Below are 72,089 nucleotides of genomic sequence, written 5' to 3' on the forward strand. Positions count from 1 at the left end.
TTACGTGACGTCACGAACGCGCATCACAGAACAGAGCAAGGCGAGCGTTTGTGCTTATAAAACTTAAACTTGTTTATTTATTTTTGAAATGACGATGGTTTCGCTAGATAAGACCCGTATTCATCGTCTGGTGTCGTTTAAAGCCCGCTGACACTGTCATCTGGACCTTGAACCGTTTGGGGCCCATTGACGTCCATTATATGGAGAAATGTGTTCATCAAAAACCTTCATTTCTTTTCGACTGAAGAAAGAAAGACATGGACATCTTGGATGACATCGGGGTGAGTAAATTATCAGCAAAAGTTTTTTTTAAAGTGAACTAATCCTTGTGGATATGTTAATGTAAGAAGTCCAAAGTTTTAAATATATCTGTATTTTTTATGGAACGTAGAGTATTTGTAGTCTTCATTTAATACGGATTCATAAGTAATTATAACAAGATATTGTGAAAAAAGTGAAAAATTGCACAAATAAATAAATTAATTAACAATAGTGAAGAAAAAAATTAATATATATACATTGTTAAGGTAAGTGTTTAATTCTGTGTTTCTGTTAGTTCTGTGTTTGACTTTGTTGACAGGGTTGACCTTTATTTGAAGTCCTGAACTATCCCATTGATAGCTGTGTAGATTGATACTTTTTTCATGCAGGTGCGCACCACAGAATTAATGCATCACATGCGGAACCAAAGAGCGGTACTCGTTTGAACAGTGTCGAACAGACGATTTATCAGCCTGACCCAGATATAAACTGTTTACAACAGCGCCGTGAGAAGCGTTTGAGTTTGCTTAAATCTTTGTATGAAATTATATTTTCTACAGTAGGCCTTTTAATGTCGAAAACGTTTGGAACATTGTGTAATTAGTCAATGTCAGAATTTTTTTTTTTTGTTGAGAATTTAGGCTACAAACCTGCGCACATATATTCAAACGCACATAACTATAGAATTAATTCTCGACACGCACGTGAGCGCCATCAGCGTTTCTCTCAGGTTTGCGTTTAAAGTCTGTAGAGAGAACGGTGTCGTCTTAGCGGCCCCTAATTTAATAACTAATGATCATTTAGACGGAAGTGAATCAATCAAAACTAACTTTATCTGGAAAATAACATTATTCAAGAACCGCTATAAAGACAAAACAATCTGTTACCTTAAATTATACGTTTATCTCTGTAAAGCTGCTTTGAAACAATCTACATTGTTAAAAGCGCTATATAAATGAAGATGACTTGACTTGACCACAAAACTCTCCGTTATCATGGGTTGTGGAATCTCTCCATCTCCGTCACTTTGTTTACTCAATAACTATATGGAAGTTGATCATCTCCGAATTAAATACAAAAAACCCCTCCTCATTTCTCTAACTATCGCCAAGAAAGTAATTTTGCAAAACTGGAAGTCCAAAAAACGGTATAAATATGAATTACTGGACTAATCTTCTTATAGAATACATCACACTAGTGTAACGAATGGGCTAGAATCATGATTCTATTTCTCCCTGCACAAACTGCACTTTCCTTCTTACTTTTACACTCTGAACTCAGATATGTAAATCAAGACTCTCACAATCTAAAGCACCGCCATGGCTGGGTTTCGATTCCCTTCTGACACTGTTACGACCCAATGAGCCTCTCCAGAGACTAAAGCCCTATTCGCACGGGATTAGTATTATCTAGGGACCTCTAGTCATTTGTAATAATTGCGGAGGTTGTCTGTGATCTTGTGCGAATCGGCCATGTCTGTAAATTGTAAAGTAATAATTCCTCCGCAAATTACCTACCATATTTCGCCGAACACTGACGTTCTGTGATAATATTAGTCCCGTGCGAATCGGCATCTCTGATTTTGTCCAGGATTTGGCGGGGCTGTATTATTTTTTCAAGGTATTTCTTTCCTTTGCGCCTTTTTATTAATCTTTCGTGAAGAATGGAAGCTGCGTTGGAGTGTTTTGACAGTGTTTTGGGCACTGGGTCATATCGCACACCGACACCATATAAAATTTGCAGAAAAAAGAGAAAGCTGAAAACCACCAGAAGAGCGAAGACAAAAATAATGATTAGATGGAGGACATATAACAGCATGCATGCCGTGAAGTAACATTCTTCTGTTTATGATATATCATTCGTACATCTAGAGACGTATAACGACAAGACATGTCCAAACAATAGCCTATCAAAAATAATGCACAATCAAGCAAGGGGGTTTTCACATCATAATTCGAGTTTAATGTTACAAATAAATAAAACGTAAACCTTAAACTATTCGATTTTAACCTGGTGAAATATATATATTTTTTTTATCCATCTAACCAGACCCTCAACCATACAAAAAGCCATCTAGTCGCCCACTGAAAACAGACTTCCACTGGGCTAAAATAAATATAATATGGGTATAAACTAAAAATTTTATATCCGGGTTCCGGGAGAAAAGTCAGTAAATTCGAGTAAAATCACAGGCTTCGCTTATCCTGTGCGAATGCGCCACGCGAAATTCAGATGTCAGGGTGTAATTTCTAAATCACACGAGGTCCCTAGATAATACTAATCCCGTGCGAATAGGGCTTAAGAAGACCTCCGGAATGCGCACACACACACACAGACACTCACACACCCTAACGTTTCTTTAAACTAATCGTATTAAGGCATTACCAAATGTATATGATACTTTTCTGTGTTGCAGTTTATGTGCCATGGCATATTGGGGTGTCTACAATGTTTGTGTATTAAACAAACTTTAAATGCTTCTAAAATGCATATCTTATGTAGTTTGTATTCCTATAATCTTTCATATGATGTGTTTGATATCATTTTAAATCTTGAGACCTAACGGAGTTGAATCTCGATAATAGATTGCAATGGTATGATTATTACTATATGAATCACCTTTCTAAAGTATAAGGCTCAAATTCTGAGACCACCATAAATTAAGAAGGTGGTTGGACAGTCCGAACAAAGGAACGTTTTTCCCGCCTCAGTTTCGAATAACCGATTGGCCCATTCACGGAAAATAGGTGCGACCCACATTGTCCATAAAGAATCCTTGACCCTCGCTCTGGGCAGTCCGCCAGAAAGAGAGCATCCTTTTCTTCACGAGGCAAACTCCTCCAGTGAGTTTTCTCCATTTATTTTCGTTTTAGTTTTAGTCTTTAGACTTTGTTTTCATATTCTCCTTTGTTCACGTCCTCCTACGAGTGAAATGAACTTAGCCTGAATTATTTCTTCGGTAACTTCACTTCAAGAGACTTTCAAAATCCCCGCGGCCTGCGCGCTCCGGAAACACGAGAGAACGCGCCCTGCTCCGAGGACACACGCACGCGCGCCTCCTTTCCTCAGAACACACAAGAGAACCATATGCAAGTATAAGCTTTCGAGTTTTTAATGCGTTAAGGGTTCTGACTCCATGTTGTCTCTCAGGGGGTTTTGTTTGTGATTTTGCAATAAGCTACTGGGATCATTCTTTAATCTCTCTCTCTCTCTCTCTCTTTCTCTCTCTTTATTTCTCTCTCTCTCGTTCTCATCCCTTCCTCTTTCATCTGTTCACCGCTATCTTGTATATATACATATATTCCGTGTGTAACTGTAGTCATATGTTTCTTTTTGTAGTTTCATGTATTAAAAGCATTATATTCATTTACTGGAACTGCCTAATGCTCATATCTCAAAGTTGAGCTTTGATACACATTTATATGACATAAGGGTCTCTGCGGCAAAAGTGAAAGTACCAGCGGGTGAAATGTTTCGAAATGTCTCTTTAAATTGCAGCTGCTTGAATCCCAGTGCAGGAGCTGTAACGTAGTGCTTAACGTTAGTTGATTGCTGTGGTGACTCGTGAGTCGTGACACTCGCGATCAGCACTGAACACGCACTTTTGCCGGTACAACGTGAATATTATTATTGTTGTCATAAACTTTTCATTAACTTAGGTAGGCTGTACAACAAGGGAATTGTAATTGGCTGCTTTTTTCTGCAGAGAGCCGAATCCGATCTCACGCCGAATCCGTGTAAATTCATGCCGTGATGCTCCGTGACTCTCGTACTGTTTTAGTTCAATACGAATACATGTACCATTCCACCCCTAGTCTGTAATCATATCATTAACATAAGTGCTTTTGAAGTGAGAGATCGAATATTCAGCAGCCCAAGCTTTATCATTTGTATTATATCTGTTTTTTATTTGTTGAACATCAATTCAATTTTTACCCTTATATGGGTTTGGATTTTCTTTTATGTATTTAATAATTCGAGGAACAGACAGAGTCTATATATGATGATATCTAGGTGAAAGAGTCTCTATATGATGATATCTAGGTGAAAGAGTCTCTATATGATGATATCTAGGTGAAAGAGGCTCTATGTGATGGGATTTATCTGACCTTGGTGACGTGAGGCCGCTAGCAGACGGTCGGTTAAGCCAGTTTGTCTGCTTCCTGACCTGAGCCCCAGATTGTCATGGTTGAGCTCTAAGACTATATGCTATATTACTAGAGAGAAGAGCAGCACCATCCCAGGAGGTGATAATCCAAATTATCAAACACCCTCTTCCACACTTTCTCTGCTGCTGGCTATTTTCTAACAATTAGCCTCCTGTATACAATTTTTACACTCAAGGTTTTTGATTTGATATTTCTTTCCATCATAATCTATATACATCTCTGGCATACATTGTTCTCTCTTGGATTGTGTGGGTATACTTGATTTAATCTTTTCATATATTTTGTTCACTTTCTCTCTGTTCTCCATTCCCTCCAAATCACACACAGAGTCATAAATGCAGTTGTTTCTGAGAAATCCTGGAATGACTTCATACATAATATCTTTTACCTGTTTTATGCCTCCTTCATAAATCTAGGTTCATATAACATTTTATTTTTATGTTTAAACTTTTCATTTAGAAACATGAGGACATATGTATGTCTTGTATATGTATGTATGGCAGAAACTGCCTCCATGCCTCTAATACCTCCCGGTATATTTCTGGTATTCCACCTGTCATGGATTGTTTAAAGCCCATGTACCAGCCATTTTCCCCTATTCCTCCTACATCATCAATATATTTTCTTAAGAATTCCTTCCACCCATAATCCCATCTACCTCCCATATACTTTATCACTGTTTTTATTCTCATTGCAGTCCTTTTTATTTCTAGGTCCATCAGGTTTAAACCTCCTTCCCATCTCTTTCCCACCAATGTTTTCTGTGCTATTTTCACCCCTTTTCCCTGCCATATAAAATCACAAAAAATTTTATTCAACTCATTCATCGCCCACCCTGGCATTTCAATTACACTCATTACATACACACATACTGATAACAACAGACTATTTACAACAATTACTTTCCCTTTCCATACTGTGCATACTGTTCTTATTTTGTTAATCACCCTAGTCACGTCTCTTGCCTCTTTGCTTTCCACCCCTAAATATACTCCCAGTACTTTTATATATTTTCCTCAACTTTTACCCCTACCTCTACTCTCTCAACCTCCCCTATGTATATTAATGTATTTTGAGTCATAAGAAGTTAAGCTATTGAACTGCTATTGAACTGAAGTCCTGAATCAAGCTATTGAACTGAAGTCCTGAATCAAGTCATTAAAAATCTATTGAATGGTCATGAATTTCCCAAAAATGTATTTTATTCACTCAGATGCAGAATTGTTAATAATCGAATCGAATTTAATTGCTAATTGAATCGCATTGAATCGTTCTGATTTGCTAAAATTTTGCTAAAAAAGGACGAGCCTGGTGATTTGTCAGGAGTGCTGGGGGAGTACCACGATCTGCGGGCGGTGTTCAGTTGTTCCCGGGCCACTTCTCTCCCTCCCCATCGACCTTATGACTGCAGTATTGAGCTCCTCCCGGGTACCACTCCGCCGTGCGGAAGGTTGTATTCCTTGTCAGCACCGGAGCACGAGGCACTCGAAAGATATCTCACTGATTCTCTCGCTGCTGGTACCATCGTCTCGTCCTCCTCTCCCGCCGGGGCGGGGCTCTTCTCTGTGAAAAAGTAGGACGGTTCTTTGAGTCCCTGCTCTGAATATCGAGGGCTGGACAACATAACTGTCAAGAACCGGTATCCTTTAACCACTTATGTCCTCAGCCTTCGAGATCTTGCAGGGAGCAAAGATTTTCACAAAGTTGGATCTCCGCAACGCATATCATTTAGTACGCATTAAGGAGGGAGAAAAGTGGAAGACGGACATTCTAGGGCACCTAGAGGACATTCTGCTATTCGTGATCTCCAACCTTACCGCTGCCTGTGTGTCTTCAACTACTGGCCTGAGATTGAGTTACCCTTGCTGACTACTAATACCCAGCTCGGGGACCACCGCTGTTGTGTTTCACCAGCCAAGCCTTTTTGTTCTTTCCAGTTCTGTACCCACCTGACGGCAGACTGCTTTTGTTACCTTTTTAGAAGAAACTTTGTTTCTGTACCTGCCTTTGCTCTTGAGTCCTCTGATTATCCTTGACAAGAAGATGAAGAAGGATACGGTATGGAAAAATATATAGAAGTTAAAACGGCACTAGAGAAATATGAGAGGAAGAAATGTAGAGGAGCGATTTTAAGGAGCAAAGCAAAATATGCTTTGAGGGTGAAAAATGTACAGGGTATTTTTTTAGGTCTAGAGAAAAGGAGACAAAGTAAAACATCTTAACAAAATAAATACAAAAGGTAAGGCAACAAAAGATTATGTAGAGATTTTGTAGAGAGTGCAGGGATTTTATGAAGAGTTATTAAAAGGGGAGGAGTAGATGAGAAAAGTATAGATGATGATGTACTAGAAAGCGTAGAGAATGTTCTGAAAGTAAGGAAGATGGAGACTGATGTGATAGGGAGATAGAAGAAGCAGAAGTGATAGAGGCAATAGGGGGGTTAAGAGCGGAAAAAGGTCCGGGAAGTGATGGGATAGGTATAAAGTATAAAAGGAAGAGGTAGCACCAATATTAGTCGAAGTATTCAGAGGTTGAGGTTGGTTGAGGAGGCCCTGCGCCGGCACCACATCCCAGAGAAGTTTAGAGACCTCATACTGGACTACTATGACAGTTTCAGTCTGAGAGTCTCTGCGGGGTCTACAACATCAGACTGGCACAGACTCGAGAAGGGTATCATCACTGGATGTACAATTTCAGTGATATTATTCGCACTCGCCATGAATATGCTGGTGAAGGCTACAGAGGTCCAGTGCAGAGGTCCCCTCACCAAGTCCGGTGTCCGCCAGCCGCCCATTAGGGCTTTCATGGATGATCTGACAGTGACAACACCACACGTCCCAGGGGCCAGGTGGATCCTGAAGGGCCTGGAAGAGATGACCACCTGGGCTCGCATGTGCTTCAAGCCAGCAAAGTCCAGATCTCTGGTGTTGAAGAAAGGAAAGGTTACCAACAAGTTCCACTTCACACTTGGCACTACCCAGATACCATCAATCACCGAGAAACCAGTGAAGAGCTTGGGAAAGGTGTTTGACTGCAGTCTGAAAGACACAGCAGCCATCCGTGCAACCAACCTTGAACTGGAAGGCTGGCTAGTCGCAGTGGACAAGTCAGGCCTACCTGGCAAGTTCAAGGCTTGGATTTACCAACATGGCATCCTCCCACGGATTCTCTGGCCCCTCCTGATTTATGAGGTTCCAATCTCCACCATCGAGGGCTTTGAGAGGAGAGTCAGCAGGTTTCTACGGAAGTGGCTGGGTCTACCTCGAAGCCTGAGCAGCATCGCCTTGTATGGCCAGAACAACAAGCTGAAGCTCCCGATCAGCAGCCTGAATGAGGAGTTCAAGGTGGGCCGTGCCAGGGAAGTGCTGCAATACAGAGAGTCAAAGGACCCGAAGGTCTCCCAGGCTGGGATCGAGGTGAGGACAGGGCGGAGGTGGAGGGCAGCAGAGGCGGTGAATGTGGCTGAGTCGCGGCTACGGCACAGGGCACTGGTGGGAGCAGTGACTCATGGAAGAGCTGGCCTTGGTAGCGGCACAACATCTCACTACAACAAGGCACAGGGGAAGGATAGGAGATCACTGGTGCAGCTAGAGGTCCGGGCAGCAGTAGAGGAGGAGCGGGCCAGCAGGATGGTTGGAATGCGGCAGCAGGGAGCCTGGACAAGATGGGAGCATGCAGTGGACCGCAAGGTCTCATGGGCAGAGCTGTGGAAAGCAGAACCCCATCGCATACGGTTCCTGATCCAGGCTGTCTACGATGTACTACCGAGCCCATCCAACCTATTCAGCTGGGGATTGGTGGAGTCACCAGCCTGCAACCTCTGCCTGAAGAGGGGGACCCTGGAGCATATCCTCAGCTGCTGTTCGAAGGCCCTGGGCGAGGGGCGCTACCGTTGGCGCCATGACCAAGTCCTGAAGGCCATAGCGAATACCATCAGCTGTGGAATTGGCCACTGCAAGCGCCTCCGCCCAGTTAAAAACACCATTGCTTTCGTCCGGGCTGGGGAGAAGCCACCATTAGCTGCCAGGGCCACCTCATCTGGCCTGCTAGCAACAGCACAAGACTGGGAGTTGAAAGTTGACCTGGGGAAGCAACTGAAATTCCCAGGAACTGTCGCCACCACAACGCTGCGACCTGACATGTTACTCATCTCAGAGACCTCCAAGCAGATCGTTCTCCTGGAGCTCACTGTACCCTGGGAGGACCGGATCGAGGAGGCCAATGAGAGGAAGAGGGCAAAATATGCTGAGCTAGTGGAGGATGGCCGGAACAATGGGTGGCGAGCGCGGTGTGAGCCCATTGAGGTGGGATGCAGAGGGTTTGCTGGCCAGTCTCTCTGCAGGGCCTACAACTTCCTGGGCATCATAGGGGCCAGTAAGCGAAGGGCCATCAAAGAGGTCACGGAGTCAGCAGAAGTTGCCTCGAGGTGGCTGTGGATAAGGAGAGGAGAACCATGGGTGGGGTAGGGCTACCTGGACACAAGCTGGGGCCTGATCAACCCCAGCTGGGTCGCCTGGGTGAGAGTGTATGATGCTTGAAAGACCCGAAACACTCTGAGACCTCAGGTAACATCACTGATGATGTGTCCAGGTTGCATCAAGTTGATGTATGTTACAAAAAAAAGAGGGATAGAAAGAACAGGGATAGTGCAAAACAGGATGGTAGAGGGAGTGATTGCCTTAGTTTATAAAAGAGAGAATAGGTTAGATATATGGATTTAGAATAGGTTAGATATATGGATTTACAGACCAATCAGTTTGCTCAATGTTGATTACAAGATATTGACTAAGGTTTTAGCTAACAGAGTGAAAAGAGTGATCGGGGGTATAGTGCAACCAACACAGAGTTATAGCATACCAGGCAGAGATATAGCAGAGATGTAATAGAGTATATTAAACGGGATTGGAGAGGAGGAATAGTAATAGGGATAGATTGGAATAAAGCATTTGATAGGGTAGAACATGAACCTATTCAGAGTGTTAGAGAAGTTTGGATTTGGGGTAAAAAGGGTGGGATGGGTGAGTAAACTATATGGGAGAGCAAAGAGCTGTGTAAAGATAAATGGAGTGTTAACAGATAAGTTTGAAGTGGGGAGGTCAGTGAGACAGGGATGTCCCCTATCCGCATTACTGAATGCCATTTCAGTAGAGACTCTAGCCGCATTAATTAAGAGAGATAAAGGGATAGTCAGGATTGATTTGCCATATGGAGGAACATGTATTATAAATCAATATGTGGTGGACACCACAATCACAGTGAGAGGAGGAAATAGTGTAAAAAGAGTTCTAGAGATAGTAGTGAAGCATGGCAATGCATCAGGGGCAAAAATAAATAGGGAGAAATCAGAGTTAACTGCCGTTATAGCCGATCTGAGGGGTTTTCTGGGTCCTGGAGGTGTTCTGACATGCTCTAACATTTGTGCTTATTTCTGTTACTTGTGACATTTTCATGGCTAAAGTCTTATTCCACTGCATTCAGCACAAACTCTGCTACAATAATGTCAGCAGCATGTATGTAAAATTTTGTAGTTTTGAGATAACATTTATTCATGGTTTGTGAAAATGACCAAAAAAAAAAATCACTGAAATAAAGCTAGCGCAAGTTCTGCCAGGAAGACTCAATCGTTCACGTCACTAATTACATTCTCATCTATCCAATCATATAATTTTTACTTTAGCATAAAAGGGTAGTACTTACACATGTTTGAGTTCGCAGATGCTGTCGCTCCAGTTAACTCAACTGTTAGCGCCAGTAAGCCGACTAAACCATGTCTCAGGACACGCAATCCATTTGTGATTATTCAGATTCAGATGATTTTGTTCAACCATCTCCTTCTGCTACACGCCGCAGTACCCGCATTCAATGCCAGATCTCTTCATGGGCGAGCTGGTCTTCTGAACACATACTAAACGCTATCGAGGTCGCCGGCATCCCTGCTAGTGAAGGAATTTTAAGAGAAGATCTTCTGCTCTTGGCCCAGAATACACTGGGCAATCCACCTGCATCTACTTCTCCACATCCAGATGCCGCCTCAGCCACTGATCAACCGAAAAAAGACAGCAGGAAAAGATCCGCAAAATCTACACCTCGGTCAGCTAAAAAATCATCACTACCGGCACAAGATATATCTCCTTCGCAATTCGCCGACCCTCCCGATACTAACCAGCTGCTCCTTTCTGCAGTTCAAAACCTATCTCAAACGGTCAAAGGGTTACAGTCCAAGATGACGGATTTCGGAAACTCCGTCAACCCCGACCGCAGCCCAGATCCCGTTACAACCCGGCCTTCCTTCTCTGGTAACATCTCAGCGAGCATACCTTCTACATCGGCCTCTCTGCCCGCTCCTCTTCTCAGGATGCAGTCGCCATTTCAAAACGTCTCAACTCCACCGGCTTCTCCCAGCTTTAATCTCTCCTCATCAACACCACCTCAAGCTTTCAGTAGGCGTTTCGTTCCACCCACCGCCGCTACAGTATCTCCACATCTCAGGTAAAATATTATCCAAGGTAAGGACATCAACCTGGCTTCTTTACTTCTCCCTTAGCCTGCTGCCGACAGGAAAATGGTGGATTGCGGTGACGTGGCAGTGCTCCTCAAAACCTCAGATCCACGTTTGCAACGCAATCTATCGTTCGGAGAGTTTGTAATTGCATTTAGCGTTTACAGGGACACACTATGCCAAGTTTTCCCAGATAGGAGGGAACAGTCAGATCTTTATCTATCTATGATGGCAGACTTTAATCAAAGGTACGGGGGCACTGTTGCCTTACCTTCTGGCTTGCTTAGTTGGGGACATTTAATATTCAACAATATTATAGATCTGCCTTAAAGGTGGACGATGATGAAATTGTTTTTTGTATTATTTTCATGTTATCACTGTGAAGCTGCTTTGATACAATCTGTATTGTAAAAAGCGCTATATAAATAAAGATGACTTGACTTGATTTTATTCTATGAGTATCATAAATTCTTTTCTGCTAAATCCGCGTCTTGCATTACACTCTACAATTCAAGACTTGACTGGTCCATCACTGATACTGAACTGCTAGTTCGTCATTTCGGCGGTTAAAGAAGTCTGTCGTGCTCTATCTGCAGCGCTCACGGACACTCAGCTGCTTTATGCCCTAAAAGCTTTTCCTAGCCGCGATCCGGCCGCTGTCCGCGGTACTGAAAACGTAAGATGCAGCTCCTACAGCAGAGGTCGCCCTGCCGAAATATTCAATGACAGTCCCATTTGCAATATGTTTAACGAAGCTGTGTGCTCATTTAATAATTGTCGTTTTGCCCACATTTGTAGCCTGTGCAAGGACCCGCACCCAAAGTCAGTCTGCCCACGCCGATACAAACCTCAAACCAGAAGGAAAGCCCCTTTTTAGAGAAAATTCTGAGCAAACATCCATCCACACCCATCAACATTTCAAACCTCTCTAGCTACCTCTCTTTTCACTCCGATCTTATCACCGGCTTGTCCTAAGGGTTTAGGATGGGAATACTCTCACATCTCACTACATCTTTTTCATCAAAAAACTTGCAATCAGCTATGAATGAGCCCGGCGTTGTTTTTACACTGCTCGAGAAAGAAGTCAATAAAGGATATGTTATTGGCCCTTTCGCCTTCCGTCCTTTTCCCCCTTTTAGGATTAACTCTATCGGCGTCGCTACCTGCAAATATTCTGGCAAAAAACGTCTAATTTTTGACATGTCTTCTCCTCATTCCAGCAAAATTCCAAGCGTTAACGAATGCATTCCGCTAGAACCATTCTCTCTTCATTACGCTTTGGTGGATAACGCCAAACAGCTAATCAAGCTAGCTGGCCAAGGTGCTTGGCTGGATAAAGCAGATATAACAGATGCTTTTAAAACCATGCCAATACACTCTGCTGACTGGCCACTCTTCGGAGTTAAATGGGATTCAAAATTCTATTTTGCAGTAAGGCTCACTTTCGAGTGTAGAAGCAGCCCTCATATCTTCAACAGTCTCTCGTAAGCTTTGTGTTGGATCTTGCTGAACGTCTGCAAACTTCCGTTCGTTTTGCATTTACTCTACGATTTCTTGCTTATCGATTTCCCTTCTCCCCATTCTTCCATTCTCGATATCTTAAAGCAGGTTTTCAGTGATGTCGGCGTTCGCCTCTCTTCAGAGAAAACTCTGGGCCCCTCCACCAACCTCGAATTCTTAGGTATCTCCCTCGATACGGTTAAAATGCAAGCCTCTCTTCCAAGTCAAGTCAAGTCAAGAATATTTGTATAGCGCTTTTCACAATACAGATTGTATCAAAGCAGCTTCACAGTATTAAATTAAAATAATAATAAAAAATCCAAATTTGGTAATGCTAATCAATAGTATTATTCATTGATTAATTAACCCTCTGGGGTCGGCAAACGCGCGGGCGCGTTTTGCTCGTTTTTTTTTTTTACATAGCAGCAAAATAGACCTAAAATACTCCGTCAGTTTTGGTCATACAGCCTTAAGAAATATGAAAAAATAAGCTGTTAAATGTCTACTTTTTTATGTGTCCACTTACAATCGAAATAAAACATTGTGCTTTTGTAAAATAAAGAAAGTAAACAGGGAGTGCTTTCTGCCTCTCCGTCTCCGTGCACTTTTTTTCTGAAGCACGTCTCTAAACTTAAACAAAACTCAGCGAATAATATTCACTCAGACATGAGCTATATATCTCTATAATCATTTAAGTGTGTAGTTTTAAATGATCTAATTCAAAACTAAAAGAAATATTCTCTGTTTATGTAATCTATATATAAAGAGCGAGAGATCAGCCGTTCTCATTATCGTTCTGGCAAGCTCATTACTCTGCTAATGTGACACGCACATGGAGAGCGCGCGCTATTCAGACGCAGATGACCTGGGGTGTATTCCAGAAAGCAGGTTGTGTGACATACCCGGGTATGTTTAAGAGTAAGTAAGCGGATAACCTCAACTTTCGGTTCCAAAAACGGAGGTAACTTTCAGGGTATGTTAGTAGTCATAGCAACTCACTCTCTGAACTGCTCCGGAGCAGGTTATGTTCCAGGGTTAGTTTGTTTCAGAGAGGAGACGGAGCATGGCGTGCCCTTTTGAAGACGATCCAGTGGATGTGGAAGCACAGATAATACGAAATCTTTTCCGCCGTGAGAGGGTGATACGACCACGTATCGATGTATTTTCGTATCCAAATGAATATTTGTGGGAGCGTTACCGTTTTTCAAAAGAATCGTTAATTTATTTAACGAATATTTTGAAACCCTATAGCAAACGTGACACATCGCGGATTAGCGCTGAACACGGAGCACATTTTGTGCATTGCCCTTCGCTTTTTTGCGACGGGGAGTTTTTTGTATACAGTAGGCGATGCAGAGCATGTGGGAACGGTTACTGTGTGTAGGGCTGTTCGTACAGTATGCATTGCACTCAAACGGTTCAGACTTTTGTGCAGTTCCCTGGCCATAAACCACTGAGGGTCATTAAAGAGGAATTCCACAGAGTGGCGGGTTTGTCCATTCTATGATATTCTATGACAGACCATTTACTTAATCTATCCATACTATGTACAGTCATTTTAAATGTTTCTAATTGTATAACTTTCAATTTCAGGGTTCCCAAATGTGATTGGCTGCATTGATGGAACCCACATTCCCATTAAAGCTCCTTCAGGCAATGAAGGAGACTATGTTAATAGGAATTCAATCCATAGCATCAATATGCTTACAAATTCCACGGGGATCTTTGGATCCTTACAACCTGCATGCGATTTGTGAATTATTATTATTTTTTATATATAAATCTCGAACCACAGTGCTTCGTGGTGCTGCTAAACTAAATAACATTTATAGAATAATTATGAACTTAAATGAAACAATATCGCAACATTTCGACAAATACATTATCTGATCTGTTTTTACAATTTAATTCAGGGCGATTTAGCCTAGTCTACATTTAAATATAGCGATATTTTCACCCTTGTCCGTTCCTATTTGGGAAGCGCTCACATGATAGCTAAACATGTTTGAGTAGATCCTCTGCACCTCTCGGTTTCATACGGATTACCTAATCAGATAACATTTATTAAATATTTAGACATTTAAAGGCTTTAGATATAGCCGATTTCTTATTGTGACTGAGCGAAGGAAAGTGGCTTTCGGTTCATTTTTGTGACGCGCAGTTCCCGGAGACAGAGACAACAGATAAACTTTTGTCGTTAGCCTAATATGAATAAAAGTTTGCAGTGTTGAACGATGTAGGCTACTCTACTCTGATCTGTATGACTAAAAAACTACGGAGTAACCTATTAGGGCCTAAGTTATTTTAGCTGTCTGTTATGAGAAAAATAAATCCAAATGAACGCGCCGCCACGTCTGTCGAACACTAATTCAACATGCCAGAATAAAACCCGACTTTAGAACAATGGATAGCGCCACTCGGCGTGGTGTGCCAAAATACTTAATTATAAACTTCAATATTTCATTCAAAATAATCTCAAAACGCTTTGTAACATTTTGAAAGCCGTGCATGCATTAAGGCCAATGGAACGTAAACTGGTTCTGATTTTATTGTTTGTCATTTAAACGTGCCTGTTGCATATCTTTATTTTATATATTTTATATGGTCTATTGGTGAAGTAATGTATAGCATTGATTACTGTGGAGGGAGGGGGGATTAAAATAATTCAGCAGAAGCAGGGATGTTTAGACCAGAAGGAAATCCCCGTCCCCCTGGCAAATCGCACCTTATTAAAACCATGTTTTTAAAAAAAATGTATAGGCTAGGAACCAAAAAATGGCTATCCTGTAAAAAAAATTTTTTTGTTTGTTTGATTGTCTGCATTAATAATAGGCTATGACATGCATTAATAGGCTAATATAAAATGCACTTTAATGAAAGGCTTTGTGCTTTCTGATTGAGGTCTGTGAATGTTTTAAAGCAGGGGTCGGCAAGTAACTTTGGCCGCGGGCCAATATTTTTTTTATCCAGTAGATGGCGGGCCAGCTACATGGAATAGGCCTATGCGTTACGGTGAAATCACAAAATATAATGCACACAAACGTGTCCCTACTACTTATATACAACCACTGATGAGCATAATCGGTTTTGATGAAGAAAAAAAAACGAAAAAAAAAAAAAAAACTATACAAATGCAGATTAGAACCCAGAACCTTTCACACACTTGACGAAAGTTCTACCACTGGACCATTTAAGCACACGAGCAAATGCCGCGGATACATCTTATTAACGATAAATTAAACCCCATGTACTATTTAAATCGATTGTTGGACATGTTATTGTACATATATCTGATTTAGCATTGTATTACCAATGGACTGTACAACTTTTGAACTTTATTCCTTTTTTAAATTATTATTTATTCGGGACACAAGAGGTCTGCGCGGGACTGTTTTTTTCCGTCCCGCTCCCACAAGGTTCAATTCAGCAACCGCTTAAAATACTTAAAAGTAAAAGCTTAAAAGTGTTCACCTGCTTTAAAAATTTAGATCTCGTTTTCAGAATCTCAAATCACAAAAACAAGTCGTTTTTCATTTTTTTATTTTTGGTTTTAATTTGGGGGGAAAAAAACGATTGAACGAATGATACACGGCGGCAGTGATGCGCGGGTCAATGTATAAACAACCCGAACCCGACCGACGTTTTCAACCCGCCCGCAACTCGGACCGCAAACAAAAGAAAGAAAATATTGTACCCGACCCACTGGCCCGCATAGGGGTGCGCTTGATTTATTCATTTATTTCGTTTCATTTTCTTAACAATTAAGATGCTGCATGTGTTTATCCAGTCTAATCGAAGTGTGCGTCTCTCCTCCGAATTTCCCAACAAAAACCCCGCCCCCTCTCAGAAAATACATAAAACTCGCATTACTGAGCTATATGCGTTTAAAAGTAGCCTATTAAAATGGCACAATGGCATTGCTCAGTTCAACGTTTTGGGAAATCGGGCATTTTGTCCCGCTTCAGCTCTTCTTCAAAAGTTAATAACGCGCTCAACATTCAGGTAAATAAGGATTTCCCACTGTCATCTCTGCAGACTGAGCTCGTGCGTCATCCTCGCGCAGTTATTCAGCCAATAAAGTGTAGACCTATGTATTTCATAGAACATTATGTCTAGTACTATATAAATTACAATGGTTTAATTGGCATCTTTATTTCAAACGACCCGACCGACCGCGACCCGAATATCATTAAAAATATTTTTGGATTACTCGTAACCGCGGGTGACCGCAGGCACTCGTCGCTCATTTTGGATCATCCCGCGCATCACTGATTCACGGGGCCTATTTGTAAACCGTTATAGTAAAAAAAAAAAAAAAAAACGGACTTCCAAAATAATCCGGCGGGCCAGAAAATATTGCTGGCGGGCCAGTTTTGGCCCGCGGGCCGCCAGTTGCCGACCCTTGTTTTAAAGCATATTTTAGTGCCGATTTCAGAGCAGTCACGTCCGTAACCGAGAACTGTCACGTCCGTAACATCGTTTTTTCCTCATAAATGCGAACACGAAAAATAAAATAAAATTAATATTTTATGTTCTGTGGAGCTCGTTTTATTTTTTCAAATGTTTATATTATTTTCTGCTTAAATAGGCTACTGAGTGCATGGAGGAATATAGTAGGCTATTCCGCGCTCAAGCACATGCATAAATCTTGCCGCAAAGCACCAGCAAAAGCAGACTAATGATAATATGTCTGAAAAAATGAGCCATTTTTATTGTTTATTAATAAAATATATATTTCTAAATCAGTGTCGGCTCCAAACATATCTATATACATCTCCGCTAGTGGATGAGCCTTTAGAGAGAAATGCACCTTTCATATGGATTACAGCCTAATCAGCCGGTATTTGCTTTCGATTCGAATGTTTTAGTTTAAAAGTGGACATTTCGAGCTTTATATAGAAATATTCATCATGTTTTTGAGGCTGTACACTGCATTTCAGTTCATTATTGAGACGTGCTCCAGTTCACGCATGGAGATAATTATATATAGCGCGCACTGTTTGTTTTATTTTACAAAAGCACAACGTTTTCTTGGTATTGTGAGTTTACCCAAATAAAAGTAGCCTACTTGCGACAGAAGCATTAGGCCTATTCCTTTCTGTATGACCAGAAAAGATTGAGTAGGCCTATTTAAAGTTGTTTCCACTGTTGATAGGAAAATGCAAGTGTTCGCGCCGACGCGTGCCATACGGCACACTCTGCTGTTTTGCACAATGTCCCTCTGCGCCACCTGGCGGTCATTTCGCGAATGACTTTGAAATGCGACTGGATTATTTTTGCCGCGGGAGTTTCGCCGCGGTGCCTGGCGCGGCGGTAATAGGCATTCTGGTTGAGTACCATCTGTATGTTGTAAAATTAACTTCTGTCATTTAGTAGTACTACTACTGCTACTACTATGTTTAGGCTGCTACTACAACTAATACTACTCAAATTAATAGTAATAATAATAAGATGAAAAAGAAATAGGCATTTGCAGTGAACATTCACTAATGTTCCTCATTTGTTAGGAACTTCAGAGCAAACCAGGATTCAAGGTTGGTGAGCTTTCTGTGCTCACTTTCAGGCGAGAATGTTTGCAGGGCCTGGTTAAGGTTGTTGTGAAGCTACAGGAGAAAAGCCCCCTAAAATTCCTAGTGGTCAGGCAGATTGCATGCTTGGACCCTTCAAGAATGCACAGATATCCCGATTGGTGCATCAGACAGATGAAGGGAATAGTGCAAACATTCCTCCAGGGCAAACATTTGTCAGGTGGCATCCCAGCTGGTAAGAAGATATTGTATAGGGACAGTCAAAAGTGCATAGGTTATTCAGATTGATTAAAGCCTTGTGTGAGAAGTGTGTGTTAGGAAAATGGTTTTCTGCACTCCCCTCCCCTCTCAACAGTCAGGAAGTGTCAATGCTTTATCAAATTAATAAGTTCAGAAGAAGCCTTACACATTCCTAGCTCTTAGATGTTATAACATGATGTTGTGATGCATGTATTGCCAAATGGTCTGATAGGCCAACTGGGACTACTAAATTTAAATGACCTATTAATTTACTTAATTTCTTTGTCTATGTTGTAGGTGATGCAATCATTCAGCAGTTTACATCATTGCTGTCTCTTGAGAGCAGAGGTGAACAATTCCGCTCTTTCCAGCCTTTCAAGCAACGTATGAATGTGTTTCTACACTTGACCCTCAGCCCATCCTACATGGACCTGTTGAGGTTCTGCCAGAGCGTTTTACTTCTTTCACATGGACAAGCCACCGTGGAGAGTGGCTTCTACATTAACCCTCTGGGGTCTAAGGTGTTTTTGGGGTCCTTGAGATGTTTTGACATGACCTGATATTTGTATTTTTTTCAGTTGCTTATAAATATATTAATGGCAAAGGTGTAATTACACTCTATTTAGCACGAACATGGCTATCATAATATGTGAGCAACATGTATGTACATGTTTGCATTTTTGAGAGAATATTATTTATGCGTGGTTATTCAAAAAACTCAAACTTAAATTGTCTGATATAAGACCACAAACGACCAACTTCACATATTCCCACAATACATTTTAACTAATGGATGTTGTCGGCTAAAGTGTTTACTTTAAAATTATCTGAAAATCATCCGGGCTAATCGTTCACATTAAACAATAGATTGATTTAAATTTTGTAAGACACTTTTTGTTTGGAAAGGCAATATGCAGGTGGGCGTGAATGATCCAACAAGGTCATGAATAATGTCCTAATTCACACCTGAGAAGACAAAGACCTGCTAATGCTGCATACTAATGAGCATTTCATAGGTGTCACTGAGCCACAAGCAAGAATGCAAAGACAACACACACACACACATATATATATATATACATACACACACACACACACATATATGTGACCAGTCACGGAAAGTAGGGACACAAGTCGGTTCTGGGACATTTTGAGTTATTCACAGATTCTGAAAGTGTAGTCTCCAAGCTTTCCAACGATGTGTCACATGGAAATCTGATAATATTTGGAGAAGTTGTGGCCATTTGAAGGTAGGCACTCGAAAAACCTAAAAGTGGAGAAATCTGCCTCTGAAGATTGTGCAGTTCTCACCTCTCTCTGCTGCTGGGAGTGACAATAGGGCTCATTTACATCTCATTTACATAAGCCATACCCCCTGTAAAGCTGTAAATGAGGGGGGGGGGGGGGGGGGGGAAGCAAACAGGTCAGGAAAATGTGCCATCATATAACAAAAAAAAAGTTTGCAAACAGGTAATATATAAATAAATGTCTCTTAGCATCAACCGATAAAACTGTATAGGCAACACTTATGTACACCGAATAAAAATAATTTTATTCACAATGAATAAACATAATTTTATTTGCAATGAAAGGTTTCACAGACTAGGAATAGGGATGGGCGATATGGCCTACAATCCATATTGCAATATACATTGCAGCCTCTTGCAATAACGATATATACATTATAATAAAACCATTTCAGAACAGGTTACACAGACCCTGCTAAACAACTGCTAAATGTACTTTTGAAAGAAAGAAAGAAAGAAACCGTGCATGTAGTTTTGAGAACATTTATTGTGCAAAACTGTAATTATACAACAATGTTGCAGATAAATTAAATTCAAGTACACTAGCTGCAGAGACTTTAAGTAGGCATTGTTTATATTACGGCTTAGAGCTTATGAACCCCCAAATTTAAAATTAGAATATTGTGAAAGGGTTTTCAAAAAGCTGTAAGCCATAATCATCAAAATTATAACAAATAAAGGCTTGAAATATCTCACTTAGCGTCATGCCATAGACAGTAAAAAGTGCAAAACAGTGCAGAAGGCACCAAATGTAGTTTTAGTTAGGCTACATAAAGTACACAAATAAAAATAAAAATGATTTATAAAAATATAAAATATATCATTCAATCAAAACAGAGCTGGCCCTCTTGACCACTTTTACTTGGTAATAGCAGCATAAGACAAAGGTCTTTGTGACACAGTCCAAATGATATCACATTCGCATCCTCTTCTCTGGACTCTTCTGTGTTGTGACCCTTGGCGCTGGGCATGTGATGTCTCTTGCCTCGTCAGCACAGAATGTCCTGATTTTTTCATACAGATAGGTCTGCCTGTCAATGTTCAGTCCAGGTGGGGCCAGGACAGGAAGACCGTCGATAGGGGGCAGATCTGCGCCGTTGCGCAGTAGCTGATATTCGACAGGTTGTGCATCACAGTGAGTTTTTGCAAGCACCACACCTGGTCTCTTGGCGTCAAAGCTGTGACAGAATAAGCACATAAGACATTTTAAACATGGCAAAGTATTTTCTCATAAAAAAACTGTCATGTGTATGTTGTTGCTATGTTATATTGTATGTACACAATGTGAAAGTTTCAATAAGTACCTGAAGTGCTGATAACTCTTGATCTTTGGGAGTCTACGGAAGTGGCGAGTCAGATGCTGCTGCCAGTCAAAGGTCTGGACTAAAACTTTGCCCTCTGCCGTTCCAACAAGCTGTGGGATATTGAGGTGACTCACAGGAGAGCTGTTTTCCACAACCTGATGACAAAAAAGAAAAAGAAAAAAGATCTTCAGTTAAATGTTTCATTGAAGCAGAACAGAAAACAGCACTGAAGTCATTAAAGCAAAGTAAAGTTAAAGTACCTCAGCGATGTCTGCCAAAGTGTTGACTCTTGTCTTCATGTAGGCTTGCTTGATGAGTCCAAAGCCACAGTCTGGGGAAAACTTGGTGTGGCCAGCAATAAGGAAGTGGATTTCAATTTGGTCGTGAAGCTTGTGTCCAACCCGCCAGGCAAGGTACCAGAGCATGAAGAGCCCACTGCAGTTGTCACAATGAAGATCCACCTCTGTTTCTCCAACTCCAATGTTGCCGAAGAAATGATGCATGTAGCTGATGACTTCATTGCTTCCCTTAGTAGATGACATGCCTTCATCAATCAGGTAATTCACCTGTTTCTGCAGCCCTTCACAGGAAACACCAAATAGGCCACATTTCCGTGGGGTCAGGAAGTACATTGGTCCTGGCTGGAGAGGGTTTGAGGGAAAGTGTAACTGTAGGAGACAGAGGGAGAGAGGGAACTTGGATTAGAATGAAATTTGTGTCTATTCATAACTGTCTAATAAAGATAATTTCTATATTGATGCTATTCTGCATTTGCGCTATTATCAGGCTGCTTATTCTCATGCACCAGAGATGCTCACAAGTCTCAGAGCTAGAGTCCAAGTCAAGTCTCAAGTCTCTGAGCTAGAGTCCAAGTCAAGTCTCAAGTCTCTGAGCTAGAGTCCAAGTCAAGTCTCAAGTCTTTGAGCTAGAGTCCAAGTCAAGTCTCAAGTCTTTGAGCTAGAGTCCAAGTCAAGTCTCAAGTCTCTTTTGGTTAAATAAGTGTTGCATCACGTACAGCGACCCATCCAGGCTGCATATGCAGAACACTGCATATCCATATATAAGGATCAAAGTAATATGCAGTGTTGGGAGTAACGCGTTACAAAAGTAATGCATTACAATATTACTTTTTGCTGTAACGCAGTAGTGTAAGGCATTACTAATCAATTTTCAGTAATATTTTACTCGTTAAAGACATTAACGAATGAAAAATGCAAGTAGGCTAAGTTACCTGTTCGTGGTTTTTAAATAAAGACTAAATGGCAGCGTCTGATATATTTGTAGCGATTTATTTTTTACAGGAGTTTCGGCCTCGGTGGTCGCGCTGGCCAGTGGAAAAGCGGCTAATGGGTGATGGCATGAAGAAGACTGTACATTCGCGAGATGGACGTGTGCGCATTAGGCTACTCTATTTGTTCTGTGTTTTCTTTCTAAGCAGTTAGGCTATGTTTAGATGGTGTTTTTCATCATGTTTTCATCACGCAATCATGTTTTTAATGCGGTGGTGACGCGTTCGGCGGCGGCGCTGCTGATAAAGCACCTAAAAGCTCAAAGAACCAGCAAAAGCAATGATTATGAATATGTCAAATATAGCAAGTATACATTTTAATTGTTTATTAATAAAGATGAAGTTGACGATGCTGACTCGCGATCTTCGCAGTAGTGAATGCGCCAGAGAGAAATAGGCTACGGATTACATAAGCAGAGAGCAGTCTGTTTTCTTTCGTTTTGAATTGTTCTGTTTAAAAGTAAACATTTCAATATAGATATATTTTTCAGGTCTGTGAAGTAGACTAGCCTACCTTATACGCTGAGTTTCGGTTAATTTATGAGACGCGCTCCAGTTCACACGCAGGCGCCTCCGTGTCGTGATTATATTGTCTGCTATATTTACTTCTTATTTATTAAATCCAGGCAATTGGTTGATGAAACATTGATTAAAATTAAGATACAATTAATACAAAACGAAATTCACTTTAAAGAAAGGATTTGTGCCTTCTGTTTGAGGTGAAAATTCTGTTTGAGGTGAAAGTTTTAAAACCCAGCTTACGATGAATGGCACAGCAGCGGCCGGTGCAGTCGATGTTTGATGTCCTCTCATGTGTGGCCGCGCGCAGCAGATATAGTGTTACGTAGGCAGGTTATAGGTAACGGAAGGAGGGGAATAACAGCGAGCTCATCAGACGTTTCCTAAAAATAAACATTGTTCACGAGTCCCGCAGCTCGAGTCCGAGTCGAGTCTGAAGTCTTTCGAGAACGAGTCTCAAGTCGAGTCTGAAGTCACTGTGTGTGCGACTTAAGTCGCACTCGAGTCCGAGTCTCAAACTCGAGTCCCCATCTCTGTCATGCACCAAATCGCCCTTTAAGGGACATTAATAAAGTAAATGTAAATGTGTGTGAAATATTACCTGCTGAGCAAAATCAAAACTGTAATGCATCCTAATCTTCTTGCTTGCTGGTAGGGACGGTCCAAAAGACAGGTTAGAGCCAGAGCGAATCTTTCTGCAGGCAGCAGTCATGTCGTTGTACACAGCCCTCTCTTTCTGCACAAGGAAAATATGATCTTGTTGCTTCTTTACTGCTTCAGACTTTCTATCATCTGGGAGGTTTGCACTTTGTATCAGCTGCTCGTTATTGCTTTGGCACTGCCAGCAGAGATCTGTGCGCGGCCGGCAACTTTTGATGTGTGGGAGAAGTCGATTCCACAGTGCTTTGAAGCTGGTTTTACAAACTGCACGCTCACCTGAAAAACAGATATTGCTTATGGTTAGTTGTATTGTAATTGCTAATAGTGCTTCGCATTATTTCACATTATAAGCACTCAACTCTAAATGAATGTTTACACATACCAAGCTCCTTAGCAGTCTTCACGTAGAGACGCCACACTAAGGCCTTGGACACATGGGTTGGCAGCAACTTCACATGCCAATCCTTATGCCCAGGCTGTCGGCCAGGCAGCATGATGGCATTGTCTTCTGCGTAGTTTTTTATGAAGTCCACAACTCTGTTGATATCCTCAGGGTTGATGAACCTGGCTGGTGGACGTGGCAGGGACTGCCTCTTCCTCAAACGTGGTCTTGCCCCATTCTCCTCATAGTGTTTGACTATATCAGCCAGGGTGTCTTTGCCAATGCTGAAAAAAAGGGGGGAAAGAAAAAATGTTTAACATCATGGTCTTGTTAACAGGCATCTTGTCACCTATATCAGAATGTATTGTACAAATTATAGGTACTGTTACTTTACTGAAGTAAATTTTATGATGAATACTTTTTATTTTCACTACATTTTAGAGTCTGTATCTGTACTTCCTGGTTTAGTCTTGGTTTAGACCTCAGTTAGTGGTTAGACCTGGTTTGAGTCAAAGGATTAAAAAAATCCTGTACATTAAACTCTTCATAAATACTTTTACTTTTGACTTATAACACACATTTTACGACTACGGATACTTTATACTTTTACTCAAGTAGGAATTTAATGTGATACATTTACTATTACGTTAGTAAATCCTTGGTAAGAATATTTAGTAGTACTTCCTCCACCACTGGCTAAACTTATTAGCATCACATTCAAATCAAGAATGCTAACAGGCAGGTTTACGTGGGCTAAGTCATTAACACCAGTCAATTCAAGCAATTGAAGCATTATTCAAATTAATAGCAGATGCTCACATTACCATCTAAAAGCTCATTATAGTAATGGGGGTTTTTGGCAAGTGATATGATGCTAACGATTAACACGACAGTCCTGAGCTAGCTAATAACAATAGGTAACGTTAAGTATGGGAAGGTCTAAACATGAGATAACGTGTACGTGTTCTTAGAATGAACACAAAACGTCAAACTTTGATGTGGAAACTCACCCCATAAGAAACAGAAAAGTATTCTTGCAGATCTCGTTGCCTCCGATGAAATAAGTCGTTCGGGCACACTTTCTCTTTGTCGGGGTCTTCTTTGTGGATGTAACCATCTCCGAAGTTTGCACTGAGCGTCTGTTTGCCTCTAAATGTCCAATAATTCGCATGTCCTGCCACTCTTTTTCCGCAGCTAAAGAATCCAGCCGTATGTTGTAGATAATGTCTGGAGAAAGCTTCTGGCTACAGGATTGTCTCCCATGCAGAGAGTTCTCTTTTCTCCTCGTGTAGCATTTACAGTCAAAGTTACGGATTTTCCCCATTTCTCTGTCTGTATCCCCATCAAATGTTACTATCGATATAGCCTCTGATATCTTATGGTCCAACTCGTCTGACGCCAGTCCGATACATTCTTCCTCGTCTTCATCTTCGCTCAGTTGTAGATTAGGGATACTATTCAGTCTTATCATGCCGCTTTCATCGTCGCTCAGATCGTCTTCCGAATCAGTGAGCGCTTGTTCATAAGCATCCGGCTTGTCGAAGAAGTAGTTCAAAACATTTGTGTAACGGCCACGGTTCAGCTCGTCTGCGACAAACTTTGCGACGTCCATCTTCATTGAAGTTTGATATCAGATAGAGCCGACCAGAGCACTGCATAAGTAGCCACGCTGATCCCTTGGAGGGCATGGTCAATAACAAAAGAAACAAAAGCCGGCTTATCCAGTATGGAAATACACACAGACAATGACACGCCCCTACTGCACGATAGAAGCTCAGCAAAACAAGCCGATTTCAACATCAAAATGTTTGATTTTAAATATACCAATACTGCTATCTCAAACATGGAGATGCTTCTTCGTGATCTCAACTAACAGATTCTGCAAAAAAGCGAAAATCACCATTTTTTTAAAAAAATGAACATTTTCTCGTTTTGCTCGTAAGCTGTGCTGCTGACATGTGTCCCTGGTTTCCGTGACAGGTCACATAACTAGTAAACATTTCTAGTAATTGTGCAGTTAATTCTCATTCGTATTTTCAAAAAGTTTTGGATGTAGGCTATCCTCTCCCCAAATTTGTCACTAATAAAACAAAAAAATAATTTAAAGAGAAGGCTTATATTGATCTTTTAAGATTTTGTTTGCACCTTGTAAATTAGGTTTTGATGTGGCAGTAAAAACTTTATAATCTATCCAAAACGAAATGTTGTCTTTCATATTTCGTCTGTAACATATTGTCTTTTATAGGCTAATATATATTAAGCCTAGGGCATAAATGTTAATTTGAAGTTTAATATGTTGCTTATACAAAGACATTTTATTTCAACGTATTCAGTCGATTTTTACTCATCTCAGTAGGCAATATAGATAGTTTCATACTTTCATTCACACACAGACACACGCGAGCTGTAGTAAACAACAGCATGCTGTGCCATTCATTCATTCAAACACAGAAACGGGATTCAAATTTAAACAGTCTTTTGCGGTTTACAGACACCATTTCATATCGCGATTAGAACAAAGCACTTACTGATGATCTGCAGCTGGACCCGTTGTTCGGCTACTCCAGCACGTTTGAGGTAGAATTTCCAGGATTATCACGATATTATTATTCCTCACAGCGAGTGTGTTATCCAGCTGTTGTGGGCGTTGACTGGTTTGCATGTGTTGCTTCAGGTTATCTAGCGCGCGCTGTCGATGGGCGTGTCACATTAGCAGAGGAATGAGGTGAGAGAACGATAATGAGAACGGCTGATCTCTCGCTCTTTATATATAGATTACATAAACAGAGAATATTTCTTTTAGTTTTGAATTAGATAATTTAAAACTACACACTTAAATGATTATAGAGATATATATCTCATGTCTGAGTGAATAGTATTCGCTGAGTTTTGTTTATGTTTAGTGACGTGCTTCAGAAAAAAAGTTCACGGAGACAGAGAGGCAGAAAGCACTCCCTGTTTACTTTCTTTATTTTACAAAAGCACAATGTTTTATTTCGATTGTAAGTGCACACATAAAAAAGTAGACTTTTAACAGCTTATTTTTTCATATTTCTTAAGGCTGTATGACCAAAACTGACGGAGTATTTTAGGTCTATTTTGCTGCTATGTAAAAAAAAAAAACCGAGCAAAACGCGCCCGCAGAGGGTTAACAAGGAGGTGGAAACCTGTAACCTTCTAGGTGAATCCTTGGAGGCACTGAGGTTAATCTGTGACTATGTCAGTAGTCGTGGTGCTGTCCTCAATGTGCCTTTAACCAAGGACCTGCTGGCTTCTGTGGCCTCAGCAAGGTCCCAGTACAGGCTCCACCTGGAGCAAGAGCGTAAAAAGAGGGAGAGTGATGTTCAAACACAGAAAAGGAAGGCCGCAGAGGACGAACTACAGGAGCTCAAGCAGCAACGCAGAGTCCTGGACGAAGTCTGTGCCATCCTTGAAAATGATGCCAACAAATTGGCAGAGGAGGCAGAGGGGAAAGCTGGGTCAAAAATGGCCCAGCTAATCACCAAATCAAACACACTTAGAAGGAGACACAAGGAGAAAAAAGAGGAACTGGTCAAAATGGACAAAACTATTGAGGAAAAAGCCATGTTGAGTAATTAAGGCACTTGCCATATGATTTTATGCCCACAAGTTCATATTAGGCCTATAGCACAAGTGCAAACAATAGTTCACAAGTTCATGTAATGGATGCCAGTTTGTGAATCAGCAACAGTTCATAGAAGATGCCAGTTTGTAATGCATCAGCTTGCAGTAGGGTGACCACCTGGCTATTGCTCTGTTGGAGGTCAGCAGACCTGATTTTGCGGGACAATGCGGGACACGAGGGAGAGAACTTACTATTATTATACTAGGTGAATAAATATTGATTTTATATTAGATATCTTTTGGCAGTGATGTTAACATGCTTTAAATTGCTAATAGGCTTTATACAAATGTTAATGACTGCGCTGACCGGCGCTGTGAACGTCACTATTTTTTAAAAAATTTTATTAAGCAAACAATACAAATACAGATAAGTACATATAAAAAAAAGCAAAAAAAAAACAACAACAAATATAAACAAATATAAATGTGAAAAAAGCAAGTATCGGACAAGTAAACTAGTTAATGACAAACAAGAGTGCATAATACAAGAAACAAAAACAAATGAGCCAACAAATAAACATATCTAAACAACATAAAACAAAGGGCAATATGGGTGAGCCTGTCTCTATTACATACACATACTCACATACACATACATATAGACGCATTGTATATCTCCCCAACCAGAATGTATAATATTGTAATTTAAGTAGTGAATGTATGATGGTATTCGCTCCGTGCACAAAATGGCGACCGTTGACGTTCGAACCCTGAGTGTGCGGGCCAGTACTTCCGGTGATTGACAGCGAGAGCGGGAGACAGCGAGAGCAAGAGACAACAGCGACCGAGTTCCATTACTAGAGAGAGAATTTTTCACAATGAGTGTTTTTAGGATTCAAGAGAGGCGACTTGCCTTTCGGAGGGTGACAGCCTCAGCACTTCATTGTTGTGTGCCGTTATATATGTACCGTTTCGTCACGTTACAACAAAGTCAGCTTTCATGCATTCCCCGTTGACGCTGCGGTATGGGCTGAGTGGATACAGAAGATCCAGGGGGGACTTCAACCCGACCATATTTTAAATGCATATAATTTTCTGTGTATTTCACCTGTGAGTTTCTATCCTTTCTATTACTGCATTTATTCTGTGCAAGTGAGATGAGTAAAGAGCATCTGTTTTATAAATCATTATCTGTCTGGTGTTTATAAGCAGCGCATACAGTATTGTACTACGTGTAAAATATACACAAACTCATAGTAGACTAAATTTTTGTGGTAACGTTACCTACAGTTAAAAATGTAAAATATGTGATGATAATATTGATCGAGTAAGTGAAAATATATACGCAGAATTGAGAAAACCGTATTTATGGAGATAAATTGTAGCCTATCACAGGGCAAACGTGTGAATGTTCACGGGGTATTTTATTTAACAACTCTAATCGTAGTTGTAACTATATTTAGGCTACAGTTGGCATAATTGTCATTGCGTATGCAGCATGAGTCCAATACAATCTTCTGTTCGTGAACAGTTGTATTTCATTCATTAATCTGACTATGTATCCGTGCATTTAATTGCCACTGGCTCGTGTGATAGTAATATGGATCTTGGTAGTATTTTAAGTTATATAATTTATTCTAGAAACCACTATAAAAGGTATAATTTTCGGCTTTCTCCGGCTCCCTGCACCGTGCATAATGCGAAACCGGAAGTGTCTAACCGCACACTCGCTGTTCAGAAATCCAAAATGGCGGCCCCGTGCAACTAGTCCATTGTTGTCATTTATTACTCACTGTTTGAGGAAGAAAAAAAAGAAAAAAAAGAGATATATATATTACATGTATATACATATATACATACACACATATATACACATATATATATATATATATATTAGGGCTGTCCGTTAAACGCGTTATTAACGGCGTTAACGCAAACCCATTTTAACGGCGTCAATTTTTTTATCGCGAGATTAACGCCTAGCAAACTTTGTAGTTTTTTTAACATGCTTTTGTAACAACTATAACGTTATTAAAACTACAACACCACACCGGATCTAGCTAGACCAGAAACAAAACAACAGACACACCGCACACACTTGTTTGGGCTTGCGATCCGGCCAAACGAGAAGCCCAGCGCCGAGCCGCGTCTAGGACAACTGAGCGCGTCTAGCATATCGGACGCGCACTTTCTCAGTTTATGGCCAGCAATAAAAACGCTGAATGGCGCCGCCGGTGTGTGTACACTCATAGAGAATAAAGTGTTCGAATTTTAAATACGAGGTGCTGCGCGACGCGGCGCTTCTCGTCTGAACGTTACGTTTTGAGTGGATGAATGATGAGCGCGAGACGCCGAAATGGATGCCAATAAGATTCTGAATGGAAAGTTTACTTTTAAAAAGTTGCCAAATGGTTCAATTGACAAGACCAAAGTGATCTGTGTGTTTTGTCGTTGTGAACTGAGCTATCATCGCAGCACGTCCAGTCTGAACTTGATGGCCAAGCACACACACACAGCTGATGCGTTTCTACATCAGTAACGTTACCTCATCAGTATTTCTTGCACCCTTTTATTGATGGACATTGTTACATTGTGTGAGAGATTATTTGCTCCAAGTGAGAATGTTAGTGTGAAATTGAACACAGTATATGCCAATGTTGTTTTCAATAAAAAAAAAAAAAAACATTTGCACAAAGCAAGCCGATCCACTTTTCCATGTTGATAAGAGCATTAAAATGAGAAAAAAATAATGGGACAAAAAGAAATCAAGAGACATTTAGAATAGATAAAAATGTGCGATTAATCGCGAGTTAACTATGACATTAATGCGATTAATCGCGATTAAATATTTTAATCGTTTAATATATATATATATATGCACACATACACATACAGATGGTACTCAACCAGAATGCCTATTCCCGCCACGGTAAAAATAATCCAGTCCGCGGTAAAAATAATCCAGTCGCATTTCAAAGTCATTCGCGAAATGACCGCCAGGTGGCGCAGAGGGACATTGTGCAAAACAGCAGCTATTGCCGTATTTTGAAATGTAAGTGGGGTTAATGTCAATTAACAGATGAAATAGGCTACTATAGAACATTGTTTAGGACAGAAAAATAGAATCATAATTTAAAAATAGAGACGAGAACAATATAGGCCTAGGCTTTATTTCATATTGTAGCCTACGCCTAGACGTCGGTGGGTGACAAGCCTATTGCCCGTTGGGAGCAGCGTGATAAAATAATAAATAATAATAATAACAAAAATAACAAACAAAAATAAATTAGGTGCAATGAAGCTGATTAATTTTTACGATTCTATTGAGGAATGAGACGAATGAAGAGCGTTTTTCTGGAGAACACACACTGGAGAAACCGGGCATTTCTCAGTGAGTAAATTAATGGCCGAGTGGTAGAACTTATGTATCGATCATTTGGATAACACGGGTTCAAATCCCGGACAAACATAGACTATTGTACATTTTATATTAGCCTATTAATGCATGTCATAGCCTATTATTAATGCAGACAATCAAACAAACAAAACATTTTTTTCATACAGAATAGCCTTTTTTTTGGTTCCTAGCCTATAAAGAGTTTGTAAAAACATGGTTTTAAGCAAGGTGCGATTTGCCAGGGGGACGGGGATTTCCTTCTGGTCTAAACATCCCTGCTTCTGCTGAATTATTTTAATCCTCCCTCCACAGTAATCAATGCTATAAATTACTTCACCAATAGACCATTTAAAATATATAAAATAAAGATATGCAACAGGCACGTTTAAACGACAAACAATAAAATCAGAACCAGTTTCAGTTACGTTCATGGTTCCCTTAATGCATGCACGGCTTTCAAAATGTCACAAAGCGTTTTGAGATTATTTTGAATGAAATATTGAAGTTTATAATTAAGTATTTTGGCACACCACGCCGAGTGGCGCTTTCCGAGTGGCGCCACGGTCCGTGTATATTTTGGTCATTGGATTTTCCTTTCAGAAACGGATATTAAAAAACAAAAAACAAGTGGTTATTTGATTTTTGTTTTAAAATACAAAATATAAAATTAAAATACAAAGCGTTTCTCTTTTTCAGTGTCAAAAAGAGATGAGCGAAATTTTAAAAATGATTTGAATTTCATTTTCTATTTCGGATATCAAAAAATAAAATTACTTTAAAACAGAAACGAAAAAAAGGCCCGTTTGTTCATATTCCGAGACCGGATGTGGCTAGCACTCGCGTGACAAGACCGCCACATTTGACAGTTGTGAAGAAATTAAGTTACGTGCTGTGACGACTAATTGAGCGTGATCAAAGAGCAGAGCAGACATGGAGCCATTCGTTGTTTTTCGAAACAATAAAAGAGTCTCTCTCAGGGATGAAGACATGACTGCAGAAAAAATAAGTCGTATTTTCCAGGTAAAAAATGTTTTAAGCTAACGTACGAACTCTAACGATAGCTAACGTTAACGTTCGCTGGCGAAACCGTAAAACTTTTCTTTTAACGGAAACATTGTGGTGTCTGATTTTAAGAAGTTAATCTCTCAATAGTCACTGGAAAATATTAGCACTAATTGAGAAAAATTTGGAAAAACACTTGCGGTTATTTGACTTAAATGCATTTCTTGACAGGTCTCAGCACATAGTCTATATGTGACTGACGACACAAATGTGGCCATTTTTCCTGGAGCTTCAGGTTTTTTTAGTACATTGGACCTTACACCAAGAGCTCACTATGAGGTTCATGGTGAGGAGGAGGACACCTCATCATCTTCAAATGCCACAGCTCGTTTTTCATTTATGCGATCACCTGCGACTGTTACTCCTAGTACATCATCATCATCTACTCAGCGGGCTGCCTCAGCCCCCCCCCAGGGCCACTGCCTCTAAAACATTTCAAAGGTAACGTTAACTTCTTAAATGACTGTGATACGATTTATAAATTTCAGGGATGCAAACGGTCAGCGCGCAGTGCATGTTTGCATAGCAACGACAGACGCCACGGGAAAGTCTAAAATATAATTAGATATAAATGAAAAACACCTCATCACATTTGATAATATTAGAATCTCCAGCTGCCTCCTTTTTAGTTGTAGTGTAATAGTTAATACTACTTGTACTTTTCATTTAGATTTTAACATCCCCCCCTGACTTTCATAACCTCTGCCAAGAAAGTGGTGAAGGTTATGTTTTTGCAGTGTCTGTCTGCAAGCTTATGCAAAATGTTATGAAAGTAATATGTACATGGAACTTTGTGTATTATTTGATCCTGTTCCAAAGAAGAGATTGTTACATTCTCACAACAGTTAACCCAAAGATACTATAAAAGCAAACTGAGCGCATTTTATTGATATACAAAATGCATAGACTATTTACATTACATAGGATTTTGAATGCAGTGTGTGTCATAATGATTATTTTAATATGATGTTCTTCCAGATCTGTTTTTCTTGCTGAGGTGGTTGGTGGGAGGTTGAGTCCCAGCAGAATGGTGGTGATCCGGTTTTTGGAAACTGAGGCTACCCTTCAGGGGATAATCTGTAAAGTTCAAGATGCCATTGGGTGTCATGACCCAATGGTATTGACTGATGTGCAGGGGAATGCCATTTTGGAGTCTGAAGGCACAACTGGTGAGAAACATTAAAGGGTTAGTTCACCCAAAAATGAAAATTATCTCAGTTTAGACCTCCTTCTTTGTCGCATCATAATTTAAGATTTTTATGATGACATCTGATAGCTAAATCACTCCTCAGAAGTGTTATAGGTGGCTGAAACTTGCTCGATCAGAAAACGTAATTAAGACATTGTTAAAATAGTCAAAGTGCCTCCAGTGGCTCAAGCATACGCTTATCAAGCGACAAGAATACTTTTTGTGCGCTAAAATCAACAAAATAACGACTTTATTCCACTATTCATACGTCTTCACACAGGCTCACTGTTGGTCTACACAGGTCATTTGAGTGGTGCGTGTGACGTTCAACCCAGAAGCTCTACGCACATAGACTAAGTAAAAACACCAAGGAAACACACAAGACCAATGCTGAAGAGAATAAATAGTGGGATAAAGTCGTTATTTTTTTTATTTTTGCACACAAAAAGTATTCTCGTCGCTTGATAAACGTATGGTTGAGCCACTGGAGTCACTTTCACTATTTAACAATGTCTTAATATTTTTTCTGATTGAGCAAGTTTCGGCCATGACACTACTGAGGAGTGATTATCAGATGTCATCATAAAAATCTTAAATTATGATGCGACAAAGAAAGGAAGTATTACAGGGTTAGAATAACATGTGGATGAGTAATAACTGACATCATTTTTGTTTTTGGGTGAACTAACCTTTTAATTTTGTTTTATTTTTAAGTCTTTACTTTTGTGATTTAAAATTAGAGGGGATGAGATACACTCATGATGATTTAACCTTTTTTTCTGGTTTTCACCCCTAATGTAAAGGGTCCCAGTGCTGGAAACAAAATGCAAGAAAGATTCTTGCTATACAAGAACAGGCCTTCCAGGAGGTACAGGGCTCTAAAAGGAGGAGAATGAGGTAATATTAAGTATTCATATTTCTCTTATTTGTCCATATATTGAAAGGCATTATGTAAGGGATAATGTATAGTGAGCCAGTTGTTATAGTGAATAACAACCCCGACAGGCTGAACGGGATCCCGACGCGAAGCGGAGGGATCTTGATTCAGCCTGAAGGGGTTGTTATTCACTATAACAACCAGCTCACTATACATTATCCCACGTATTACATGGCTTCCTACATAATAAATAAATAAATAATTTGACACAAATTATGGATTTAAAAAGGAGTTTATTGATTTAAAAATGATTGTATTGCTTCCGCCAAAGAAAATAGTCCGTTCTGCGTCCATAGCAACGCGCTGTTTTTCATGGCAACGGTCTGTTATACTCCGCAGCGGTCTGTTATCAAGAAATAACAGACCGCATTCTACATTGGAATTCAGCCAAGCCATGTAATAATTACTTTTATTACATGGCTTGGTTGAATTCCAATTTAGAATGCGGTCTGTTATTTCTTGATAACAGACCGCTGCGGAGTATAACAGACCGTTGCCGTGAAAAACAGAGCGTTGCTATGGACTCACATGATTCTAACCGTAGACGGAGCACACTATTTTCTTTAGCGGAAGTAATACAATCGTAAACTATCAATAAACTCCTTTTTAAATCAATATTTTGTTTCAAAGTAATGATTTATTTGGTATGTAGCCATGAAAAAGCGGGATAATGTATAGCGAGTCGGTAGTTATTGAGAATACAACCCCTTCAGGCTGCTCAAGATCCATCTGCTTCGCGTCGGGCTCCCGATACAGCCTGTCGGGGTTGTATTCTTAATAACAACCTCTTTGCTATACATTATCCCTTACATATTTGTCCTTACCTTTGTTGTCCAGACTATTGAAACTTTATTTCAAATCAGCACCGGTTTGCCAACCCTTTGGCCATTAATGCTTCTGTATTTTAGTGGCTTCTATAATGTTTGGGCCAAAGATTTATTTGGCTACCACAAGCAAAACCGCTAAAACACAAAGGGCCCTATTTTAACGATCTGAAACGCAAGTGTCAAAGCGCAAAGCGCAAGTAACTTTGTGGGCGGGTCTTGGCGCTGTTGCTATTTAACCGGCGGGATAAATGCCTCTTGCGCTCGACGCAAATCTAAAAGGGGTTGGTCTGAAGTAGCTTAATTACTCATAGGTGTGGTTTGGGCGTAACGGGAAACAAACCAATCAGAGCGACATATCACATTCCCTTTAAGAGCATGATGAACGAGGTGTTCCATGGCGCAATACTATTATAACGACGCATTTACCAGGCGCGCTTCAGAATCGGTTCACAGCCGAGGAGATCGATGTTCTCGTCAAGGCCGTAAAAGAAAGAGAAGTGACATTGGGGATGGGACAAACCCACCCAATTTAGTTTCGGTTATACATGCATATAAAAATTTGGGTAAATGTGTAAGCTTTATGCCTATTTTTCACATCGTCATGGACACAACAATGATTTCCCTCGTGTTTTAATATTTTTACTTATAATAATGTATCATTTGCAAAAAGGAAAATGCATCTGTGTAGATGAGAGAATCATCTGTATGCGCGTTGTTCACACTCTGTATTATGGCCAAGCATGCGCGCTTAAAAAAGCATCTGAATGTACGCGCAATGCGCCACTGACTTTAGACTAGGTTTATTCTGGTCAGTGGCGCAATTGTTTTATGGAACTGCAGAATAGCAGCAGGGAACGTTTGCGCCGGAACACGCCTCTTTGCGCTGAACCGCCCCGGGGAGCGCAAGTGTATTTCTTAGTTAACCGACGTGTGTCTGTGGAGGGAAAAGTCCGCTTTGCGCCGGTGCAAAATAGGAATGACACATGCGTCAGTGTACTAAGTCAATTGCGCTGGGTGCAAGATAGGGCCCAAAGAGTATATCTATTATGTTTTTTCCTTGTAATAGCCGAAAAGATGAAGATGCTGCTGGAATTGGAGAGGTGACTGAGAAGATAGAAGAGCTTGTACTGGCATCACAGTCCTTACCAGATATCACTGCAGCAATCAAAGAGCTCACCAATCTAGCTGCCACTCAAAGAGTGATCCTGACTCCTTCCCAGCTACAGACCATCAAGCAAGGATTCTGCTGTGTTATTTGTATGAGTGAGTAAACAATAGATAGTCATTGTCCCACATGTACATTTATTTTGAATCCAGTTTGATCAAGAATTGTAATTTTCCAAACATGCATTATTACATTTTTTAACCATGGTCACCTATGTCTCATCCACTACAATTAATTACATGTACAAATGCAAACCTTTGTGTTAAAACTTATGATGTAACGAACGATACATTAACAAAAGCTGTGTCTGAAATGGCTCCCTATCCACTATATATTGCACTATTTATGGTGTCTGCCAATTTGTTTCGGTGTCCAAAATCTGAGTGAATGACATCATTCCCTACATTCGTTCACTACTTTTACCCACAATCCTCTCTGAATTAGAGTGTACATCCGATATACCTATTAACCTATTATTTAGACAATATTATATGAAATATTAATGTTAACAACAATGCCACATATTATTACAATACCTGACTGTTAGTCAAACACATAAAATTGTGTTAATGCCTAAATAATATTTTAATAAAACAAAATTACCTTATTAATATTTAATTTCATTTTAACAAGTCATCTATATAAAATTGTCTCAAGCTCAGTCCTCTACACATTGAATTGTGGTAAATAGTGCCTCAGCAAGTGTACATCGGATGTACACTCTAAATCAGAGAGGATTGTGGGTAAAAGTAGTGAACAAATGTAGAGTATGATGTCGTTCAATCAGAAGTTTAAAAAAAGACCAGTTGTGGACTATAGGGTTTAAGAGCTACAGACATTTGTAGTTGGTTATATGTCATTTTCAAAAAAATCTCAAAAAATAGGGGTGCTGGTTAAGAGTTAAGGTCATATGGACACACTAAGAATGACTAGTTTTTCTCATTTTGTCTTTTAGAATTTATCGAGGAGCCAGTCTTCACAGAGTGTTGCCGGAGCATTATTGGCTGCAAAACATGTGTGGTACAGTGGCAGGAGACCTCTGTGCACTGTGCAAAATGTAGAGGGAACACTGCAAACAACTCCATATTTGAAATTAATGGTCTGTCAGAGACATTTTCTGTTCTGAGATCCCTTTTTGAAGAGGAGTAAAATGTTTACACACAAACAAATTTACAGTTAAGTTAAATAGAGCTAATGGCTTTTCACACATTGCGCTGAGTTGTGGTTATAAGACAGAGCAATGCCTGTTTGTATGGGGCAAAGTCATTGTTCACTGCTCTAGAGTACAGTTCTGAAATGTCTGAATAATGCTCAGCAAACTGGTTCTCAACTGTAATCTTGTCCTGTTCAGTTGAAAATGGATCAACTCCAAAAGTTGAATGCCTGGTCAGTGATGATCCCAGCTGTTGGCTGTAAAGGTCTGCTGCTTCAGCTGAATGAGGCAACAGCTCCTGTTGGATTTTTTTGGGTCACCCACGGCCAGCCAAGTCATTTGGTGTTCCTTTACCTGTAAAATAAAGAACATACTGATGGTATTGAAATTTATGAATGCCTCTTGTAATCTTTGAAACACGGTTTTATTTCACCTGGAATTCTATGAGCATTCCATGACTCCACCAGCCTTGTAAGACCAATCTCACACAAGCGGCCAGTAAGGTTGAACACACAATATCTCACAAGGCTGTCATCCATGTCTATTTCCTCTTGATCCAACAACCCCATAAGTGCTGTCTTCAGTGGATAGTTGACACGATTGTTGACTTCAGGCCAGATTCGTTCAACTATATGATTCTGAATTTGCAACAAAGATGTGTAATCAGTCAATTTGTTCTGGTGGGTAAATAAATCTTAAGTCATAAGGAAAAATGGTCATGCAGGATTCCAGGTAAATCTGTAAATGTATTAACTCAGCAGTCATTATGCACATCGACTGCCGAACAAGTCAATTTATAGTTTTACCAGGAATTCTGCTTGAAGACAAATAGGATGTAATTGCTTCTGCAGCAGTTTTTTATTGTTAAGCTGTAACCAGATTTAAAAAAGAAACATGTTCTCAGCCAGTTAATTTTGTTTAATTAACTCTAAAATTTGGAAAGCATACCAACGACAATTTGACTCATACATGCAAAACAACATTATACTGCTAAAGCAAAAATAATAATAGTAATAATAATAAAAAAGCAGGGATACAAGTGAATTGCTGAAGCAACCAAACAAACTGTTGAGCTGTACCTTTGTGGATGAAATCTGTATATATGGCCTTCGCTCCTGATTATGGCGGTGAGATGACAGCAGCTCCTGCATGAAAAGCGTCAAATAAAACTCCTTGCCATGATCTACTCGTACCTGGTCCCACATACCATAGGCAAGTACTGCAGGCCTATTGGATAAAAAAGAGTTTTATTTTGTGCAAAACTTTTCAAACTTAACTTAACTTAACGTTATTAGTTATTCTCAGCATAATAGGCTTCATAACAATATACTGTAGATGTTCAACAGTTATTATATGTTTTATATTCTATCATGAATGGTAGCCATGTGTATGCACTTTCTTTAGTGTCCACAATAATAACAATTGCCATTACCTGAAAACATCTTCATAGATGGCAAGGTTGTTTTTTATAGGCATTGTAGAATGAGCAACAATCTTTTTGCTAAAGCCATCAATGGCTAAAACATGGGTGACCCCAAACATAGCCAGTTTTTCGTTTTGGTCCATATGAACCTTTTGACCCATGTAATCAGCTTGATATGGTATGGGGTTGAGATTGCGGGCACCCTAAGAGAGATAGGAAAACGATGTAACTATTTCACACAAAAAAAATCTCATTAGTCCTATATGGCTGCATATTTTACAAATATAACGTCTATTTGTGTCTCTATCAAAAAAGTAAAATGAAAATTAGGGGTTTGTTCTGATTATAGGCTTAATATAAATATTTACAAGTTTTTAATCTTAATCTAAATAACTGCAGCTAAACAGCAAAAAAAAAAAAACAGACAAAAAAAAACCATTATCTCATATTTACACATAAATTCCATCCACATATTTGATTATGTATTAGAGAGAGGAGACAATAACAGACCTGACGTCTTGCTTCATGGTATGGCTGATGCATAGTTCTGAGCGCTGATCCAATTCGTATCTCTGCAGCATGCACTCCTTTCGTGGCGAGATACCCCTTCATCATCTTTCTTCCATATGTAGGTCCAGTCTAGAAAATAAAAAATATACATGTCTTTTTCTACGTTCCAAATATTTACCAACTGATGTCTGTTTCATGAAATAAAACGTTTTTGTGTTATAGAATTTATCAGTGTTGTGAGGATTATGTTAACTGTGACTTAGAAACTATTTATAAACAATGGAAGGCTGAGGATATTTATTGGGATTTATGTACCATTCGTAATAAACGGGTATAAAAGATGCCAGCCAAATAAATTTGATAAGACATATAAATGCGGGACATACTGTGCATATGTTCTCTCTCTCTCTCTCTCTCTCTCTCTCTCTCTCTCTCTCTCTCTCTCTCTCTCTCTCTCTCTCTTTTAACTTCAATTCTTAAATCTATTAAATATTAAATTTACTGTAGGCTATAGTACATTTTTTGAGAGGTATATATTTTGGGACAGTTTACAGCCATTTATTTATTTTTTAATCTCAATAACAATAATTCTCATATTACAGACCAGTCAATTGTAAATTGGTTTACAGACCCATGTTCAGTGCTGACTTGACTGTTCCCTTTCGAAAGCTACAATCGATGCTGCGCTGCTTAGCGCATTGGGAACGTCTTTAATCGTGACCTGCTGTGAATATAGTGTGTAAACACGTCGATGGAATCGACCGGAAGTAATATAGCCTCGGTCGGTGACGTCATCGGCGCGCACCCGCGACGCGAGGCTATAATTAGATGAGCCGCAGGTGCATCGTCAGGTCTTTTGTCTTCAGAGACCTCTCTGTGTTTGGTGTGCAAGCATTTATCTCCTCTCTATCTACTACAGATCTTTGTTAGGAGTTATTTAGTTTATCACTGACAGTGTGCAGATTTTCTCTTTCTCATCTCTCTACGATCTAAAAAGGAGTTTAGAAAAAGTAAAGGAGAAAGAGAAATGTGTCAAGGAAGTAAGCGCTGTGTCCCTCCATGTTTTCGTCCTATTCAGAACTGGATACACACGCTTACTGCTTTGTTTGTTTGGGGAAAGAGCATGCTGCCCTTGCGTTTGAGCATGGTGAATTCGAGCACAGTGGAATGTTCACAGTTAAAGTGCTTCGCGTTCGCTTTGCTTATTTCAAAGGGGTGGCACCCACAATGCGATCGATCACAATGTGTGTGGCTCGCGCGTCGATCTGGCTGAGGAGCGAGAGACGGGTGCATCCTTTTCGCTTGCTCTCTCTCCAGATCGCGATGTCCTTTTTGCCTGACTACCGAAGCGTGCCTCGGCGCTTCTTCGGCTCGGGCAGAGGACATTTAATCTCGTGAGTTTGCCGCCTACGAGCGTTCCTCCCGTGATAATAAAAGGAGAACTGCTCGGGGCGATCGTTCGTGCAGTGGCCAGACTACACTATCACAAAAAAAGACACTCAAAGATTATAAATAAAGATGTAAATATAATATATATACATGACGTGTCTTTGTGCCCTCGACGTCGATCAATTCGACTATCGCGGGTGCAAAGGCACGCGAATATATGATGCTGTCTCAGATTGGAGAGACGCGCGCGGGCTTTCTCTCCCCTGGGATCGTATTATCACATGCATTTTCAGCGGGTCAGGCTGGTACTGCGCTGTACACTACAGACATACCAGGCTGATCTTATGAAGGATTTAAATACAGCCTGTCATCCAGACCGTGTCTGATTGATATTTGGCTGTATTTATTGCTGATGAATTGAATGATGATGAGAAATCAGATATTCAATGCAATATATCAAATGCTTGTAATAATTTATTGTCTGGCTGTTCTTTGGCCACATTTAATTCTGAGGGATTAAATATTGTAAAAGCCATCTAAAAAATATATATATATATTATGATGGACTTTGAGAGTACTGACTCCGAGCACTTCTCTCGTTATGATAAGCGTGTGAGAGGTTACTCGAGTTGGTGACTCGTGCAGTGGCCAGATTACAGCTTGACTGTCCTCCTTGAGGATCTCCATGACGTTAACTCGTGCATGGGGAAAACCTTATTCTTTGTGCCCTTGACGTCAATTTATTAGACTATCATGGGGGCATGTGCATACGATGATGCGCCAGTCCGAAGAGACGCTCGCTGGCTATCTCTTCTCTGTGGCTCATCGTCATTTAAGGAGTCAGCACTCCCCACCATGCTGTGTATAAGGACATCCACGCTGGTGGGGGTCAGACTGGTGCTGCTCTGCACACTATGGCAGTGTTGCAGGCGTACCAGGCTGATCTGATTTTAAAAAAAGAGGGCTCAAAAGCAGAGTGTGGCGAGTTGCGTTCCCCCTCGTAATGACTGGGGACCGGTTTGTCGCGCTCAGCAGCCTCATATTATACCAGAGACAGAAATCCTGAGTTTTTTTTTTTGTCCCAGGTCTGTGGGGGTGTGCCCCTTCGGGATAGGGCATGTAAAATACATCAATCAGCTCCTACCTGACACCCTCACGAAACCACTGTTACATCCCTGCCACCTTTGGTGATTCAGGGGGTAGCGGTTTCCAGCGAAATGTTGAAGGTTCTGTTGTTTACTGTTATCGCCCAGGACACAGAACAGTTAACATTCCCCCAATTCGAAGTATTAAATTTGGTACCCTTTAAAGAGACTTTGGCAGCGTGAAAGCTACTGCCGAGTATCTCTTTTTGTTTCCTAAAGACAGTAAAAGGAATATGATGCCCTCCTCGTTTTAACGGTGTGTTCCCACTACCATAAAACAGAAGTAGGCGCATCTGCTGTCACAAGAAGAAATGGGGGACTGCGTCCGTTTTTAGATCTTTGAGGCTTGAACCGTTCCGTCAGAACGCTCAAGTTCAAGATGCTAACTATCAAATAGATCGTGTTGCAAATTCAACATCATGATTGGATCTTCACGGTCGATCTTAAAGACGCATATTTTCATTAGAAATATTGCCACAACACAGGAAGCTCCCGAGGTTTGCTTTTGGGGGCGAAGCCTACCAATATCGGGTTCTTCCATTCGACCTAGCCATGTTACATAGACGATTGACTGATACTGGCACAGTCTCAGGAGCTTGCACTTTCGACATTAATATCGATCCACGCTTCTCTCTATGGGGTTGAGTTGCAACGCTAAGAAGAGCGTTCACTCTCCAACGTGCTTGGGGTTTAAATGGGACTCTGTCACCATCGGGGGCACAGCTGTCCCCCGCGTGTCAAGACCATTTTTAAACACCCTAAAGCAACATCTGGCTAGGTCAGGATAGGTCTCATGGCAGCTGCGTCCACAGGGATCCCTCTGGGCCTTTTGCACATGAGACCACTTCATTTGTGGCTCAAATTCCCCAAGGGCAAATAGAGGCAAGAGCACGCATTGGGTGCTTTGTGTCCTTTCTAAAAATCCATGTTTATGGTAAGTCACGCGCTGAACGCTTCGTGTACTTTCTAAAATCCATGTTTATGGTAAGGGTTACGCGCTGTAGCTTCGTTCCCTTTCTACGTGGTTCAGACCCCGGTTCCTCACCTTGGGTCCCACTCTTGGTGCGTCTTCTCGTCGCATAATGCTAACGACAGACGCCTGCCTGTCGGGCTGGGTAGCGGTCTTAAGTGATCGTCCAGCCCAAGGGTTTGGGGAGGCATCATCTTGACTAGCAAATCAATTGCCTCAAGTTGATGGAATATGTATTTCTGGCCCTGAAATACTTTCTCCCTCAGTTGAGAGGCTGTCATGTCCTAGTGCTAGAGCGGCAGCCTCTTACTTAAATCACCAGGGAGGTCTACGCTCACGCAATCTGTACAGAATAGTGAGGCAGATTTTCTCTGGGCCCAGGAAAAGTTCCTGTCACTCAGGGCAGTGTACATTTCCAGGGCATCTGAATGTGGGAGCAAATTTACTGTCCGGACAGAAATTACCAATGGGGGAGTGGAAATTCCACCCAGATGTAGTAAAACAGATCTGGACCAGATTTTATGAAGCGGAGGTGGACCTCTTCGCCGCCCAGCGGACAGCGCAATGTCTCCTCTTCTCTCTGAGTCACCCAGCCCCCTGGGTCTGGATGCGATTGCGCACACATGGCCCAAAATGCGCCTGTATGCGTTTCCTCCAGTGGCTCTGCTCCCAGGAGTTCTAGCCAGAGTTCGCCAGCAAGGGTCTTGCCTCTTACTGATAGCGCTGCGTTGGCCGAACAGAGTATGGTTCTTGGAGATATTTCTCTCCTCAACGGCTCGCCATGGGCGATTCCGGAGAGGAGGGATCTTCTCAGGCGGAGGTACGATATACCATCCCAGGCCCAACCTGTGGAATCTTCATGTTTGGCCCCTGATGGGTACCAACTGAGGGACACTGGGCTTTCGCCTGCCGTTATTGAGACCATTCTAAGTGTTAGGACTCCCTCCACTAGAAAGAGTTATGCCAACAAATGGGGTGTCTTTGAAAGGTGGTGTGTTGTACATAATGCAGATCCGGTCAACTGCCAGATTGCTTCAGTTCTGGATTTCCTGCAGGAAAAATTATCAACAGGTACATGCCCCGCCACTCTCAAGGTTTATGTGGTCGCTCTTTCTCGCTTCAATATTGGGGCCAGATGACTGAGGCCTCCCGTAAGAACCAAAGATCCCTTCGTGGGACTTAGCAATAGTCCTAGAGGGTCTGGTTGAGACCCCCCTTTTTAACCTCAAGAGTCAGCGTCTGATAAACTTCTGACCATAAAGATGTTTTTTTCTTATGGCTATAACCTCTCTAAAAAGAATCGGGCACATGCAGGCTCTGTCAATATCGTCATCCTGCTTAGACTTTGCCCCAGGAATGGTGAAAGTGATTTTGCATCCTCATCCTGATTACCTGCCTAAGGTACCATTCTCGGCTGTACATCCGGTCACTCTAGAGGCCTTCTGCCCTCCACCGTTCATAACGCCGGAGCAGGAGAGATCTCACAGACTGTGTCCAGTCCGTGCTCTTCAGGCCTACGTCCACCGCACTAGCCAGTGACGTAAGTCAGAGCAACTATTCGTTTGTTATGGGGGCAGCAACAGGGGTGCTGCCACCGCCACTAAACAGACCATGTCACATTGGGTCAGGGATGCTATTGCTCTTGCCTATGAGGCGCGCAGCCAAGCTTCGCCAACGGGTCTAAGGGCTCACTCCACCAGAGGGGTCGCCTCCTCTGCTGCCTTGGCAAGAGGTGCCCCCTTGCAGTTTGTTTGTGATGCGGCAGGCTGGTCCTCTCCGCACACATTCATAAGATTTTATAGTTTGGATGTTCATACCACTCCGGGCTCTCACGTCCTTGAGTCGACATCGCAAGCTAATGTCTAGGGCTTTCCTGCGTTTCTTGTGAGCACACCTACACAGCCGTAGGGAGTCCAGACACCTTCAAGCACGGCGGCGTGGGTATTCTCGTTCCCAATGCGCTAAGCAGCGCAGCATCGATTGTAGCTTTCGAAAGGGAACGTCTCCGGTTACTTAACTGTAACCCTGTTCCCTGAAAAAGCGGAACGAGATGCTGCGCTACTTTGCCGTGCTGATGATGTCCCAGGACTGCTCTTCAGACAAAATATCCTGACGATGCACCTGCGGCTCATCTAATTATAGCCTCGCGTCGCGGGTGCGCGCCGATGACGTCACCGACCGAGGCTATATTACTTCCGGTCGATTCCATCGACGTGTTTACACACTATATTCACAGCAGGTCACGATTAAAGACGTTCCCAATGCGCTAAGCAGCGCAGCATCTCGTTCCGCTTTCTCAGGGAACAAGGTTACAGTTAAGTAACCGGAGACGTTTTTATTTCAACCATCTCTCTTTCTCTCTCTCTCTCTCTCTCTCTCTCTAATTCAATAGGGCTTTATTGGCATGAAAGTTTTGTGAAACAATGTTGCCAAAGCATATACAAATAAAATATATACATAATATATACAAACACAATAAAACATTTACATATGAACAATAATAAAATAATAATAATAAATTTAATACTCTCTCTCTCTGTAGTAAAAAAAAAAAAAAGCAGGATCATACCTCGGTTATAGCTTTTGCCACCTCCAACTCCAAATGTGCGTCAGGGAGTCCCATCAAACTTAATCCATTTTCACTGCAAAATCTCCTCACGTTTCTCGCGGAACATCCTCTTGCTCCCCCATTTACTTGTGATATCTGCGCTGAGATTTCTGTGGATGACAGGCCTTGTTTTGCCATGTCTAAAATCATAACTGAGTAAGGTTCTAAAGACATTTTATTCTGGGCTAAGCACTGTCAAATGTGGCGGTCTTGTCACGTGAGTGCTAGCCACATCCGGTCTCGGAATATGAACAAACGGGCCTTTTTTTCGTTTCTGTTTTAAAGTAATTTTATTTTTTGATATCCGAAATAGAAAATGAAATTCAAACCATTTTTAAAATTTCGCTCATCTCTTTTTGACACTGAAAAAGAGAAACGCTTTGTATTTTAATTTTATATTTTGTATTTTAAAACAAAAATCAAATAACCACTTGTTTTTTGTTTTTTAATATCCGTTTCTGAAAGGAAAATCCAATGACCAAAATATACACGGACCCGCCACCATTGTGGTCCGTGTACGTTTTGATAGTTTGTTTTTTCGTTTGAACCAAAAAACTAAATAACAAGAAACCACCTTATTTTCGTTTGTCGTTTGAAACCAAAAACAAAGAAACGGTCAAAAAAGAGCCGTTCTCCCGTTTTTGGTTTCTGAATCCAAAAACGAAAAACGACTAAACCAAATACAAATAACGGTCCGATTTTGGTTTTTGGAAATTCCTTTTTTAATTTCTCCGTTTGAAGATCGCCTTAAAAGAAAGATAGGTTGGCCACGTGACCCGAAAATAATAGTAAATATAGCCTATCAAAATAAAAGCCAAGCTTTTATAGCGATCATAATAAGCAGCACCAACGTTATATACCAGAGTAACGTTCAAATCAATAAATAAATAGGCTTATGTAAACCTGGACCGAAAAAAATATGTTAGCAACAGTAGTTTATTACAGTGGTTTAATCGTGCCTATACACGTAGCCTACACATCACCATGTTTAATGAGCGCATTGTTTGGTTCAATACAGTTGGTAATATAGGTTAAGAACTTATTGTGTGTGCAGAGTTGTTACTGTTAGCGCTAGGGCTAGGCTATATTATATAATTAAATTAATATTTATTGTGGTTTCCACCGTAAGGATGGGAAAATAACAAAATATTCAGACGCCTACCGTAGGCTACGGTGACGCATTGCTGTCACATAAATATTATTTTTTTCCGCTCAATTATGTCATAATAACGAGATGCTATGTCGTTAAAACGTCATATTTTCTTGGGCTTATAAGGACATGTGTAGTCATGTATGGTTTCTAAACCATTGTCTCTCGAAGACAGAAGCATGCCAACAAGTCATGTTTAAAATATGCCTTTATCCACATAAAACTGATCGCCTATCATGTCTTTATCATACATCTACGTTCAAAAAGCTGAAGAAATAGCAGCACCCAATAGACATTCATGTTAAAAGATCAAATTCTGTACACACCTTATTAATAGCAGATGAGCCCAGAATACGAACATTGCGTTTAATTGCACATTAGGCTAAGCGTAGGCTACCTCCCAAAGAAAATCCTTATAATAAAGAAAAAGCTTGGCTTGGCTACTTCAGTGATGAAGATCTAATGCTGTACACACCTTATTAATAAACTATCCTACAGAAAAGCAGACGAGCCAAGAATATGAACGCAATGGATTTAATGCATATAAAGAAAATAAAGGTGGCTCTTAACGTGTCTTTCTATGGGAGGATGGCATTGCGGTGCAGCAAATCCTTTAAATGGTAGCCTATTCAATGCAAAACAAAAAATGAAAAATATAAGTAGCCAATAAAATAAACAAATTATTGTGGCATTAGCCCACAACCAATTAGGGCCCAAGCCCTGAAAGGGCGCAGAGCCCTATTGTTCTTCTAAGGGTTTTTAGGGCCCAAGCCTTGAAAAGGCGAAGGCCCTATTGTTTTCCAAAGGATTATTCTTTATAATTATTATTTTACTACCTTTTGGGCACTTTTGGGGGCCTTAACGTGCTCAAAAACTCTTGAAACTTTGCACAAATGTCAGAACCCGCGGCCATTAGAGCCGGACTGAAGCTGGTACCCGGGCGTGGCAGGGGGGCTCGACAGCGCCCTCTGGAACGGGGTCCGAAAACTTGGTCCATAAATCAAACACGCTTGCATGAAATAATATGAAACTCGGTACACTTATAGATCTCATCGGTTCATATATCCTTCATGCTCTGACTTTTTACCCCAGCCCAACAGGAAGTTGGCTATTTGGGGTAGTTAGAAAAACGCATTCAATGGAATTTAAAATACTCCTCCTAAACGATTCAACCACTCGCCACGAAACTCACGTGTGCATGAAGTCAAGACATTGAGGATGATAAATTGCGAGGGGATTTTTGATATCTCGAACGGTTTGGCCGTGGCGAGGAAACGAATTTATGGCGAATATTGGAAACAGGAAGGGTGTTATAACATCCTCATACATTAACTGATCTTGATGAAACTTCAGCAGTGTGTTCGCTGTAAGAGGCCGATCACATGGATGTGACTATTGTGAGTCAAAGTTATAGCGCCACCAACTGGCAGCAGGAAGTGTGTCACTTTCAAAATGCTTTGAATTCACCCTCTTATTTTTACCCGATTTGCTTCAAACTTCATCTGTATAATGTAAACACACGACAGATGTAGACCTGTGAAAGGATTATTGATATCTTTAATACTGTCGCCATGGCAACGCTTTAAACTTTTATATTCTTTTTGGATGCATTTGAGGCTCTTAACATGCTTCAAATTGCATGAAACTCAACATGCATATCACATTTATTGCCTAGTACACTTCTGCGAAGTTTCAGAAATGGGCGTGGTAAGGGGCTCAGTAGCGCCACCATTAGTCAAAAATGGGGTATTAGTTTTACCTACAGTAACCAAACTCGGTACGTATATTCTTCTCTTCGATCCGGACAACTTTCTAATTTACAGTCATTAGCTCCGACCAACAGGAAGTCAGATATTTTGGTTTGAATGTGTACTTTTGGAGCATTTTCCCTCTGCCCCTCGGCGTCTCTGTGTGTGTGTGTGTGTGTGTGTGTGAGGAGGGGGGCTAGTTTAGTTTAACCCTTTCTCTGCTGTGTGCAAAATCTCTGGCACTTTTGAGTATATATATTATATTATTATATATAGAATAATAATATACATGTTAAAAATAGAGAGAGGGGGGGGGGGGGGGGATATACACACATACCGGTATATATATGTAACCCAGATAGCATTTATTACCAGTAAAGGGTTAAAGGAAAAAGAGTGTTCTAGACGGAAAAGACATGTATCCAACCACACATCGTGCTGCAGTGACTGACACCTCTGTGAGCCAATAGTAGCAGCATATTGAGGAAGCCGCCCACAGGTCGCGCGGGCGCTGTCTTCAGCAGTGAGCAGATGAGAGCGCATTAGATGAAACAGCAGCACGGAGTATTTCTTCAGAAACTCTGCGTTAAAGAATGAATCTTGTACAGAACTAAGTGCATCTGGAAAGTTGGACTTTGGATACATTAGCCTGAAAAGTCGTCGAAGAGAGAAAAGAGTGAATTGATGATCGGAGGAGAGCAGATGTAAAGGATTTCGGAGTGAATCGACGTGAATGATCTTTCTTTTATGAAACTGATTCTATATCGCTTTGGTGAGTGAAAATTCAGCTATCAATCCGTTTCATATCAAAGACATGCCAAAATCCCTGAAGTGATTTAGCAAGAGCTAGTAGAACAGGCCACTAGTAATGCGTGAGCTGAATTGGATAGCACGTGGGCTAAAGCTACCACATGTGAAAGAGAAATGCTAATTGTGTCATGATGAAGTGAGAGCGATTGATTTATAAGCATTGATGAGTTTAAATAAATGTGAAGTTAGATTGATGTGTTATTTTGAAAATGTATATTTGTTACAAGAATGTTTGAATCTGAGATTAATTATTGTGTTTGCCTTGTATTTTGCAAGGCTGGGTTTTTTTGTTTGTTCTGTGTTTCTATCTATGTGATCGCCTGCGAGAGATTCCTGCTTTGTGCCAAACATAATCTCCTGGAGAGGAATTGTCTGATTAAATGGCATGATTGTGTGCGCACAAATGGCGAGCTAGCTGCCCACGGACCCGTTCCACTTTGAACTATGCTTTTTGACCATCAAATGGTAGGACAATTCTGATTAGGGCTGCCCCCAAATAGTCGACTAAATGTTAGTCGATATGAAGAGGGCTTGGTCGAATACATTTTCATTAGTCGGTTAGTCGCAAAAAAAAAAAAAAAAAAAAAAATCACGTGAAAAAATTACGCAATCAGGGGCTGCGCACAATGCGCAGTCAGTGTATGACATGACATCAAAGCAACGAGAGATCAACGAGATCTATGGTGAAAACTAAAATAAACATTGTCACGTGTTTATATTTCTTCTTCTCACCGATTCCTGATGGTTTAGAGAGGACAATTACTCGAGTCGCCCCCTGTAGTTTCAACGAATAGTACAACGGCGAGCGCGTCAAGTATAATTCTCCTCGACCGTTTGGAGAGGCGCGCGCGCAGTCAGCGGAGACTCGCGCTCGTGCGGACGCGTCGAGTATAAACAAGACTTTAGCCCTGCAGGAGGGTGAGCCCGAACCGAAAAAGGAAAAGCAGGCCGAGATATCCATGCTGATGCCCATTGATGAGGAGGAGCATGCAGAAGAGATGAACTAAAAATGTACTTGGCAAATAAAACAAAGGTTGATTCGGGACCATTGGATAGGTGGCAATTTTTTTTACATCGATATCCAAAGCTCGCTAAAGCAGCTAAACGCCTCCACTGTATCGCTTCCACATCCACTCCATCAGAGCGCATCTTTTCAAAGGCCGGCTTCATTGTGAACAAGTCGAGAAGCTCCCTTCTTCCCAACAATGTGGACAAGCTGGTGTTCCTCACACATAATATGAAAAAAATAAAATCGAATTGAAAGCTTAAGTAAGAATGCTTAATTTCCTTTTTGTAGTGTTGTTTGCTATCCGTTAGGCTATAAAATAAAAACAACAACGGGTGTTTTATTTTATAACGGGTAGCCTATAGGCTGTACAAAATTAAATAAATATTATTTTTATTTATTCGTTTTTATATAGCCTAATGCAGAAGTTGTTTTTTATTCTGTAAGAAAAATTAGTCTGATGTTTGCAATTTGTTGTTTCAGTTAACTCATCCGTCGTCTTAATGGCAGTTTGCGGCTTTGCTCTGATATTTTTGATTTGTATTAGTGTTCTTTAAATTAGCCTATTTGTTCCACATTTTGTCTTAAATATAGCCTAGTTCTAAACAATTTAATCAAATACTTAGGCTGTTGATTTGTTTGCCGCCTTCTTTTTTATTCTAAGTTTTGGCGTTGTGCGATGTGCCGTACATTTATTAAATTGTTCGGTTTTGTTAATTTTCCTTTTGAACAATATAAAAATTATATTAATTTTCCACTGTATTTTATTTTTATACCAAACAGCGTTTTTGATACAGTATTTATTTGTTTTTGTTTTTTTGCCTTGTTTTGTACTAGGCCTAAGTTACTAATAAGTTTATTTAATTTATTTTAAAGAACGAATTTTATTTTATTTTATTCAAAACTGACATGTAACTGTTACAGTTTGTATTTTTTTGATAATAAATTATTAAAATGCGCAGGCAGTCTGATTGCCGTTTTATGTTATAATTAGCCTATAACGTGCACGCGCTGTATACTTTAAATGCTTTACTATTCTGTTTTAAGCGCTTCATTTTCATTTTGAACGCGCTAATATCATGCTTTAGCATTTTCTGTCATATGGAAGTGTTAAACTTCAACTTGGACTATACCTTTCCTTGTATATACGCAAGTTTTATATTAATATCATAAATGAACGATTATTCGACTAATCGCTAAAATGCAGGAGTGTTAGTCGACTAGGAATATCTTTAGTCGGGGGCAGCCCTAATTCTGATCTTTCTTGTTTTTTCGGAAACGAAAGACTATTTCCTCGAACTTGTTGATTTTTGCCCTTGAAAAGGAGAGACTTTATTTTTTGGAACTCAAACCGATCGAAAGAGTTACATGACTCTCTGAACTGAGCCATTTGATCATTTATTTGACTGAGTCAAATTGTTGGGTTCTGTATTTCCAATTACTGTTTTGTTTTGAAAAGAAAAGTGAATTATTGGAAAAACTTCTATATTTGAATTTATTTTGGGTCAAATTGAATATATACTCACACTTTTTGTACATTGAGTTTTGTACATTTTGAATGTAATATTGTTTTATTATTGTAATTTACTTTGGCTAAGGTGAAAGAGACAGACAAAGTGTTGAGTTTTGAGAGTCCACTTTATTTACACGTTGAGTGAAAAAATATGAAACTTCATTGAATTGAAACCTTTGAGTTGTTGAATCTTTCAGCCTACAAGAAACAATAGAAGATGACAATATTTGTATTTTATTTACTGAATGTCATTGATTAATTGTTCACATGTAATTAATTTGAATTGAAACAAACTACAAATAGAACCAGATAGTCAACTATTCACTTACCTGCTTCATCATTTCCTCCCTCCAGTAGATGTTCCTCACTTCTGATCGCATTGGCCCATATTGAATATTATTGCTAGGTGTAGCATATCAGTTACGTGGTGCGCTACACGCTACATATATATATATATATATATATAATTTTTTTTCTTATATGTGCCCTCGATGCGCACTTTTGCAGAACCCACACTGATCCAAGCTCTAAAGCAGACTTCTTCTCGACAGTCAAAGCGGAGTTACGTTATTGCCCGTCGTGCACAGGAACCCTAAAGGCACCGGGGTGGCGGATTTATATATATATATATATATATATATATATATATATATATATATATATATAAATAAATAAATATAGCTGCAAGCAGCGATGGAGGGCCCAAGCCGGTGGCACCGTCTTCCTGGTGCCTTTAGTGCAACTAAAGGCACCGGGGTGGCGGTGCCACCGGCTTGGGCCCGTAATCGCTGCTTGCAGCTATATTTATTTATTTATATCAGTGTGGGTTCTGCAAAAGTGCGCATCGAGGGCACATATAAGAAAAAAAATTATATATATATATATATATATATGTAGCGTGTAGCGCACCACGTAACTGATATGCTACACCTAGCAATAATATTCAATATGGGCCAATGCGATCAGAAGTGAGGAACATCTACTGGAGGGAGGAAATGATGAAGCAGGTAAGTGAATAGTAAGTGAACCGGGGTGGCGGATTTATATATATATATATATATATATATATATATATATATATATATATATATATATATAAATAAATAAATATAGCTGCAAGCAGCGATGGAGGGCCCAAGCCGGTGGCACCGTCTTCCTGGTGCCTTTAGTGCAACTAAAGGCACCGGGGTGGCGGTGCCACCGGCTTGGGCCCGTAATCGCTGCTTGCAGCTATATTTATATATATATATATATATATATATATATATATATATATATATATATATATATATATATAAATCCGCCACCCCGGTGCCTTTAGGGTTCCTATATATTTAGGGCCCAAGCCCTGAAAGGGCGCAGAGCCCTATTGTTCTTCTAAGGGTTTTTTGTTATTCTTCTTCTTCTTCTTTATAATAATTTTTTTTTCAAGGTTTTTGCCACTTTTGGGGGACTTAACGTGCTCAAAAACTCTTGAAACTTTGCACACGGGTCAGAACCCGCGGCCATTAGAGCCGGACTGAAGCTGGTACCCGGGCGTGGCAGGGGGGCTCGACAGCGCCCCCTGTAACGGGGTCCGAAAACTTGGTCCATAAATCAAACACGCTTGCATGAAATAATATGAAACTCGGTACACTTATAGATCTCATCGGTTCATATATCCTTCATGCTCTGACTTTTTACCCCAGCCCAACAGGAAGTCGGCTATTTGGCGTAGTTTAAAAAACACATGCAATGGAATTTAAAATACTCCTCCTAGACGATTCAACCAATCACCACGAAACTCGGTGTGCATGAAGTCAAGACATTGAGGATGAAAAGTTGCTAGGGGGTTTTTGATATCTCGAACGGTTTGGCCGTGGCGAGGAAACGAATTTATGGCGAATATTGGAAACAGGAAGTGTGTTATAACATCCTCATACATTAACTGATCTTGATGAAACTTCAGCAGTGTGTTCGCTGTAAGAGGCCGATCACATGGATGTGACTATTGTGAGTCAAAGTTATAGCGCCACCAACTGGCAGCAGGAAGTGTGTCACTTTCAAAATGCTTTGAAATCACCCTCTTATTTTTACCCGATTTGCTTCAAACTTAATCTGTATAATGTAAACACACGACAGATGTAGACCTGTGAAAGGATTATTGATATCTTTAATACTGTCGCCATGGCAACGCTTTAAACTTTTATATTCTTTTTGGATGCATTTGAGGCTCTTAACATGCTTCAAATTGCATGAAACTCAACATGCATTTGACATTTATTGTGTAATAGACATGTGCGAAGTTTCAGAAACGGGCGTGGTAAGGGGCTCAGTAGCGCCACCTTTAGTCAAAAATGGGGTATTAGTTTTACCTACAGTAACCAAACTCGGTACGTATATTCTTCTCTTCGATCCGGACAACTTTCTAATTTACAGTCATTAGCTCCGACCAACAGGAAGTCAGATATTTTGGTTTGAATGTGTACTGTTTGGAGCATTTTCCTTCTGCCCCTCTGTGTGTGTGTGTGTGTGTGTGTGTGAGGAGGGGGGCTAGTTTAGTTTAACCCTTTCTCTGCTGTGTGCAAAATCTCTGGCACTTTTGAGGGCCTTAACGTGCTCGAAAACTCTTGAAATTTTGCACACAGGTCAGAACCCGCGGCCATTAGGGCCAGGCTGAAGCTGGTACCCGGGCGTGGCAGGGGGGCTCGACAGCGCCCCCTGGAATGGGATTCGAACACTTGTCCGTATATCAAACACGCTTGCATGAATTAATATGAAACTCGGTACACTTATAGATTTAATCGGGCCGAACAACTTTCCCTGGGTCAAGTTTTACGCCAGCCCAACAGGAAGTCGGCTATTACGGGTTGATTGGAGAACGCTTGCTCTCGCATTTGAAACACTTCTCCTAGAGAATTCATCCGATGACCACGAAACTCGGTCAGCATGAAGTCAAGACATGGAAGAAGATAAATTGCCAGGGGATTTTTGATATCTCGAACGGTTTGGCCGTGGCGAGGAAACAAATTTATGATTAAAAAAGGATGCATAAAGTGTGTTATAACTTAGTTATAGTTTTACCTACAGTTACAAAACTCAGCGTGTATATTGATCTTATCAAGCCGAACAACTTTCTAATTTACAGTCATTAGCTCCGACCAACAGAAAGTCAGATATTGTGGTTTGAATGTGGATTGTGTCTCTCTCTGTCTCTCTGCCATTCTGTGTGTGTGAGTGTGTGTGTGTGTGTGTGTGTGTGTGTGTGTGTGTGTGTGTGTGTGTGTGTGATATTTTGGTTGGGTGACAGTTGTAGGTTACAGTTTGACAAGAGTTTATAGTTTAACAAAAGCACAATGTTGTGCTTTATTGCGAGTGTACACAAATATAGAGAAACACTTTGAATGATGTCCTGTGTGAACAAAATGACGGAGTATGTTTTTATGTCTCCATTCGATCGAGCCACACACACACACACACACACACACACACACAGCATTTCAATCTTGACATCGCAGCATGTTCATTATAGCCTTACAGTTTTTTTGGATTGCTAACACACTAAAATTAAAAGTAGTACACTATTAGCAAAACCTTACACCCAAGAAGCAAAACATCAGCCCATATTTGCACAACTATAAGCACATTGTCAACCTCACACTTGTTGCAAAACTCTACACACAGTGATTTGCAAAACACTAAACACACTTAACATACATTACACACAAAAATCTATCATGAAGTCACTTCCTTGCAATACCAAAGCACTGACTGTCAAATTACCGCACCGTACAACCAATTGGTTCAACACAGTCATCAGGTGTGCGAACACTCGTTTGCTTAATTGCAGACACACCAATCAGGTGTATAAGCACTATAAAAAGCAGCAGGTGAGTTCATCTGTCTTCAAGCACAATGGAAAGAGTCAGAGAAAGAGTAAGACAAGGAGGACGAGGAGGACGAGGAGGAGAACGAGGAAGAGGAGAACGAGGAGGAGGAAGAGGAGAACAAGAACAAGGAGGAGGAGAACGAGGAGGAGGAGGAGAACAAGGAGGAGGAGAACGAGGAGGAGGAAGAGGAGAACAAGAACAAGGAGGAGGAGAACGAGGAGGAGGAGAACGAGGAGGAGGACGAGGAGGAGGACGACGAGGAGGAGGACGAGGAAGGGGAGGAAGGGGAAGACCAGAAGGTGTTTAAAGAGGACCGAATCTGACCAATGAGATCCGCGCAACACTGGTTGACCACGTTGTCAACCACGGCCTGACGCTGAGGGAGGCTGGACTGCGAGTACAGCCAAATCTAAGCCGATACACAGTGGCAAGTGTGTTAAGAACATTTCGACTGGAAAATAGGTATTGTAAAAATATCATCATATCAAAAACATCTGCACGGTTTCAGTAACTGCTTACAGTACTGTATTCTATGCACTATCAGCACTTCTGTTACCTTTTCCTGTGAAATTACTGTACTATTGTATACTGTTTTTTTTTTCTACATAGGATTGAGGGTCAGGGACGACAAGGGGGAAGGCCTCCTATGTTCACAGAACAGCAAGAGAGGGAGATAGTTAACATGGTTTTGGCCAACAATGCTATAACACTCAAGCAGCTCCAAGCTAACATTGTCAATGACCACGCCATTTTCAACAATATCCATCAGGTCTCAACATCAACATTGGCACGCATCCTAAAAAAAAAACATATTCAAATGAAGCAAATTTATCGAGTGCCTTTCGAGCGCAATTCCGAAAGGGTGAAACGACTGCGGCATGATTATGCAGAGGTATGTATTCACTTTAGCAGTGTGATCTTGCATACTGTCTCATAATCTTTTACTGTAATATGTATACTAGATCTACACTGAACTACACAATTTTGCCTGACACTGTTTTTCAGAGAGTTTTACGAATGGATGGAGAGGAGATCCAGCATGAGTTAATTTATGTCGATGAGGCTGGCTTCAACCTGACGAGAACACGAAGGAGGGGAAGAAACATCATTGGCCACAGGGCTATAGTCAATGTCCCGGGGCAACGTGGGGGTAATATAACACTCTGTGCAGCCATTACACAGAATGGGGTCCTCCACCGCCATGCCCACATGGGCCCTTACAACACAGCACTCATACTTACATTCTTGGACCAATTGCACAACATAACAGCAGCAAATCAAATCGATCATATGCAATACATCGTTGTCTGGGACAATGTGTCTTTCCACCGCTCTGCTCTGGTTCAGAACTGGTTTCAGCAACATCCACATTTCACCGTCTTATATCTTCCACCATACTCTCCATTCCTCAACCCTATAGAAGAGTTTTTCTCGGCATGGCGGTGGAAGGTATATGATCTCCGTCTCCAGGCTGAGATACCCTTCATCCAAGCCATGGAGGACGCCTGTGACCAGATGGAGGTAGCAGCAATACAAGGATGGATTCGTCATTCAAGACGTTTCTTTCCAAGGTGTCTTGCTAATGACAACATTGCCTGCGATGTTGATGAAATTCTCTGGCCAGATCCAGCTAGGCGCAGAGACAATGTCTAGTGTGTTGTTTTTTTTTTTTTTTTTTTTTTTTTACGTAAAGTGACGTTTGGTTACAGTATTATGAATCTCCATGTCAACATTTTGAGCTTGTTGAGAAATAAATGAGTTTCTTCAGTCTGCAACATTGGTCTTGTGTAGTGTTTGGTGAATTTACATTATATTTGTACTTTGTTGATGGTAGCCAACTCTAATCATAGGGAAGTAGAAGTGCTAAAAATGTTTTAGGTTTATCACAGCAGAGTGTAACTCGTGCAAACAGAGTATAGTAATGTGAAACGTGTGTGTTTCATATGGTAACAAAGTGTGGTTTTTAAACAGAAGTGTATAGTTTTTACAAGAGTGTTTAATTTTGCAAAGGATCTGTAATGTTTTGCTAATTGGGTTTGTGGTTGTGCTAATTGTGTGTAGTGTTTTGAAAACACGGGCCCTGTTTTGAAAATCGTGCTTAAGCAATCCAAAAAAACTGTAATAAAATTTAATAATAAAATAGTCAACCTAACATAAAAAAATTACACTGCTCTGTTTAAATAGTCAGTTGTACAGTTCGTACCGTTCACAGTAAGCACCGCTCCACTGTGATGTTTCCAAGCATATATATATATATATATATATTTATATATATATATATATATAATTAAAGCTGCAAGCAGCGATTGCGGGCCCAAGCCGGTGGCACCGCCACCCTGGTGCCTTTGTTAGGGCCCTAGCCTTGAAAAGGCGAAGGCCCTATTGTTTTTCTTCGGATTATTATTTATTATTATTAGGGCCCAAGCCTTGAAAAGGCGAAGGCCCTATTGTTTTCCTTCGGATTATTCTTCTTTATTATTTATTATTTATTATTTATTATTATTATATTACTACCTTTTGGGCACTTTTGGGGGCCTTAACGTGCTCAAAAACTCTTGAAACTTTGCACAAATGTCAGAACCCGCGGCCATTAGAGCCGGACTGAAGCTGGGACCCGGGCGTGGCAGGGGGGCTCGACAGCGCCCCCTGGAACGCGGTCCGAAAACTTGGTCCATAAATCAAACACGCTTGCGTGTAATAATATGAAACTCGGTACACTTATAGATCTCATCGGTTCATATATCCTTCGTGCTCTGACTTTTTACCCCAGCCCAACAGGAAGTCGGCTATTTGGCGTAGTTTAAAAAACACATGCAATGAAATTTAAAATACTCCTCCTAGACGATTCAACCAATCACCACGAAACTCGGTGTGCATGAAGTCAAGACATGGAGGATGAAAAATTGCGAGGGGATTTTTGATATCTCGAACGGTTTGGCCGTGGCGAGGAAACGAATTTATGGCGAATATTGGAAACAGGAAGTGTGTTATAACATCCTCATACATTAATTGATCTTGATGAAACTTCAGCAGTGTGTTCGTTGTAAGAGGCCGATCACATGGATGTGACTATTGTGAGTCAAAGTTATAGCGCCACCAACTGGCAGCAGGAAGTGTGTCACTTTCAAAATGCTTTGAATTCACCCTCTTATTTTTACCCGATTTGCTTCAAACTTTATGTGTATAATGTAAACACACGGCAGATGTAGACCTGTGAAAGAATTATTGATATCTTAAATACTGTTGCCATGGCAACGCTTTAAACTGTTATATTCTTTTTGGGTGCATTTGAGGCTCTTAACATGCTTCAAATTGCATGAAACTCAACATGCATATCAGATTTATTAGGTACTAGGTATGTGTGAAGTTTCAGAAACGGGCGCGGTGGAGGGGCTCAGTAGCGCCACCTTTAGTCAAAAATGGGGTATTAGTTTTACCTACAGTAACAAAAATCGGTATCTATATTTATCTCCCCGAGCCGGACAACTTTCTAATTTACAGTCATTAGCTCCGACCAACAGGAAGTCAGATATTTTGGTTTGAATGTGATTTGATGGGAATTTTGCCAGTCTCTCTCAGTGTCTGTGTGTGTGAGAGAGGAGGGGGGCTTTATTTTAACCCTTTCTCTGCTGTGTGGGACTTCTCGGGCACTTTTGGGGCCCTTAACGTGCTCGAAAACTCTTGAAACTTTGCACACAGGTCAGAACCTGCGGCCATCAGGGCTGGGCTGAAGCTGGTACCCGGGCGTGGCAGGGGAGCTCAACAGCGCCCCCTTGAACGTGGTCCGAAAAACTTGGTCCATATATCAAACACGTTTGCATGTAATAATATGAAACTCGGTACACATATAGATTTAATCGGGCCGAACAACTTTCGTGCTCTAAGTTTTACGCCAGTCCAACAGGAAGTCGGCTATTATGGGCTGTATGAAAATGCATGCCCCTGGAATTTGATATACTCGTCCAAGAAAAATTATCCTATCGCCACCAAACTCGGTCAGCATGAAGTCAAGACATTGAGGACGGTAAATTGCAGACGGATTTTTGATATCTCGAACGGTTTGGCCGTGGCGAGGAAACGAAGTTATGGCGAGAAAAGAAAAACACAATGTGTTATAACGTCTTCATACATTTATTGATCTTGATGAAACTTCAGCAGTGTGTTTGTTGTAAGAGGGCGATCACATGGATGTGACTATTGTGAGTCAAAGTTATAGCGCCACCAACTGGCAGCAGGAAGTGTGTTACTTTCAAGATACTTTTGACTAAAGTGGGTGGGTTATTTTTACCTACAGTCACAAAACTCGGTATGTAAATTGTGCTTATCGATCCGGACAACTTTCTCATTTACAGTCATTAGCTCCGACCAACAGGAAGTCAGATATTTTGGTTTGAATGTGGTTTTGTCTCTCTCTGACAGAGTTCCCCCTGCCATTCTCTGTGTGTGTGTGAGGGCACACACACAGACAGCCCCCCCCCTTTTCTGTGTGTGTTTGGAGGGGAGCAGAAAGACTCACACTGATGCAAGCTCTAAAGCAGACTTCTTCTCGACAGTCAAAGCGGGGTTACGTTATTGCCCGTCGTGCACAGGAACCCGAAAGGCAACGGGGTGGCGGCTTTTTATATATATATATATATATATATATATATATATATATATATATATAAATAAATATAGCTGCAAGCAGCGATGGAGGGCCCAAGCCGGTGGCAGCGCCAGCCCGGTGCCTTTAGTGTAACTAAAGGCACCAGGGTGGCGGTGCCACCGGCTTGGGCCCGTAATCGCTGCTTGCAGCTATATTTATTATTATTTTCCTACCTTTTGGGCACTTTTGGGGGCCTTAACGTGCTCAAAAACTCTTGAAACTTTGCACACGGGTCAGAAACCGCGGCCATTAGGGCCGCGCTGAAGCTGGTACCCGGGCGTGGCAGGGGGACTCGCCAGCGCCCCCTGGAATGGGATTCAAAAACATGTCCATATCTCAAACACGCTTGCATGTAATAATATGAAACTCGGTACACGTATAGATCTCATCGGGCCGAACAACTTTCGTGCTCTAAGTTTTACGCCAGTCCAACAGGAAGTCGGTTATTATGGGTTGTATGGAAACACATGTTCTGGCATTTGAAACACTTGTCCTAGAGAATTCATCGGATGACCACGAAACTCGGTGTGCATGAAGTCAAGACATGGAGGATGATAAATTGCGAGGGGATTTTTGATATCTCGGACGGTTTGGCCGTGGCGAGGAAACAAATTTATGGCGAATATTGGAAACAGGAAGTGTGTTATAACATCCTCATACATTAATTGATCTTGATGAAACTTCAGCAGTGTGTTCGCTGTAAGAGGCCGATCACATGGATGTGACTATTGTGAGTCAAAGTTATAGCGCCACCAACTGGCAGCAGGAAGTGTGTCACTTTCAAAATGCTTTGAAATCACCCTCTTATTTTTACCCGATTTGCTTCAAACTTCATCTGTATAATGTAAACACACGGCAGATGTAGACCTGTGAAAGGATTATTGATATCTTAAATACTGTTGCCATGGCAACGCATCAAACTTTAATATTATTTTTTAAAGTTTTTGAGACTCTTAGCATACTTGAAATTGCATGAAACTCGACAGACACTTTACATTTATTGCCTAGTACACTTGTGCAAAGTTTCAGAAACGGGCGTGGTAAGGGGCTCAGTAGCGCCACCTTTAGTCAAAAATGGGGTATTAGTTTTACCTACAGTAACAAAAATCGGTATCTATATTTATCTCCACGAGCCGGACAACTTTCTAATTTACAGTCATTAGCTCCGACCAACAGGAAGTCAGATATTTTGGTTTGAATGTGATTTGATGGGAATTTTGCCAGTCTCTCTCAGTGTCTGTGTGTGTGAGAGAGGAGGGGGGCTTTATTTTAACCCTTTCTCTGCTGTGTGGGACTTCTCGGGCACTTTTGGGGCCCTTAACGTGCTCGAAAACTCTTTAAACTTTGCACACAGGTCAGAACCTGCGGCCATCAGGGCCGGGCTGAAGCTGGTACCCGGGCGTGGCAGGGGAGCTCAACAGCGCCCCCTTGAACGTGGTCCGAAAACTTGGTCCATATATCAAACACGTTTGCATGTAATAATATGAAACTCGGTACACATATAGATTTAATCGGGCCGAACAACTTTCGTGCTCTAAGTTTTACGCCAGTCCAACAGGAAGTCGGCTATTATGGGTTGTTTAAAAACGAATCCCCCTGGAATTTTATATACTCCTCCAAGAAAAATTATCCTATCGCCACCAAACTCGGTCAACATGAAGTAAAGACATTGCGGACGCTAAATTGCGGACGGATTTTTGATATCTCGAACGGTTTGGCCGTGGCGAGGAAACGAAGTTATGGCGAGAAAAGAAAAACACAATGTGTTATAACGTCTTCATACATTTATTGATCTTGATGAAACTTCAGCAGTGTGTTTGTTGTAAGAGGGCGATCACATGGATGTGACTATTGTGAGTCAAAGTTATAGCGCCACCAACTGGCAGCAGGAAGTGTGTTACTTTCAAGATACTTTTGACTAAAGTGGGGGGGTTATTTTTACCTACAGTCACAAAACTCAGGGCACACACACAGACAGCCCCCCCTTTTCTGTGTGTGTTTGGAGGGGAGCAGAAAGACTCACACTGATGCAAGCTCTAAAGCAGACTTCTTCTCGACAGTCAAAGCGGGGTTACGTTATTGCCCGTCGTGCACAGGAACCCGAAAGGCAACGGGGTGGCGGCTTTTTATATATATATATATATATATATATATATATATATATATATATATATATATATATATATATATAAATAAATATAGCTGCAAGCAGCGATTACGGGCCCAAGCCGGTGGCAGCGCCAGCCCGGTGCCTTTAGTGTAACTAAAGGCACCGGGGTGGCGGTGCCACCGGCTTGGGCCCGTAATCGCTGCTTGCAGCTATATTTATTTATATATATATATATATATATATATATATTTTTTTTTTTGTTATTCTTCTTCTTCTTTATAATAATTTTTTTTTCAAGGTTTTTGCCACTTTTGGGGGCCTTAACGTGCTCAAAAACTCTTGAAACTTTGCACACGGGTCAGAACCCGCGGCAATTAGAGCCGGACTGAAGCTGGTACCCGGGCGTGGCAGGGGGGCTCGACAGCGCCCCCTGGAACGGGGTCCGAAAACTTGGTCCATAAATCAAACACGCTTGCATGAAATAATATGAAACTCGGTACACTTATAGATCTCATCGGTTCATATATCCTTCATGCTCTGACTTTTTACCCCAGCCCAACAGGAAGTCGGCTATTTGGCGTAGTTTAAAAAACACATGCAATGGAATTTAAAATACTCCTCCTAGACGATTCAACCAATCACCACGAAACTCGGTGTGCATGAAGTCAAGACATTGAGGATGAAAAGTTGCGAGGGGATTTTTGATATCTCGAACGGTTTGGCCGTGGCGAGGAAACAAATTTATGGCGAATATTGGAAACAGGAAGTGTGTTATAACATCCTCATACATTAACTGATCTTGATGAAACTTCAGCAGTGTGTTCGCTGTAAGAGGCCGATCACATGGATGTGACTATTGTGAGACAAAGTTATAGCGCCACCAACTGGCAGCAGGAAGTGTGTCACTTTCAAAATACTTTGAAATCACCCTCTTATTTTTACCCGATTTGCTTCAAACTTCATCTGTATAATGTAAACACACGACAGATGTAGACCTGTGAAAGGATTGTTGATATCTTTAATACTGTCGCCATGGCAACGCTTTAAACTTTTATATTCTTTTTGGATGCATTTGAGGCTCTTAACATGCTTCAAATTGCATGAAACTCAACACGCATTTGACATTTATTGTGTAATAGACATGTGCGAAGTTTCAGAAACGGGCGTGGTAAGGGGCTCAGTAGCGCCACCTTTAGTCAAAAATGGGGTATTAGTTTTACCTACAGTAACCAAACTCGGTACGTATATTCTTCTCTTCGATCCGGACAACTTTCTAATTTACAGTCATTAGCTCCGACCAACAGGAAGTCAGATATTTTGGTTTGAATGTGTACTGTTTGGAGCATTTTCCCTCTGCCCCTCTGTGTGTGTGTGTGTGTGTGAGGAGGGGGGCTAGTTTAGTTTAACCATTTCTCTGCTGTGTGCAAAATCTCTGGCACTTTTGAGGGCCTTAATGTCCTCGAAAACTCTTGAAATTTTGCACACAGGTCAGAACCCGCGGCCATTAGGGCCGGGCTGAAGCTGGTACCCGGGCGTGGCAGGGGGGCTCGACAGCGCCCCCTGGAATGGGATTCGAACACTTGTCCGTATATCAAACACGCTTGCATGAATTAATATGAAACTCGGTACACATATAGATTTAATCGGGCCGAACAACTTTCCCTGGGTCAAGTTTTACGCCAGCCCAACAGGAAGTCGGCTATTACGGGTTGATTGGAGAACGCTTGCTCTCGCATTTGAAACACTTCTCCTAGAGAATTCATCCGATGACCACGAAACTCGGTCAGCATGAAGTCAAGACATGGAAGAAGATAAATTGCCAGGGGATTTTTGATATCTCGAACGGTTTGGCCGTGGCGAGGAAACAAATTTATGATTAAAAAAGGATGCATAAAGTGTGTTATAACTTAGTTATAGTTTTACCTACAGTAACCAAACTCGGTACGTATATTCTTCTCTTCGATCCGGACAACTTTCTAATTTACAGTCATTAGCTCCAACCAACAGGGAGTCAGATATTGTGGTTTGAATGTGTATTTTCTCTCTCTCTGTCTCTCTGCCATTCTGTGTGTGTGTGTCTGTCTGTGTGGGGAGGGGAGGGGAGGGGGGATGTGTGTGTGTGTGTGTGTGTGTGTGTGTGTGTGTGTGTGTGTGTGTGTGTGTGTGTGTGTGTGTGTGTGTGTGATTTTGGTTGGGTGACAGTTGTAGGTTACAGTTTGACAAGAGTTTATAGTTTAACAAAAGCACAATGTTGTGTTTCATTGCGAGTGTACACAAATATAAGGAAACACTTTGCACTTTGAATGATGGTCTGTATGAACAAAATGACGGAGTGTGTTTTTATGTCTCCATTGTTCGATCGAGCCACACACACACACACACACACACACACACACACACACACACAGCATTCCAGCATTGCAATCTTGACATCGCCGCATGTTCATTATAGCCTTAATAAAATATAATAATAAAATAGTCAACCTTACATATAAAAATTACACTGCTCTGTTTAAATAGTCATTTGTACAGTTTGTGCCGTTCATAGTAAGCACCGCTCCACTGTGATGTTTCCAAGCACATTTTTGCGCATTTGAAGAGGATAATTTTTCTATATTGGAACGTGAGTGTACAAAGTACAAAGCCTATAAAAAGAATAGTTTAGCATCCAAAAATGTTAATAATATATATATTATTATTATATATATAATAATATATATGTTAAAAATAGGGGGGAAAAAGAATTTACATAATATATATATATATATATATATATATATATATATATATATATATATATATATAATTAAAGCTGCAAGCAGCGATGGAGGGCCCAAGCCGGTGGCACCGCCACCCGGGTGGCGGTGCCACCGGCTTGGGCCTGCAATCGCTGCTTGCAGCTTTAATATTTATTTTAAAGCCTAAACGAATTTATTTAAAGAAAAACACCAGCGTTTATCTGTATAGGCAGTGTTTCAGCTGCCCTTTTCAAACTGGCGCAAAAAATCCAACAGAATTTGATTTGTTAAACATGAAGAGTATGGCATTATCCGTCTGGCATGGCCGCTCGCTGTAACATTAACCAAGTAAAATGTTTGCTATTATTAAGCGCATATCCGAGTGTTTGTGCGGAGTGCGCACTGCATGACATGGAGGCGCCGGTGCCATCACTCGCATTTTCCTATCAACAGTGGAAACAACTTAAAATACTCCATAATTTCTGTTCATACAGAAAAGAATAATACATCAGTCGTAACTACTTTTATTTGTGTAAACTCACAAGAACAAGAAAACGTTGTGCTTTTGTAAAATAAAATAAAACGAAAAGGGTGTGCTTTCATGATCTTTGTGAATTGGAGCGTGTCTCAAAAATGAACTGAAAAACAGTGTATAGACAAGCCTCACAGACATGAGAAATATAGCTATCTATATTTAAAGCTTATAAAAAAATGTTCACCAACGAAAAAAATCCAATCGAAAGCAAATAGGCAACATGGTAGGCTACCATCTGATTATGTAATCCTGTCCGTTTGAAAGGCGCATAGGCTAAATTACAGCGGAGATGTATGGAGATATGTTTGCAGACAGCCTACACTGATTTAGAAAAGACTAGTTCATTAATAAACAATTAAAATGCTTCGTTATTTTTTCAGACACATTTATTATCATTAGCCTACTTTTGCCGGTGCTTTGTGGCAAGTTTTATGCATGCGCTTGAGCGCGGAATATAGGCTACATGCACCCAGGATTGAATAAACGCGCGATTAGTCCTAATTGCTTAAATTGATGATTAGAAAAATCTTTAGTCTATCTATGGCAACTCTAATCAATAGCCTACATTTAATATTTGACATTAAGTAGTCAGCTCTTTACATTAAATTAGTTGAGTAAGCATAATTAGTGAACTAATAAAATAAAGTTTAAATTAAGATACTAACCATTATATATATAACATTGCTTATTCCACCGAGATATATCCAGCTGCAGACCCGCAGCACCACCAGTTTCAGAACCCCAGCGCCAGAACCCCAGCGCCAGAACCGGAAGTGAGGGGAGTTATTTACAATGAGACAAGCATGTAAACGATGACAGAATTTTCACTAATTTGAAGAATGTTAACCCTTTCACACGTAAGTTTAAAATATTCTAATTGACCCCCCCCCCCCAGCGTGAGTTTTTCAAGGCGACCGTTATTTCGAATCTGTCACTTTATGGTTTCCAAGGTGACGCGTCACTGCTTGTCACACAGCGCTGAATGAATGATGATCTGCTTTTATGTAATTTTTCCTTTTTTATTCTAAATATTCATTACTTTAACTTACATATTTGTTGAGTCTCTTTTCTGTCTCTGCTTACTGAAAAAGGTGTATACATTTGATAAGCTACCATTGACTAAACATTGAGGATTAGTCTACAATAACTACAAATTAATTTAATATATATTCCTTCTGGAGATTCCCGAATGTTTTGTTCAAATATTTGACTTGCTGTATCCACATTATAATATAGGATCTACAGATGTACACTACTCTGCATTGTGAAAAGCAGTGTCAAGGTCCAGCACACTTCTGAATGATTGGTGACAGTTTTCATAATTACTTTAACAATGGTATGTGTCACTTTACAATAGTTTGTGGCATTTTCTCTCATGCTAGTTTACAATTATTTGAAATACCTGATTGGTAAGTGTCAATTTTTGGTGCACAAACAACATACTCCTGCTTGTAAGTAGTACCACTTTAATAAGAACATTTTACTAAAATAGCTAAATAGTTTCTATATTCTTGTATAGTTACAAATGACAGCTTAACTGTCCTATATACAAATAGAAATAAATGTGTTATCATAACAACTGTATTTACAATATGTAGGTAAATACATTGTAAAAATTATTATAAAAAAAGAACCATAGTAAATATAAATGCATAACGTTACAACGGACCACGATATTAAAAATATGGTGAAGCCCAATGTTTCTGTACCTTAATGTATCTGTCACATTGTTAATGTGTTTTCGGTTGTTATCATGGACTTTTAGTTTGTTTTCCATCTTCAGTGTTTTCATCATCTCTGTCGTCATTTTCATTAGTTCATTTTCGTCACCTGTTTAGTTAATTAGTCATTGTTTATCATCATCTTCATCACCTGTCGTCACTCGTTGTCATCTGTGTATTTAAGTTCCTGTCTCTCACCCTTCAGTTGTCGGTCAATGTTTGCTAATGCTTATGCTAATGCTTGTTTCTGTTTACGTTACGTTGTATGGAGAGTGTTACCCTTGCCTGTACCAGTTTTGTTTAAGTTTTATTATAGTAAAAGTTTGAATTGGAGCTTTGTGCCTTTGCCTTTGTCTTCATCCGCACCATACCCGTGACAGATTGACCGACCAAAAACGCTATGGAGGCATTTCTGTTTAATCAGAATGGGAGTTCTTTGGAGGAGTTTGTGGAAGTTTACCTTCATCTTCATCTGGATGTTTACTGGGAAGAGGAGTTTTTGAAGCAACGGTTCTGGAGAGGACTTGATGATCCACTAGCCCAGATATTGCTGCTCAGGGACTTAGATAGACCTTTTATTGAGTTTATGGACAGAGCACTTTGGGTGTGTGGTTCCTCACTCACTGTGGGAGACGTCCAGCCAGATCTTGAGCCTGCTTATCCTGCGCCAGAGCCCGCTGATCCTGCGCCAGAGGCCGCTGATCCTGCGCCAGAGCCTGCTGATCCTGCGCCAGAGCCCGCTGATCCTGCGCCAGAGCCCTCATCACTGCCCAGCACAGAGCCCTCATCGCTGCCCAGCACAGAGCCCTCATCGCTGCCCAGCACAGAGCCCTCATCGCTGCCCAGCACAGAGCTCTCATCGCTGCCCAGCACAGAGCCCTCATCGCTGCCCAGCACAGAGCCCTCATCGCTGCCCAGCACAGAGCCCTCATCGCTGCCCAGCACAGAGCCCTTATCGCTGCCCAGCACAGAGCTTCCTGCACCGCTGGTCCCGTCCAGCCCAGAGCTTCCTGCACCGCTGGTCCCGTCCAGCCCAGAGCTTCCTGCACCGCTGGTCCCGTCCAGCCCAGAGCTTCCTGCACCGCTGGTCCCGTCCAGCCCAGAGCTTCCTGCACCGCTGGTCCCGTCCAGCCCAGAGCCTTCGCCGCTGGTCTCGTCCAGCCCAGAGCCTTCGCCGCTGGTCCCGTCCAGCCCAGAGCCTTCGCCGCTGGTCCCGTCCAGCCCAGAGCCTTCGCCGCTGGTCCCGTCCAGCCCAGAGCCTTCGCCGCTGGTCCCGTCCAGCCCAGAGCCTTCGCCGCTGGTCCCGTCCAGCCCAGAGCTTCCTGCGCCGCTGTTCCCGTCCAGCCCAGAGCCTTCGCCGCTGGTCCCGTCCAGCCCAGAGCCTTCGCCGCTGGTCCCGTCCAGCCCAGAGCCTTCGCCGCTGGTCCCGTCCAGCCCAGAGCCTTCGCCGCTGGTCCCGTACAGCCCAGAGCCTTCGCCGCTGGTCCCGTCCAGCCCAGAGCCTTCGCCGCTGGTCCCGGTCAGCTCAGAGCCCTCTTCGCCGCTGGTCCAGTCCAGTGCGGACCTCCCCAAGAAAATTTTGGGGGGGGGCAATAAGTCCTCTGAGGGGATCGTGGAGGCCCTTCCGACACGGTCGCCATGGCCGCCCGAAGGGTCCTCACCGCCATGGCCGCCCGAAGGGTCCTCACCGCCATGGCCGCCCGAAGGGTCCTCACCGCCATGGCCGCCCGAAGGGTCGTCTCCGCCGTGGCCGCCCGAAGGGTCCTCACCGCCATGGCCGCCCGAAGGGTCCTCACCGCCGTGGCCGCCCGAAGTGTCCTCACCGCCGTGGCCGCCCGAAGTGTCCTCACCGCCATGGCCGCCCGAAGGGTCGTCTCCGCCGTGGCCACTCGAAGGGTCCTCACCGCCGTGGCCGCCCGAAGGGTCCTCACCACCGTGGCCGCCCGAAGGGTCGTCTCCGCCGTGGCCGCCCGAAGGGTCCTCACCACCTTGGACGCCTGAGGGTCCGTCTGCTCCGCCATGGCCACGCCCTCATCCTGCTCCGCCCTGCCCACCTGCACGTCCTGCTCCGCCCTGGAGGCTTCCTGCTCCAGATCGGCCACCTGTTCATCAGCCTCCAGGGCGCCCACCCTCCCACCCCTTTGGATGTTTTACGGCGCGAGGACGCGCCTGGGGGGAGGGGGGGGTTCTGTCACATTGTTAATGTGTTTTTGGTTGTTATCATGGACTTTTAGTTTGTTTTCCATCTTCAGTGTTTTCATCATCTCTGTCGTCATTTTCATTAGTTCATTTTCGTCACCTGTTTAGTTAATTAGTCATTGTTTATCATCATCTTCATCACCTGTCGTCACTCGTTGTCATCTGTGTATTTAAGTTCCTGTCTCTCACCCTTCAGTTGTCGGTCAATGTTTGCTAATGCTTATGCTAATGCTTGTTTCTGTTTACGTTACGTTGTATGGAGAGTGTTACCCTTGCCTGTACCAGTTTTGTTTAAGTTTTATTATAGTAAAAGTTTGAATTGGAGCTTTGTGCCTTTGCCTTTGTCTTCATCCGCACCATACCCGTGACAGTATCATTATAACATACGTATTAAGTATGACGTTTCGTGTCTAAGCAAATTACGCTCCAAAACGCGTTACTCGGTTTAGAACGTAAGCTCCGCACCTCACTTCCGGTTCTGGCGCTGGTGTTAGAACGTAAGCTCCGCCCCTACTTCCGGTTCTGGCGCTGGGGTTCTGAAACTGGTGGTGCTGCGGGTCTGCAGCTGGATACTATAGATTCCACCACACAAAGGACTGTTTATAAGGTGACCGTTATAGCCTATGTGAAGATTGTAGGCTGTATCTTGAAGATTATTGTATTGTATTGTATCTTCTGTTATAAAGACGAAGATTTACATTTCGTTAATTTAACAAAATAAGAACACAATGTTGTAGAAAATAAACAACTTAGGCTATGTTTTGTTAAATGTGTTTTGTTTAATTATATCTCTAGGTAATATAGCCTTTTAACAAAAATAAATTATATAAAAAAACTTATTGGCTAGGCCTATATAAATATATTTTAAAAAAAGGCCGTCATTGATTAATTTTGCCTGATTGGGGGCTGCTACTATTTGCTTTTAAAGGTGAACTAAGTAACTTTTTTACCTTAACTGATCAACTTCGGAGTCACTGGAATGGTTATATTACTTATTTTGGGTTGAATGGTGGTGGTATCGCACCCCCCTGGTGCCCGTGAGCGGAAAAACAGCGTTTGCAACTTTGGGCCGGCGGCCCGCCGGCCTCTTCGTCTGGAAGTATCGTGTGATCCCAAGTCTCGCGAGGTAAAGAATTGCTTTACTGCAAAAAGAAATCTGCTATAATGCTGTCATTATTGCGCTCCCTCACGCTGTTGGAACCCGAATGAAGACGACGTTGCAAAGAGTTTCCCATCTGCTTTGATGTCGTTGATCTACTAAGCCTCTAGTGTCTGAGAATAGCCAGCGAGTTTTTAACAGTTGTTGTCAAATATCTATTCCGAAGCTGCGGGGGGAGCTCTAGAGAGAAACCTCCGAGCAAAACGCGAGGATACAACAAAGAAATCCCGATCTTACTGAGTGCTGCTTTAAAGCTTTTTGAACGTAGATGTATGATAAAGACATGATAGGCGATCAGTTTTATGTGGATAAATCATAGGAGATAAATGCATATTTTGTATGACTACACATGTCCTTAGGGGAAAAAATTATATTTATGTGACAGCAATGCGTCACCGTAGCCTACAGTAGGCGTCTGAATATTTGGTTATTTTTCCACCAGTACGGTGGAAACCACAATAAATATTAATTTAATTATATAATATAGCGCTAACAGTAACAACTCTGCACACACAATAAGTTCTTAACCTATATTACCAACTGTATTGAACCAAACAATGCGCTCATTAACCCTCTGGGGTCGGCAATCACGGCGGCGTGATTTGCGCAATTTTTTTTACATAGCAGCTAAATAAACTTAAAATACTCCGTCATATATGGTCATACAGACTTAATAAATATGAAAAAAGAATCTGTGAGATGTCTACTTTTGTATGTGTCCACTTACAATCAAAACAAAACGTTGTGCTTTTGTAAAATAAAGAAATTAAACAAGGTGTGCTTTCTGCCTCTCCGTCTCGTGAACTTTTTTTTTCTTGAGCACGTCTCTAAACATAAACAAAACTCAGCGAATACTTGTCACACATTTATGAACTCTATATCTTTATAATCATTTAAGTGTGTAGTTTTAAATGATCTGATTCAAAACGAAAACAAATATTCTCTGTTTAAGTAATTTGTATAAAACCAACAAGATATCCAAGTTCTCTAACCTTTGCATATTAGTTTTAATGTGACCACACCCACACGCGCAAAATATATTGATATGAAAATCGTCCATGCGTTGAGCGAACGCCCATTACCTCAACAACAAAGCGCCGCCAAACCTCATCAGTCCTCTGCAGTTCGTCGAGTTTGGAAGACACGCTGTGAGATTTGAAGACGATTTGAAGACAACCCAGCTAACACAAATACGTGACTGTTACGTAACTGCAACGTAATCTGGTGACCAAACTTTCGTCGTGGCGACGTAACTAGTTACGTTGTGGCAACCGGAAAAGTGAAATTCCTGGATCCGTTGCCACGACGTAACTTCGTAACGTTGTCAGTAAGTAACGGCGACGTCGTGGCAACGTTGTGGATCGACAGTCGTGTGTTGGTAACCAGTTGGTCATTTTAGTTTTTAATAATATGGGCGGACATGCAGTGGTCTAATTTAACTTGTCCTCATTTGCCCAAAACTATTTTTTATTTTTATTGTTATTCTCTTTTCTTCTGAAAATAAAAAACAACAACAACAACATAACAACAAACAGTCACATCTAAACAAAACAGAACAATCGTTTGGTCACTTATACATTATTACATAAAACAAAATTGATTATGTCCGATGATACATTGGTCTATAAACATGTCATAAAGTCGTAAACACAATCCACTTTTCCCAATACTGCAAATACTTGTTCATCTGTAAATTTAAAGCGAAAGTCATCCTCTCCATATTTTGGACACTGGTCATATTGTTCAGCCATTCAGCCTTTGTTGGGGGTTCAGATTGTAGCCACTTTCGTGTTACAGCTTTCTTGCTGGTTGCTAATAATATCTTTAAAAGGTACTTGTCTTTCACCATCAAATGAGCTGCTAAGTTGC

At 41.2% G+C, this 72,089-nt stretch overlaps 3 protein-coding genes and 1 long non-coding RNA gene across 4 annotated transcripts; 2 read left to right on the plus strand and 2 right to left on the minus strand.

Annotated features, from left to right (window-relative positions):
* Positions 1-19,863: 19,863 nt before the first annotated feature.
* Positions 19,864-25,511, minus strand: LOC306991946 (uncharacterized protein). The gene is made up of 6 exons (XM_079600276.1): positions 24,668-25,511; positions 23,658-23,941; positions 23,217-23,551; positions 21,069-21,476; positions 20,809-20,963; positions 19,864-20,682 (listed from the first exon to the last, which is right to left on the minus strand). Exons 1-6 carry the CDS (start codon positions 25,273-25,275, stop codon positions 20,418-20,420), a joined length of 2,055 nt encoding a protein of 684 aa, XP_079456402.1. The 5' UTR covers positions 25,276-25,511; the 3' UTR covers positions 19,864-20,417.
* A 6,838-nt stretch (positions 25,512-32,349) lies between these two features.
* Positions 32,350-37,388, plus strand: LOC306991634 (uncharacterized protein). The gene is made up of 4 exons (XM_079599680.1): positions 32,350-32,870; positions 33,694-33,787; positions 35,721-35,917; positions 36,775-37,388. Exons 1-4 carry the CDS (start codon positions 32,729-32,731, stop codon positions 36,966-36,968), a joined length of 627 nt encoding a protein of 208 aa, XP_079455806.1. The 5' UTR covers positions 32,350-32,728; the 3' UTR covers positions 36,969-37,388.
* On the minus strand, positions 37,201-39,230 carry LOC306991632 (uncharacterized protein). The gene is made up of 6 exons (XM_079599677.1): positions 39,221-39,230; positions 38,906-39,034; positions 38,405-38,598; positions 38,052-38,199; positions 37,406-37,610; positions 37,201-37,326 (listed from the first exon to the last, which is right to left on the minus strand). Exons 1-6 carry the CDS (start codon positions 39,221-39,223, stop codon positions 37,289-37,291), a joined length of 717 nt encoding a protein of 238 aa, XP_079455803.1. The 5' UTR covers positions 39,224-39,230; the 3' UTR covers positions 37,201-37,288.
* A 16,197-nt stretch (positions 39,231-55,427) lies between these two features.
* Positions 55,428-56,588, plus strand: LOC306992030. Its single transcript, XR_013796207.1, has 3 exons — positions 55,428-55,575; positions 55,723-56,005; positions 56,119-56,588. It is a non-coding gene; the product is annotated as an uncharacterized lncRNA (long non-coding RNA).
* Positions 56,589-72,089: the final 15,501 nt, after the last annotated feature.

The sequence above is a fragment of the Phoxinus phoxinus genome (genome assembly GCF_949152265.1).
Source record: "Phoxinus phoxinus genome assembly, chromosome: 23".
Taxonomy (NCBI): domain Eukaryota; kingdom Metazoa; phylum Chordata; class Actinopteri; order Cypriniformes; family Leuciscidae; genus Phoxinus; species Phoxinus phoxinus.

What these genes read in the sequence shown, in the direction of transcription:
- LOC306991946 (XM_079600276.1), bottom strand. Translation starts at nt 25,275, where the DNA reads ATGAAGATGGACGTCGCAAAGTTTGTCGCAGACGAGCTGAACCGTGGC. An exon ending in GAAGACTGCTAAGGAGCTTG is followed by an intron (nt 23,552 to 23,657) that starts GTATGTGTAAAC and finishes TCTGTTTTTCAG; the next exon opens with GTGAGCGTGCAGTTTGTAAA. An exon ending in GTTTTGATTTTGCTCAGCAG is followed by an intron (nt 21,477 to 23,216) that starts GTAATATTTCAC and finishes TGTCTCCTACAG; the next exon opens with TTACACTTTCCCTCAAACCC.
- LOC306991634 (XM_079599680.1), top strand. Translation starts at nt 32,729, where the DNA reads ATGGTGGTGATCCGGTTTTTGGAAACTGAGGCTACCCTTCAGGGGATA. An exon ending in GGAGTCTGAAGGCACAACTG is followed by an intron (nt 32,871 to 33,693) that starts GTGAGAAACATT and finishes CCTAATGTAAAG; the next exon opens with GGTCCCAGTGCTGGAAACAA. An exon ending in CTGCTGTGTTATTTGTATGA is followed by an intron (nt 35,918 to 36,774) that starts GTGAGTAAACAA and finishes TTTGTCTTTTAG; the next exon opens with AATTTATCGAGGAGCCAGTC.
- LOC306991632 (XM_079599677.1), bottom strand. An exon ending in ACCATGAAGCAAGACGTCAG is followed by an intron (nt 38,599 to 38,905) that starts GTCTGTTATTGT and finishes TATCTCTCTTAG; the next exon opens with GGTGCCCGCAATCTCAACCC. An exon ending in ATCTATGAAGATGTTTTCAG is followed by an intron (nt 38,200 to 38,404) that starts GTAATGGCAATT and finishes TTTATCCAATAG; the next exon opens with GCCTGCAGTACTTGCCTATG.